General features: G+C 56.2%; 7 protein-coding genes across 9 annotated transcripts in view; 3 read left to right on the forward strand and 4 right to left on the reverse strand.

The window, feature by feature from the left end:
* The first annotated feature begins 316 nt into the window (after positions 1–316).
* Positions 317–2,776, forward strand: RLN3 (relaxin 3). The gene is made up of 2 exons (XM_047095041.1): positions 317–510; positions 2,006–2,776. The coding sequence occupies exons 1-2, from the start codon at positions 317–319 to the stop codon at positions 2,229–2,231; spliced, it is 420 nt and encodes a 139-aa protein (XP_046950997.1). The 3' UTR covers positions 2,232–2,776.
* Positions 2,777–3,012: 236 nt separating this feature from the next.
* Positions 3,013–20,118, forward strand: IL27RA (interleukin 27 receptor subunit alpha). Its single transcript, XM_047095040.1, is given in 15 exon segments — positions 3,013–3,219; positions 3,646–3,763; positions 7,168–7,325; positions 7,418–7,575; positions 9,114–9,273; positions 9,383–9,447; positions 12,973–13,156; positions 13,256–13,444; positions 15,535–15,636; positions 15,712–15,870; positions 18,456–18,581; positions 18,939–19,032; positions 19,221–19,314; positions 19,441–19,602; positions 19,605–20,118. Coding segments are annotated over 15 exon segments (1,887 nt in total). The 5' UTR covers positions 3,013–3,125; the 3' UTR covers positions 19,629–20,118.
* Positions 20,119–20,555: 437 nt separating this feature from the next.
* PALM3 (paralemmin 3) lies at positions 20,556–29,016 on the reverse strand. The gene is made up of 8 exons (XM_047094563.1): positions 28,960–29,016; positions 28,561–28,742; positions 26,021–26,073; positions 25,425–25,524; positions 24,903–25,080; positions 24,202–24,344; positions 23,977–24,020; positions 20,556–22,515 (listed from the first exon to the last, which is right to left on the reverse strand). Exons 1-8 carry the CDS (start codon positions 29,014–29,016, stop codon positions 20,579–20,581), a joined length of 2,694 nt encoding a protein of 897 aa, XP_046950519.1. The 3' UTR covers positions 20,556–20,578.
* Positions 29,017–34,398: 5,382 nt separating this feature from the next.
* On the forward strand, positions 34,399–36,867 carry MISP3 (MISP family member 3). 2 transcript variants are annotated; one of them, XM_047097467.1, is made up of 3 exons: positions 34,399–35,631; positions 36,154–36,227; positions 36,503–36,867. In XM_047097467.1, exons 1-3 carry the CDS (start codon positions 35,064–35,066, stop codon positions 36,518–36,520), a joined length of 660 nt encoding a protein of 219 aa, XP_046953423.1. In that variant the 5' UTR covers positions 34,399–35,063; the 3' UTR covers positions 36,521–36,867. The 2 variants fall into 2 exon arrangements, with proteins under 2 accessions (XP_046953423.1, XP_046953422.1); XM_047097466.1 differs by having other exon boundaries at positions 36,154–36,867.
* Positions 36,868–41,339: 4,472 nt separating this feature from the next.
* CUNH19orf67 (chromosome unknown C19orf67 homolog) lies at positions 41,340–44,098 on the reverse strand. The gene is made up of 6 exons (XM_047097362.1): positions 43,764–44,098; positions 42,963–43,107; positions 42,740–42,840; positions 42,468–42,653; positions 41,988–42,122; positions 41,340–41,514 (listed from the first exon to the last, which is right to left on the reverse strand). Exons 1-6 carry the CDS (start codon positions 44,096–44,098, stop codon positions 41,340–41,342), a joined length of 1,077 nt encoding a protein of 358 aa, XP_046953318.1.
* A 1,282-nt stretch (positions 44,099–45,380) lies between these two features.
* On the reverse strand, positions 45,381–48,442 carry SAMD1 (sterile alpha motif domain containing 1). The gene is made up of 5 exons (XM_047096977.1): positions 47,306–48,442; positions 46,574–46,868; positions 46,386–46,482; positions 46,176–46,287; positions 45,381–46,075 (listed from the first exon to the last, which is right to left on the reverse strand). Exons 1-5 carry the CDS (start codon positions 48,257–48,259, stop codon positions 45,917–45,919), a joined length of 1,617 nt encoding a protein of 538 aa, XP_046952933.1. The 5' UTR covers positions 48,260–48,442; the 3' UTR covers positions 45,381–45,916.
* A 1,102-nt stretch (positions 48,443–49,544) lies between these two features.
* PRKACA (protein kinase cAMP-activated catalytic subunit alpha) overlaps positions 49,545–66,019 on the reverse strand; it is a 16,986-nt gene continuing 511 nt past the window's right edge. The window contains exons 1-10 of one of the 2 annotated variants that reach the window (XM_047096054.1): positions 63,989–64,007; positions 58,402–58,463; positions 57,794–57,922; positions 55,787–55,885; positions 54,755–54,837; positions 53,824–53,950; positions 53,628–53,723; positions 53,418–53,540; positions 51,565–51,729; positions 49,545–51,139 (exon numbers count right to left, since the gene is read on the reverse strand). In XM_047096054.1, the coding sequence (XP_046952010.1) occupies positions 51,014–51,139; positions 51,565–51,729; positions 53,418–53,540; positions 53,628–53,723; positions 53,824–53,950; positions 54,755–54,837; positions 55,787–55,885; positions 57,794–57,856 (882 nt within the window). In that variant the 5' untranslated portion in view covers positions 57,857–57,922; positions 58,402–58,463; positions 63,989–64,007 and the 3' untranslated portion in view covers positions 49,545–51,013. Of the gene's footprint in view, positions 51,140–51,564; positions 51,730–53,417; positions 53,541–53,627; positions 53,724–53,823; positions 53,951–54,754; positions 54,838–55,786; positions 55,886–57,793; positions 57,923–58,401; positions 58,464–63,988; positions 64,008–66,019 lie in introns of those variants that run through there. The other variant, XM_047096053.1, reaches the window with a different exon arrangement.

Below are 66,019 nucleotides of genomic sequence, written 5' to 3' on the forward strand. Positions count from 1 at the left end.
TGGGGTCTGGGTCCCCGGTCTCTACTGAATCGAGACCTTCTCGCCCTTCTAGATGAAGATGAGGGTGAGCTGGAACACGTCACTCCGTCCCTGGTTAAAGGTTATCACTTGCTCCTGGAAACGGGAAAGGTCGGGGTTGGGGGGGGGCATGCCAGCCTCCCCTCTGCTGGAGGAGATAAAGGAGGTCACTTGCCTTCTCCGTGACAGGTGGGGGGAACCCGGGGTGTATAAATGGGGGGCCAGGAGGCAGCAGAGACACAGACTCCCAGGGAGGTCGCGTCGCTGTGCCCCAGCGTCCCAGGTGTTCCTGTCCAGCATGGCCAAGCGCTCGCTGCTGCTGCTGCTGGCCGTGTGGGTGCTGGCTGGGGAGCTGTGGCTGAGCACCGAGGCCCGGGCATCACCCTACGGAGTGAAGCTTTGCGGCCGGGAATTCATCCGGGCCGTCATCTTCACCTGCGGGGGCTCCCGATGGAGGCGGTCAGACATCCTGGCCCATGAAGCTACGGGTGAGGCTGGGGGGGTGCGGCTGGGGGGGGGTTGTAGTGTGGCGGGGAGGGGTGGACAATGGATGGGACATGGGATGGTCCAAGGAGCCAGGGATGGAGATGAGATGAAGGGCCGGGGCAGGAGAGTCCCTGTCCTATGATGTACAGCTGGGGAAACTGGCCCAGGCCTCAGAGCTGTGCCGAGGCAGGGAGGAGCCGGTTAGCAGACCTGCGGAGTCGTGAGAGAACTGGCCGCTGTTTTTGGAGCACCTGCTGTGTATGAGCCTGCCCTTAAGGATGGGGGGTCGGGTGGGAGATGGGACGCCATTGAGAAACTGACACTGAACCGCTTTTCAACCCTCTGCGGAAGGTAGTGTGAGGGGTGTGGTGTATACAAGGCCAGATTTTGCCACCTAGCTGGTGACCCTCCTGGCAAGTTGCTTACCCTCTCTGAGCCTCCTTATCTGCAAATGACAGGCACAGTCCCTGAATCTCCCAGGATGGCTAAGTGGCAACACTGAGTCAAAGCAGATCAGGACGGTGGGCAGGGGGCTCAGTCTGGGCTCAAGCGGGGGGCATGGGGCCTGGTTTCATGAAGGGCAGGAGCCTGGCGAAAAAATTAAACAAAAGTTTTCATGATGGTGATGATATAAAGGTGGACTTGGAAGACACGCTGCCTGGGTTCAAGTAGGAGACCTACAACTTAATGGCTGCGTGTTCTTGTGCAAGTTGGTTTACGAAACCGTGCCTCGGTGTTCTCCTCTGGCAAATGGGCATGGTAATAGGTGCCCCCACCTCATGGGGTTGTCATTGTGAGGAATAAAGGAGTTAGCCCACTAAATCCTTTAAAACAGCGTTTGGCAGAGGGTGCCTGGGCGGCTCAGTCGGTTAAGTGTGTGACTTCAGCTCAGGTCACGATCTCACAGTTTGTGAGTTCGAGCCCCACATCAGGTGCTCTGTTGTCGGTACAGAGCCCACTTTGGATCCTCTGTCTTTCTCGCTGCCCTTCCCCTGCTTTTTCTTTCTCTCTCTCTCCGTGAAAACTAAATAAACATTAAAAAAAAACCAACAACAACACAGTGGCTGGCACATGGTGAGTATATGGTGAGTGCTTCTCGTGTGCCAGACTCTGTTCTAAGCTTTTCCATGGGTATGTATTCTGTCATCTACTCCACGTAAAACCCTAGAAGGTAGGCATTATTATTATCCCCACTTTGCACACAAGGAAACCAAGGGTCGGAGAAGTACATTCATGTGCTCGAGAGTATAACTCAGAGAGGCTCCCAAACACATGTTCTTAACCATCAGGTCCTCAGTGAATAAAGAGTAGGAGAAAAGAAATGACAAGAGAGGACAGTCAAGCTCTGTGAGGTTGAATAATCTGCCTGTCAAAACTGGAAGGTAGGCCTGAATGGGATAAAACTTTTGACCATGAAGCTGCATCACAAGAATAGAAGTAGCTGAGACAGCCTCTGGGTGTGATCGCAGCTGAGCCCCAAGCACTAACTCTTTTCATCCTTCACCTTCCCAGACACAGACTCTGACACAGACAGCGAGCTGGACGGGGCAGTAGCCTCCAGCGAGTGGCTGGCCCTGACCAAGTACCCCCGGGCTTTGTATGCAGACCGACCTGGCTGGCAGGGAACTCCAGGGGCTCCGCGCGCTGTCCGTGATGTCCTGGATGGCCTCTCCAGCAACTGCTGCAAGTGGGGGTGCAGTAAGAGTGAAATCAGCAGCCTCTGCTAGACCAGCGACCGGGTGGCCAGGGGCCCAGGGGCCAGCTGGGCACCTGACTCTGGCCCCTCATGCGTTCATTCATCCGCAACTCAGGGGTCAGGCACTGTGCACTTGGACACGCCGCCCCCCACCCCCACCCAATGACCCTGACCTTTGACCAGCCTCTCCTAAACCCGAGCAAACTTTCCCTACCTGGCCAAATGGGAACCTCTGATCCTGACCCCTGACCTCTCCTTAGGTCCTATCATGCCTTTGCCTGGCCTATACCGTTCCCTGCCGCAGTGGCGCCCCTATTGTACTGAAACCGGCCACGCTGAGACCTTTGCCCAAACTGTGATTCTCTCTTGCCCCAACTGTGGCCACTCTTCCAAATTACGCCCCCGCTCCATTCCAGCCTTTGCTCGGTGCCTTCTCCCTGCCTTCCAGCCCCTCCTCCTCCAACCCCACCGGCTGGGGTTCTAGAGCTGTGGACCCTAAAATAATGGTGGGGACCCCTGGGCTCCCTTCACCCATCCTGGGGTGGGAGGCTCGGTGGGGGGGACCGATCGGAACCTTCTTCGACCCCAATAATAAAAGTTCCAAAGGACTTTGCGGCGTGTGCGTTGTTGCGGGGTGGGGAGGGCACGGGTTTCACACGAGCTCGGCGAGGCGCTCAGCACCCGCCAGACGCCCCAGGCCGTTTTCCCCCTCCCTCTCGACAGCCCCAGCCTGCGCCGCTGGGGACTTTCCGCCACCGGGAAGGGGCGGGGACCCGGAGCGCAAGGTGCGGAGGCGGCTGGGAGGGGAGGGGCGCTTCCCGTGGCCGCCTGGGTGCCGGACCCGGAGAGCGAGGCGAGCGGCGCTGCCGCGCCGGGCAGGGCCGGGCAGGGCCGGCCGGACTCGGGGCGCGGTAGGGGGAGCGCCATGCGAGGGGCCCGGGCCGCTCCCTTCCGGCCGCGGCCGGAGCTGGTGCTGCTGCCTCTGTTGTCGCTGCTGTGCCACCGGAGTCGACCCCAGGGTGAGTTCTGGAGCGAGCTCGTGTCGGGCGCTCTGGCGCCGCGCTCGCCCCGGGGGCGCAAAGCCTCCGGGTGCACCGCAAGTTTGCGGAACGACCGCCGCCTCTCTGCACCTCCTGGGGCGGGGACCGCGCCAAGAGGGCAGCTGGGGAACGGGGGTCGGCAGCGAGGTGGGAGCCCGAGGCCCGGGGGTGGGGTGGAGGCTCTTGGGGTGGCAACAGGATGTGGCTGGCAGAGGGAGTGGAGTAGTTATGCCCAAAGCCTGGGGAGGGGTATCCAGCGCCCCCTTCCTACTGCTCGCCTCCGGCAGGGACCCTGGATCGCCCTCCCCAGTTGGCAGAAGTCCGGGGGAAGTTCAGGTTCCGGGATGTGCAGGCGGCTGGGAGAATTGACCCTCTTCCCTGGGACCCTCCCACCTCCCTCTCCAGGAAGTCCCGGGCCACTGCAGTGCTATGGAGTTGGACCCTTGGGCGACTTGAACTGCTCGTGGGGACCTCTTGGGGATCTGGCAGCCCCCTCCACGCTGCACCTCCAGAGCCAGAAGTAGTGAGTACAACCGGCTGACGTGGGGAAACTGAGGCTTTGGAAGGGTGGCCAGTCAGGTCCCAGCATACTCAGTTGAGAGGACCCCTCCCCCCCCACTCTCAAGCCCTTTCTTTGATTCCAGGTTGTGCATTTCCTTGCTGTGTGACCCTAAAGCAGTCACTTTCCCTCTCTGAGCCTCTCTTTCCTCCCTCACCAAATGGCCAGAATAAAGGGACCTGCCTCCCAGCTTTGGCTTTGAGGGTTCAACGAGTTAGGCACTGGCCAAGAGAAGTTGCTTAATAATTAGAAGCTGGTTTTTATTGCTGTGTGACCTTAGGCAAGTAGCTTAACTTCTCTGAGCGTATAAAAGGGATCTGGTCTGGTGCTGGGGATGCAGCAGTGAAAGAGGCCGACTGACAGCCTGGACCTCGTGGAAGTCACAGTTGAAGGGGGGAGACCTGGGTTGCTTCATGATGAATCACACCTGCAAACTCCAATTCATGTCGAATTTGGCTAAGTGAGGGAGGCGTAAAAGGGGCATGGAAAGGTGGGAACCACTGGTCGGGGAGGGGCTGTTGCCTTTTTTAAATTTTTTTTTTCAACGTTTATTTATTTTTGGGACAGAGAGAGACAGAGCATGAACGGGGGAGGGGCAGAGAGAGAGGGAGACACAGAATCGGAAACAGGCTCCAGGCTCCGAGCCATCAGCCCAGAGCCTGACGCGGGGCTCGAACTCCCGGACCGCGAGATCGTGACCTGGCTGAAGTCGGACGCTTAACCGACTGCGCCACCCAGGCGCCCCCTCTCAGCCATTTTTAAGTGTTCGGTGGCATTCGGTACATTCACATCGTTGGGCAGCGGTCCCCACCGTTCCTTTCCAGAGGGGCCTAGGTTTAAGCCCCCTCGGTTTAAGAGGGGGCAGTCGGAGAAGGTCCCCCCTTTTTTAAGGAGGCGAAATTCACATAACACAAAGTTAACCATTTCAAAGCGAACAATCCAGTGGCGTTCGGTACATTCACAGTGTTGTGCAACCACCTTCTCTACTTCCAGAACACTCTCATCACCCCAAAAGGAAGTTCCATCCCACGAACAGTCCGCTCCCTATCGTGCTCCCCGCCGGTCCCCGTCACCGCCATCCCGCTTTCTGTCTCTGTGGGTTTACCGGTTCTGAACATTTCATATAAAAGGAATTATACACTATGTGGCCTTTTGTGTGTGGCTTCTTTTACTTAGCATGTTGTTTTTTTTTTTTTTTAAGTTTGTTCATTTTTGAGAGAGAGGGAGAGAGACAGAGTGCAAGCAGGGGAGGGGCAGAGAGAGAAGGAGACGCAGAATCCGAAGCAGGCTCCAGGCTCTGAGCTGTCCGCCCAGAACCTGATGTCCGGCTCGAACTCATGACCTGAGCTGAAGTCAGAGGCTTAACCGACTGAGCCACCCAGGCGCCCCTCACTTAGCGGGTTTTGAGGTTCATCCATGTTGTAGCATGAGTCAGAACACCGTTCCTTTTTATGGCTGAATAATATTCCACTGTAAGGATTGACCACATTTTGCGTATCCACTCATCTGTTTGTTTGTTTTTTTAAGCTTATTATTTATTTTGAGAGAGAGAGAGTGAGTGGGACAGGGGCAGAGAGAGACGGAGAGAGACAATCCCAAATAGGCTTTGCACTGTCAGTGCAGAGCCCGGTTCGGGGCTCAACCCCACAAACTGTGAGATCATGACCTGAGCCAAAATCAAGAGTCGCCACCCCGGCGCCCCTCCATTCATCTGTTGATGGCCATTTAGTTTGTTTCCACCTTTTGGGAACTGTGACTAGCACCGTTAGGAACATACACCTACAAGCGTTTGAGTCCCTGTGTTCCATTCTTTTGGGTCCGTGCATAGGGGTGGAGTTGCCGGGTCGCACAGCAATTCTGGGTTTAACTGAGAAACGGCCCAACTGTTTTCTGCAGCAGCTGCAACATTTTCCATTCCCGTAGGAGGGCCTACGGTTTCTCCGCATCTTCACGAGCGCCTGTGTTTTTGTTGTTGTTGCTGTTTTATGAAGGCCTCGTTTTTTGCATCTTTGCAACCTAATCCTTCAGGATATCCCCAGCGCTGCTCTCTGTCACCCACCTCTGACCTTTCAGCGAGCCTTGCCGGCTCCACCTTCTCCAGTATCCAGAATCTGGCACTCTCTCCTTCCCCAGCACCCACCCTGGTCTAGCCCCCCCGTCCTGGCCAGCAGAGCCGGGACCACGCAGTCCCCACCTCCTTCCTGGGCTCCGGTTTGCGCCCTCCCGGCGTGTTCTCCGCCACAGCAGCCAGAGGGCGCCCGTGGACACCTGAGTCAGGGCGCATCTGTCCACCTCCCTCGTTGCACCCCGGCCACGCGGGCTTCCTTGCCGTTCCTCAAACACACCGGTCAGTCGACCTCGAGGCCTTTGCACCGACTGCCGCTTCTTCCTAAAAAACGCTTCCCCTCCCCCGCCCACCACCACCCTGTACTGCACGGCCCCGCCCTCATATCCTCCGGGCCTTTGTTCAAAGGTCTCCACCTCTGAGAGAGGCTCCTGACCACCCTGCTTAAAATAGCACTGTCTTTCCTCACCACATCACCACACTGTATCCTCTCCACCCTGATGATTGTTCTGTGTATCGCGTATAACCGCCATCGATTATATATTTATGTGTTTCTCGTTGGCCTCCCCCCCACTGGAGGAGCAGCTCTAGAGAGCCGGGTCCTGGCCTGCTCTGGTCCCAGTCCTGTCCCCAGCTCCCACAGCAGGGCCTGGCACAATATGGATTTGCTGACTGTACCGTTGCATAAGTGTAAATGTGCCCGCCTGGAAGTAGGTGCTCAATAAATGCAACGAGCAATGCTCACGTGGCTTGTGGCGGGCACCCACTGCTGTTTTGGTTTGTTTTTTTTTTAAGCTTATTTATTTATTTGGAGAGAGAAAGAGACAGCTCGAGCAGGGGAGGGGCAGAGAAAGGGGGGAGAGAGAATCCCAGGCAGGCTCCGCCCTGTCAAGTGCAGAGCCCAGTGCGGGGCTCGGACTCAGGAACCGTGAGATCATGACCTGAGCGGGATCCAAGAGTCGACGCTTAACCGACTGAGCCACCCAGGTGCCCCCCCCCCCCGCCAATGCTGTTCTAAACGTTCCACGTATTACCACGCGGTTTATGTTCTAAACGTATGTGGTAATACATTCCACGTCTTCCCTCATTGATTCCCCTCGCTCTTCCGCCCTTCGGCAGGCGCTTCTGTCACCCTCATTTCGTAGATGAGGAAACTGAGGCACAGAGAAGTGAAGTCATTTGCTCAAGGTCACACAGCCCTGAAGCAGCAAAGCTGGGATTTGAACCCAGGCAGAGCAGTTATCATGACGGCTTTGGCCCCAACCCAATCTATACCCCCCTACCCCCACATCTCTCCACACAGCCATCCCAACAGAACGTGGACTGTGACAGTGCCCACTGGGCAGAGCTGGGTGACCATTCCGCGGGAACAGCTTACCATGTCTGATGAACTGCTTGTCTGGGGTACCGAGGCTGGCCAGCCTCTCTGGCCCCCAGTCTTCGTGAACCTGGAAACCCGAAGTAACAGGGGGATGGGGGGTGGGGGCGTGCTGTGGGGGGGTGGGTGGCCCTGGAGACCCCGGCTAAATACGTTCCGGCCTCTCCTTCCTCAGTGAAGCCGGATGCCCCCCGGCTCTACCCTGACGTCGACTTTTCAGAGGATGACCCCTTGGAGGCCACTGTCCATTGGGCCCCGCCGGTGTGGCCACCCCACAAGGTCCTGGTCTGCCAGTTCTACTATCAAAGATGCCAGGGGACTGCCTGGACTCTGGTGAGTGTCAGGGGCCCCTCTTCCCCCACCCTACTCCAGGCAGGGTCCAAGGCATCATCCCCAAATCAGAGACCCAGCCCAGAACCTGTTCCTCACTTGTTCCTGGAGTCTGTCCCCATCTCACACAAAAGGCCTGTATGTTGCATCTTGTTCAGCTAAAAAAAAATCACACCCCGCCCCACCAAATAATCTCAAATTTCATGCAGTCCCAATCCAAACTCCACTTGGGAATTTTGAGAAACTCAGTAAACTTCCTCCAGCCTTTTTGTGAATGCAAAGAAGTCCTCCGATAGCTTACATTAACCTTAAAATAACAGAAGACATTTAGAAAGCGTCTGCTGTGTGCCAGGCACTATTCTAGGCTCTTTATTGAACCCTTACAAGAACTCTTTGAGGTAGATGCCTTTTTTTTAATGTTTATTTATTTTTGAGAGAGGGTGGGGGAAGGGCCAGAGAGGGAGACACAGAATCCGAAGTAGACTCAGGCTCTGAGCTGTCAGCACAGAGCCCGATGCAGGGCCAGAACTCAAGGACCGCGAGATCATGACCTGAGCTGAAGTCGGACGCTTAACTGACGGAGCCACCCAGGCGCCCCGAGGTAGATGCCTTGTATACCTACTCGCTTTACAGATGAGGAGCAAGGCTTGGTTTAAATAAACACTAAAAAATAATTAATAAAGGCAGCTGACATTTCTGAGCACCTGCTGGGCATCATCAGGTCCCAGGCTAATTGCACAGATTATCTTGATGAGTCCCTCCCAACTTTCCTTTGTAGCAGATGCTTTTACGATACCTGTTTCACAGTCGGGGAAGCCAACCTCAGAGAAGCTAAGCACCTTACCAAGCTCGCACAGCAAGAAAATGGAAGAGAACCCTAGAGCGAGGAGACCCCCAGAAGGAGTTGGGGGACCCGCCCATGCACTTTGTACAAACACAGAAGTTGCCAGGATCATTTCCTCTCATATCTCATTGGCCAGGACACGGTCACATGGGAGGCTGGGAAATGTAGTCCTCAGTCTCGACAGCCATGTTCCCCGCTGATACTCAGGGCTTCTATTTCCAAAGGAAAAAGGGGAGAATGGATATTGGGGATCACCAGTTGTCTCAGGCGCCTCATGCAAAACATTGCAATATTGAAGAAAGTTGTCATTGTGATTATGCATGTGATTCAGAGCAATGCTGAGAGGCAGACTTTGGAATCTGACTGCCTGGGTATGACTCTCATCTCCAGCGCCCACCTGCTTTGTGACCTTGGGCAAGGCACTTCCCTCTCTCCAGGGCCTCAGTTTTCCTCAACTGTAAAAGGGGGAGAATAACAGAGTTTACTCCTACCTACTGCTGTACATGAGCCATAGAGTGGCCAATTTGTCTCCTCTTTTTGCTGGGGATTGTACCAATGTCAAACCCAAAAGGCCTGGGTCCTGGGAGTCCCCTTGGTCACGTGCAAAGCAGAGGGCAGTTGGACCCTGCGGAGATACCAGGTCAGATACTCGCAACTCAGCCCTCGGCTTCACTGCTCTTCCCTGTCTCTCCGCCAGCTGGAGCCAGAAGTGAAGTCCATACCCCTGACCCCCGTTGAGATCCAGGACCTGGAGCTAGCCACTGGCTATCGGGTGTACGGCCGCTGCCGAATGGAGAACGAAGAGGGTCTGTGGGGCCACCGGAGCCCCGTTCTGTCCTTCCAGACGCCGCCCTCTGGTGAGGCTCTCCAGGCTTGCCCGACACCCTCGTCTCCCCTCCTGGAAGTCTGTACCACCGTGCCTCTCTCACTTGTATCCCCTTTCCTCCTCCTTGGCAACTCCAAAAGACGTATGGATATCGGGGAATGTCTGCGGGACAGCGGGCACACAGGAAGCCCTGCTTCTGTGGAAGGTGAGCTGTGGGGCTCCGTCCCATTTCCCTGCGCGTGTCAGGAAGCTCCAAATAACAACCACATGAACAAGACAGAGGTGACGATGCTGATGCTGCCTTCTTGAGGTGACCCCAAGGCTTTGTGGTGGCGGGGGGGGTGGGGAGAGGGATGCTCAGAGAGGTCCTGGCTTAGGGCAAGCCTCCCCCAACGTCAGCTACTTCTAGGAGGTCTGAGCTGAGACATGAAGGTGGGTGCAGGCCGGGGGGGGCGGGGAAACAGCAGGTGCAAAGGTTTGAAAGCAAGAGTAGGCTCAGCTCCATAAAATACAGCACAGTGCGCCAGGGCTCCGGTGCTAGTATGGAAGTGGCATTAGGAGAGGACAGAAACCCATCCCCACTGCTCCCAATCTGTTGAGCACCTACGATGTTCCAGGCGTCGCTAGGCCCTGGCTCACAGTAAATATGGCAGAGGAACAAAACAGCAGGGCCCATAACCCTCTTAGGCCACATGGTCTAATAGTAATTTTTTTTTTTTTTTTTTGAGAGAGACAGCACGATCTGAATAGGGGCAGAGAGAGAGAGAGAGACAGAGACAGAGACAAAGACAGAGGATCTGAAGAGTGTTCCACGCTGACAGCAGCAAGCATGATGCGGGGCCTAAACTCACAAATGTGAGATCATGACCTGAGGCAAAACTAGATGCTTAATTGACTGAGCCACCCAGGTGTCCCTAATATTAATTTTTAATACATTATTTTATTTTATATTAAATTTTAAAATGTTTATTTTTGAGGGAGAGAGAGAGAGAGACAGCATGAGCAGGAGAGGGGAAGAAAGAGAGGGAGACGCAGAATCTGAAGTAGGCTCCAGGCTCTGAGCTGTCAGCACAGAATGCGACGTGGGGCTTTAAGTCACAAACCATGAGATCATGACCTGAGCTGAAGTCAGAAGCTTAACCAACTGAGCCACCCAGGCACCCCTATAGTCATGTTTTTAAAAAATATGATAAAGACTTCTGATTGTAACATTCAGTAGAAAGTGAAGGGGAGGGGCGCCTGGGTGGCGCAGTCGGTTAAGCGTCCGACTTCAGCCAGGTCACGATCTCGCGGTCCGTGAGTTCGAGCCCCGCGTCGGGCTCTGGGCTGATGGCTCAGAGCCTGGAGCCTGTTTCCGATTCTGTGTCTCCCTCTCTCTCTGCCCCTCCCCCGTTCATGCTCTGTCTCTCTCTGTCCCAAAAATAAATAAACGTTGGAAAAAAAAAAAGAAAAGAAAGTGAAGGGGAGGGGCCCCTGCGTGGCTCAGTTGGTTAAACGTCTGGCTTCAGCTCAGGTCATGATCTCGTGGTTCATGAGTTTGAGCCCTCATTGGGCTCTCTGCTGTCAGTGTAGAGCCCACTTTGGATCCTCTGTCTCCCTCTCTCTCCCTCTCTCTCTCAAAAATAAACACAAGAAAGATAAAGAAGAAACAAAGAAAGGAAGGAAGGAAGGAAGAAGAAAAAGGGAGAGAGGGAGGGAGGGAAAGAAAGAGAAAGAAGGAAAAAGAAAGAAAAGAAAAGAAAGAAAGGGAGAGAGAGAGGGGGAGGGAGGGAGGGAAAGAAAAAGAAAGAAAGGGAAGGGAAGGGAGGGGGAGGAAGGAAAGGAAGAAGATAATGAAGGGGAAATAAGGTAGCTACATGACGGCAACAATTCAGTTCACCAATATGATATGAGTACTAAAACTATATGTACCTAATAATATGGCTTTAAAATACATATAGCGAAAATTGACAGAACTACAAGGAGAAATGTATGAATCCACAACCATTGTGGGAGAGTTTAACACACTCCTATCAGTAATTTCATAATAGATGAAAAACAAGTCAAGATCTAGAATATCTGAGCATGTGATTAGCAAACAACCTAATAGACTCACACAGGAAATGTCAGAACATGCCTTTCTTCCATGTACAATTAAGACATTTACCAAAATCAACTGCATACCAGGCCATAGAGCCAGTTTCCAGGGGCTTCAAAGGGGTGAGGTGATGCAGGGCACATTAAAGAATTCTCTAATTAGAACACAGACTGTACTGGGAGTTGATAATAAAAAACTGCCTAGAAATCCCCATATTCTGAATATTTAAAAGTTCAGTGAGCATTCACACCAGGCCCCCCAAAGGTTTTGTCTTTATACATCAAAAGGAGGGGCGCCTGGGTGGCTCAGTCGGTTAAGCGTCCAACTTCAGCTCAGGTCACGATCTCGCGGTCCATGGGTTCGAGCCCCGCGTCAGGCTCTGGGCTGATGGCTCGGAGCCTGGAGCCTGCTTCCAATTCTGTGTCTCCCTCTCTCTCTGCCCCTCCCCCATTCAAGCTCTGTCTCTCTCTGTCTCAAAAATAAACGTTAAAAAACATTTAAAACAAACAAACAAACAAACAAACAAACAAAAGGAGTTTGCTTCTAGGGGCACCTGGGTGGCTCAGTTGGCTAAGCATCCGACTTCAGCCCAGGTCATGATCTCATGGTTTGTGGGTTCAGCCCCGAGTCAGGCTCTGGGCTGACAGCTTGGAGCCTAGAGCTTGCTTTGGATTCTGTGTGTGTGTGTCTCTCTCTCTGCCCCTCCCCTGCTCTCTCTCTCTCTTTCTCTCTCAAAAGTAAATAAGCATCTTTTTAAAGAAGGAGTTTCGTTGTAGGATCAGTTAACATTATTAGGTAGGCTTTTCATCTACGAAAGTTTCCAGTGGGGATGGCATTCTAAAGCCACAATGGTCAAGGGGCAGTTTTTTGTTTCCAGGACAGTGTTACATCCCTGGCTCTTGCCCATCAAATACCAATCACATTTCGGCTCAGGTCATGATCTCACAGTTCGTGGGGTGGAGCCCCATGTGGGGCTCTTCGCTGACAGAGTGGAACCCGCTTGGGATTCTCGCTCTCTCTCTCTCTCTCTCTCTCTGCCCCTCCCCCACTCATATGCACATGCACCCTCTCAAAACAAAGAAACAAACATAAAAAACAATACCAGTCATTGAGGCAACCAAAAATGCTCACAGACTTCCCCAGAGCGACGATCCTGGAGGCTGCGGTCCTCTTTGCTCCACATTCCCTCCCCTCTGTACAACAGCGGGGATTTTTAAATCCCAAAGAGCCACGCAGGACACAGATTACGATGAAAGAGTAAGGCAGGGCCATACAAGTGCAGGGGCAGATCCTGTCCTTAAAATCTTGAAATTTTGTTTGTCATGGGTTGTTTGGCCTTCATTGTGATGGAGTAGAATAGAATTTTTCTTGATTGCTGGGTTTTCCCTATCCTTCCCTTCAACTTTTGCACCCGAGGCTAGCGCCTCACCCCCCACTTCACCCTAGTTGGGGCCCTGGAACTGTATTCTAATTTCACCTGTGCCACAGAGCCCCCTAGAGGCTCCGTTGCTTCATCCGTAACACGTAACACAGAGCCGGCAGAAGTCGTCCACGGACTGCTTTGTCAGGCGGACCTCACGGAGACCCACAGCCACAGCGTGTGCCTGGCAAATGGGAGATAGTAACTAACACCTTTTTCCTGTCGGCCTTCAGGCCCCGGGCCACTGCGTGCGGATGAGCTATAAAGTCTGGTTCCAGATTAAAGGACAGGAACTGATCCGGAAGACGGCTGCCTGCTGCAACTTCTCCATCCCCAGCCAGGCAGGGTGGGTTGGGCTGTCTGCCGTCAATGCCAAGAGCTGGAAGCCTCTCACGAACCTTTCTTTGGCCTGCTTGGGTAAGAGGCTCTGGATCTGCCCCGCCCCCGCCCCGCCCCGCCCCTGAGGGGGAGGCGGGGCCTCCTAGCGTCGACCGCTGAGACTCCTCCCCCGTCCAGGTCCAAGTGCTGCCCCCCATGGCGTGGTGGTCAGGAGCGTGGCCGGGAGCCCAGAACTGCTGGTGACTTGGCAGCGGGGGTCTGGGGAGTTGCAGGAGCACGTGGTGGACTGGGCCCGGGACGGGGATCCCCTGGACGCCCTCAACTGGATCCGGCTTCCCCCTGAGAACCTCAGAGCCCTATTGCCAGGTGAGGCCCGGGGACACCGGGGTTCCCGTCTCGGCGCTTGCATAGCGGACTGATGAGTGGGCCTGCAGGAGAGAATGTTACGTTTAAAGTCTCATTAATTCATGCATGCGGTATTCACCGACCGCTCACTGTGGGCCAGGCCGTGTGCGGGACACTGGTGTGCAGTGAGAGCCGCGGATGTCTGTTGGCATTTACCGTAAGCATTAAATGATTCAAACTGCCTTATAAAGTAGGCCTCTGTTATTATCGTGCCCGAGGTATAGGTGAAGAAAAAGGCCCAGGGAGGTTAAGCAACTTGCCCGGGACCACACGGCAAATAGGTGGTAGAACCAGGAGTTGAACCACATTATCAGGCCCCTGAAGCCAAACCCTGAGCCGTCACACTACCCTCCCTCTCCGCAACATCCCCATCGTCATGGAGCTGACTTTCTTATGGGTGAGCAGCCAATGAAACAAACAACAAAACAAATAACACCGACAGTGTCATTGTGGGGGGGGAATAAAACATGGTAAAGGGGAGGAGGGAGCACTGCTATTTTAGAAAGAAAGGTTAGATGGGGCGCCTGGGTGGCGCAGTCGGTTAGGCGTCCGACTTCAGCCAGGTCACGATCTCGCGGTCCGTGAGTTCGAGCCCCGCGTCAGGCTCTGGGCTGATGGCTCGGAGCCTGGAGCCTGTTTCCGATTCTGTGTCTCCCTCTCTCTCTGCCCCTCCCCCATTCATGCTCTGTCTCTCTCTGTCCCAAAAATAAAAAAATAAAAAAAAAAAATTTAGAAAGAAAGGTTAGAAAAGGCCTTTGTGGAAAAGCCACATTTGAACCGACACCCGAAGGAGGTGAGAGAGGGAGCTGTGAGGATGTCTGAGGGAAAAGCAAGAGGGAACAGACAGCGCAAGGGCCCAGAGGCAGGAATGTGCCTGATATGTTAGAAGAACAGCCAGGAGGCCGGTGTGGCAGGAGTAGAATGCATGAGGGGAGAGAGGGGGAGGAGGTGAGGGCAGGGAGGTGACAGGCAAATTGTGCAAAGCCTGGTGGGTTACAAGGACTTGGGTTTATCCCGAGTGAGGTAGGAGCCATGGAGAGTTCTGAGCAAGAATGGATATGCCCTGACTCGGTTGCTCACAGGTGCCCTTTGGCTGCTCTTGGGGGGAGTGGACTGGGAAGGGGTGAGGGCTGGACCACGTGGGAACTGAGGAAGGGGGGAGAAGCAGGCAGGTTCTGACTGGGGAGTCCTGGGCAGAATTTTGGGGATCCGCTTGGATATGTTTTGTTGGAGATGTTCATCCAAATGGAGCTGTCCATGGGGCTGTTGGATACTCAGGTCTGGGGCTTGCTATGAGTTCTGGGCTTGGATGTGGTGCTGGGGAGCCCATCCTTGGTGTAAAGGACTTGGGAGAGCATGAGAGGGAGGCACTGAGTGAAAAATTTAGGAAGGACAGAGTCCCGAGGACCACAGCATGTATGGAGAAAAGAGGAGGAGCCCCGATTTTGGAAAATTCCCATCTGGGGAAGGCCATGCAGCAGCCGTAGGCTTTGAGAAGGGACCTCAGGAGCCTCACCTACCGTGATGGGTGGCGTCAGAGCCACCCCACCCGTAGCCCCGGTGTTTTGACCGTCTCCCAGCCTCCGGCACCTGTATTTCCTTTGCCCTGAAGCCTTTTTCTGGTCACTGAAGCATTTCGCCTGCCTAAGCAGCCGGCTGGAAGTGCTTGGGAATTAAGTCCCATCGGATGCAGCCCTCCACCCCACCGATTACTGGTAAGGGTTGGTGGATACATACCCCAGCTTCCTCCCTCCGTGGGTGGGTTGGCTCTCAGGCATGTGCTCTCTGCTGCCTCCCAGAGGTCGCCGGCGGGATTGAATTTCCATTGCCTACATTGGGAAATTGTTGTCATTTACTGGAGGGCTGCCTCTCTTTCCCCATTTCACTTCCCAGCCGCCCTGGTGGTGTTCTGTGGGGCTACCACCAGGAAAATTACTTTTACCCCAATATTTCTCTCAGCACGTCCTTCAGGAGACCCAAATGAAGACGCCTACTGGGTAGGGACTGAGTAGGGGAGGGGCCAACTCTGTCTTTGTCCCTCTACCCACCAGGGGAGTTTGAAGGAGGGGTCCCCTACCGAATCACAGTGACAGCAGTCTCTCCTTGCGGCCTGGCCTCTGCCCCCTCAGTCTGGAGGTTCAGAGAGGAACTAGGTAAGTGGTGGGGCTGGCGAATGGTGGAACCCTCTAGAACCGTGACAGACCTTGACCCCCTGGCTTCCTCCCCAGTGCCCTTAGCAGGACCAATACTTTGGCGACTCCGGGACACCCCGCCAGGAACCCCCGCCATAGCATGGGGAGAGGTCCCAAGGCGCCAACTTCGGGGCCATCTCACCCACTACACCTTGTGCACACAGAGTGGGACCGGGCCTTCCGTCTGCATGAATGGTGAGCTTCACTGCCCCTGTCCCCCGCTCCTAGCCCCCACAAGACCCACCCATCAGTCTACCCAACTCTTGTCCCCAGATTGGCCCCTTGATTCCCTCTCAGCCCCTGGGAAAATAACAGGGTGTCCTCAGCTCCCTAGTGGACAATAATTCTGTGGCTATCAATATAACGAACTGCCATTTGGCCATTAAAAATGAAGACTTTGATCTATATTTATTGATCTCTCTGCCCCTCCCCCGTTCATGCTCTGTCTCTCTCTGTCCCAAAAATAAATAAACATTGAAAAAAAAAAAAAAAAAATGAAGACTTTGAGGGGCGCCTGGGTGGCGCAGTCGGTTAGGCGTCCGACTTCAGCCAGGTCACGATCTCGCGGTCCGGGAGTTCGAGCCCCGCGTCGGGCTCTGGGCTGACGGCTCAGAGCCTGGAGCCTGTTTCCGACTCTGTGTCTCCCTCTCTCTCTGCCCCTCCCCCGTGCATGCTCTGTCTCTCTCTGTCCCAAAAATAAATAAACGTTGAAAAAAAAAATTAAAAAAAAAAATGAAGACTTTGATCTATATTTATTGACATTGAGAGATGCCTGTCATGTTTTATTAAGCGAAAGAGATAAAAAGATGACAAAACTCCAAGAGATGGTTCCATTTCTGTAAAAGAAACCCAGCACTGAGCAAAGCAGAGGTGCAGATATGGAAAGAAATTGTGCACCATGCCAACAGGATCACAGGGTTATGTGTGATTTTTATTTCAAGTATGTATCCATCGTTAGATTAAAAAAATTTGTTTTAATTTTAGAGAGAGGGTGCAGACAAGGCAGAGGGGTAAAGGGAGAGGGAGAGAGAGAGAGAGAGAGAGAGAGAGAGAGAGAATCTTAAGCAGGCTCTGTGCTCAGTGCAGAGCCCGACGTGGGTTTCAATCCCATGACCCTGGGATCATGACCTGGACTGAAATCAAGGGTCAGATGCTAAACCGACTGAACCACCCAGGCACCCCTTACGTTTTTATATTTATATGTTATTAAATATATACACATGTATGTATTATGATTATTTTTAAAAGAGGACCATGTACTGGGGCACCTGGGTGGCTCAGTTGGTTAAGCATCTGACTTCAGCTCAGGTCATGATCTCGTGGTTCATGAGTTCAAACCCTGCATTGAACTCTCTGCTGTCAGTGCAGAGCTCGCTTTGGATCCTCTGTCTCCCTCTTCCTCTGCCCCTCCCCTGCTCATGCTCTCTCTCTCTCTCTCAAAAATAAATAAACATTTTAAAAAGGGGCGGGGTGCCTGGGTGGCTCAGTCAGTTAAATGGCTGACTTTTGATTTCCGCTCACGTCATGATCTCATGGTCCTGAGTTCGAGCCCCGCATCGGGTTTTGTTCTCACAGTGTGGAGCCTGCTTCGGACCCTCTGTCTCCCTCTTTTGGCCCCTCCCAGGCTCATTCTCTCCCTCTGTCTCCTTCTCAAAAATAAATCGATGTTAAATCGTAAAAAATAAAACAAAATAAAATAAAATACCATGTTACAGACTATAGTTGGGCCTCTGAATCTCTTATGACTGTGATATTTTGCAACTTTATTTTTTTCACCTGCTGATTTAGCTTAGACATTTTCTATGGCAATATATCTGGATCCGTGCTCATGTCTCCTATTATCCTGTAACAAACCAAAAAGCTACTTCCTCTTTTAGCTTAAAAACAAAAAAGACAATTTAGTAAAAAAAAAAAAAAAAAGGTAGACAAATATAGCTCTGGGAGGTGCACGTCTTCCCCTTATCTGGGGAGAATCTGTATTCACTGGGTCAATGTGCAGGTGAGGAATATGATGCTCATTCATTCTTCTAGTTATTCAAATGTATGTCGTTTTTGAGGGCTTTCTGTGTGCCAGGCACTGATCTAGGTGCTGGGAACATGGCCCTTGTAGAGCTTTCTTTTTTCTTTCTTTCTTTTTTTTTTTTTTAAGTTTACTTATTTATTTTGGGTGCCTGGGCGGCTCAATCGGTTTAAGCACCCGACTTTGGCCCAGGTCGTGAACTCGCGGTTCATGAGTTCGAGCCCCGCATCGGGCTCTGTGCTGATAGCTCGGAGACTGAAGCCTGCTTCAGATTCTGTGTCTCCCTCTCTCTCTGCCACTCCCCCACTCATGCTCTGTCTGTCTCTCTCAAAAATGAATAAACATTACATTTTTTTAATAAATAAAAATAAAGTTTACTTATTTATTTTGAGAGAGAGAGAGAACGAGCACAGAGGAGGGGCAGAGAGAGAGAGAGAGAGAGAAAGAGAGAATGAATCCCAAGCAGGCTCTGCACTGTCAGTGTGGAGCCCAGCACGGGGTTTGATCTCAGGAACCATGAGACTGTGACCTGAGCTGAAACCAAGAGCTGGACACTTAACTGGCTGAGCCACCCAGGCTCCTTGTGGAGCCAACTTTCCTGTGGTCAGGGAGGACCTCACTGAGGAGGTGAAATTTGAGCAAAGAAGGCTGGAGTCATGTGGGTATCTGGGGAGAGTGTTGCAGACATAGAGAAAGCACATGCAAAGGCCCTGAGGTAGGACTTGACTGCCTCCCCAACCTCTCTGGATGTGTCCTTCAGTGAGTGGCAGCGCCCGGAACATCACCCTGCCTGACCTTCCCTGGGGTCCTTGTGAGCTGTGGATGACCGCATCCACCATCGCAGGACAGGGCCCACCCGGTCCCAGCCTCCGGCTTCACCTACCAGGTAGAGGGGCTGGGGTTGGGACTACCACAGGAGGGGGCCTGCTCCATTTCAAGGAGATAGAGTGAGCAACCTTTTGACTTGGGGGTGGTTACTGATGATGCCTCAGGGGCATTCTGATCCTGCAGAATACTCTGGATTATCAGGCAGTGTGTCTGACCCTTTCACACATCCCTGACGACTGTTTTGTTCACAACCCTCCCTCCCACCCCAAGATGTCCCCCACCCTTAGCCCTTACCCACTCCTAAGCCCCGCCCACTTACCTGCCTCCCGCACCCAAGCCCTGCCCCGTCCGTGATCCATACCTGATCCCTCCCCCATCCCTGGTGTCTAAATGTTCCTCTATCCCTCGGCCTCAGATAACACCCTGAAGTGGAAAGTTCTGCCAGGTGTCTTTCTCCTGTGGGGCTTGCTCCTGATGGGCTGTGGTATGAGCCTAGCCACCTCTGGAAGGTGAGGCTGTCGGCCAGGTGGGTCTCTGCACAGGTGGGGAGGGCAGCCGGACCGAGCTAAGCTTTGCGGCGGGGTGGGGGGAGCCGATGGTGAGGGGACACTCAGGGCTCTGTGACGCTCCCGGACTCTGCAACCTGGGCCTGGGTATCAGGTCACCTAGATTCCCTGCCCTCTTACCTGCTTGCCAGGTGCCTCCACCTTCGGCACAAGGTACTGCCCCGCTGGGTCTGGGAGAAGGTTCCTGATCCTGCCAATAGCAATTCTGGCCAGCCTCACATGGAGGTGAGCAAAAAGGCGGGCTTACCTGGGCCCTCTGGGAGGGTGGCGGGTGCTGGGAGAGTGGGGAGCGGGTGGGAACAGAGCGGGGAGAATGAGGGGGGGCAGTATCTCAGTCTCATTTCTTCCCAGGAAATGCCTCAGGCTCAGCCCCTCGGGGACTTCCCCATCCTGAAAGTGGAGGAGATGGAACCACTCCCAGTTGCGGAGCCCCCCCAGGCCTCCACCCGGCTTGACTCTGGGTATGAGAAGCACTTCCTGCCCACCCCTGAGGAGCTAGGCCTTCTGGGCCCGCCCCCAGGCCCCAAGTTCTGGCCTGAACCCACCACAAGCCAGGAGACGGCCGCTCATTTGACGGATGAAGACACTGAGGATCAGGGAGGCTGAGTCACTTGCCTGAGGACACCCAGCCAAGGACCCCTATAGCGAAGGGCCTGGCCCTACGGGGGCACATACGGATGGATGAGGGAGCAAAGGAGAACGTATGACGTCGAGAGTGGCAGCCGCCTCCCCAGGTCCGTCCCGTCCCGCTGCTGTAACAGAACCGGAGCCCGGCGTCCCCAGCCTCCCTTGCAGCTCGGTGCAGCCACGGACCAAGTTCTCGTCCACGGAACGTGAGCGGCAGTGCCGCGTGCCGACGCCCAGACTGTTCTCTTCCCTTTCCCGTGAGCTGGAACATCAACAGTGCCCGTGATCCCGCTTTAACCACACCGAAGGGGAAGGTGAGGCAAGTAGGGGAAAGAAACCTGAGTCCCCAAGTGACCGCATGAATCAGAGCCACCCGGAGAAATAAACTTTTATGTTTTTATAGCTACGGTAGCTTGGGAACTTGCCACAGGAGCTGCGTATATCCTCACACTGGCTCAGTCTTTGATCCTAGCAGAGCGAGGCCTTGGACTTCCCACCAGGGGACGGCGAGGTGGTTCCGTGCGCACACACACACAGACACAGACACACACACACACACACACACACACACACACACACACACACACACACACACACACACACACACACACACACCCAACTGTCCGAATGCTTTAACGTTTTTATTTTCAAGTATAAAGGCTTTGTCGTAGAAGGGAGCCGGGGTCACAGGCAGTGGGCGAGGGGTCCGGAAGCCCAGGTGGAGGTGGACGAGCGGGCCAGCTGGCTCCCAGGTGCCACAGCCGGTCCCGTGGTGCCCTGTCTGTGCCCGGGACCCGCTGCTGGATGCCAAGAGGCCGAGGTAGCTGTGAGAGGAGCCGGGCGTGGGGTGGAGGGTGTGGGCTCACATGACCACACAACACTGGCACGTCTTTTGCTTAGGGCCACTTGCCTCTTCACCCTCGGGAGGGGCAGGTGGCTCGGGCTGCCGGGCAGGTGCATAGGTGGGCACGGGGCGGGCACTAGGGTTGGCCCTGGGCCCTTCCACCTGAAGCAGTGGCTGGCACTCGGCAGGCTGCTCTGGAGCTGGGGTCTCTGCCAGGAGGGGGGTGGTGGCGTCTCCTGAGGGGCCCTGGCCCTCAGCAGGGGTTTGGGGCCTTACAGATTCTTCCTCCAGGGAGCCTTCCTGCTTCTCCTGGGGCTGTGGTCCTTCCTCTTCCGGCCTTGACTCTTCCTTGGCCCCCAAGGAAGCCCCTGCCTCACTCACCTCCTCTGCCTGACATTCCTTTCCTCCTCCGGACTCTCTCTGCTCTTCTGGACTCAGATCTTCTTCAACCACGTCGCTCTTCTCTGCCTTCAGTGACGCCTCCCCTCCTCTCTCTGCTTCCGACGGCGCCTCACCTCCTCCTTTCTCTGCCCCCAGTGGCGCCTCACCTCCTCCTTTCTCTGCCCCCAGTGGCGCCTCACCTCCTCCTTTCTCAGCTCCCAGTAGTGCCTCACCTCCTGTTCTCTCTGCCTCCGATGGCGCCTCACCTCCTCCTTTCTCTGCCTCCAGTGATTTCTCGCCTTCCTTTCCCTCTGTCACCAATGGTTCTTCAGTCGCCTCTAGTTTTTCTTCATCTTCTTTCTGCTCTACTCGCAATGGCCCCTCACCTCTTTCCCTCTCTGCCCTCAAAGGTCCCTCAACTGCCTTTCTTGCGGCTGACGGTGGTTCCTCAACTGCTTTCCTCTCTGGCCTCAGCTCTTCCTCCCCTCCTCCCCTCTCTGGCTCCAAAGAGCCCTCGCTTCCCCCCCTCTCCCCCACCAGAGATACGTCTGCCCCTGCCTCTTCCTCAGTCCCCTTCTTTCCTTCGCCCACTGATTCCACCGGTTCCTCTGCTTGGCTCCTTCCCGCCCCCCAGGCATCCTCCCCTGCCCCCCTCTCCACCCCCAGCGGACTCTCAGGCCCTCCCCCGCTTCCCCGTGACCTTGGCCCTTCCAACCCCTCCACGACCAGCTCCTCCCCCAGCTCCTCCCACTCTTCGCTGAGGGTCACCCTCTCCACCCAAATGAAGGACCCCTCCTCTCCTCCAGAGCCCCCTGGCCCATCACCGTCAGAGCTGCCCCTGGGGACGCCGCCTTCTCCAGGAGCTGCTCCCCCTAGCCTCACCTGGGGCCTCGGGGAGCTGGTCTGTGCGGCCTTCTGGCCCCTGCCCCCCTCCCCTGTGGCCTCGGAGTCGCTGCTCTCCGGCCCTCCCACCCCCTCCCAGACCACTTCCACGATGCCCCTGTCCTCCTTCACCCAGGACGGGGGCTCTGGGCAGGCAGCTTCCTGCCTGTCCCCAATGGCCTCCAGCACCATTTCCTCCACCTTAGCCTCCAGCTCCGGGCCCGTGGCCTCCGTGGCACAGTCCTCTGTGGCCCTCAGCCCCTCCCATACCACCTCCACCACGCCCCCTCCTTTGGCCTCACCCACGCCCCCCTCAGATGCTGCCAGCCCCTGACTCGGCCCCTGTTCTGAAGCGGGGCTGGGTCCAGGGCAGGGGCCGTTGGCTTCTGAGGAGGCCCCTGCTGCCCCAGGGAACAGCCTCAGGGTGGGTGGAACCCTGACAGCCTCATCTCTGGGCTCAGAGGGGGACTCTGGGGAGGTGTCCACTGGTCCAGCTGGGAGGGAGGCTCTCCTGCTCAGATCAGTGTGGCCTTGGGGAGTAAGGGGAGGAAAGGAGAGGAGACAGGGGGCAACAGTGTGAGATCCTGGCCCCCCAGATTCAGGCCCCTCTTCGTGGGACCCCCAGACCTGGGGCCCAAACACCCACCTGTGGGACCTGCCTCCACGGTAGGCTGGGAGAGAGGTCGATGACCCTGCAGGGGTAACAGAGACAAGGTGAGGCCAGCCAGCGTCTCCACCTCCAACCTCCCTGCGTGCTGGTTCGCTCCCCAACCCAGACACCCTCGATGGCTCCTCCATCAAGTTCAGGACCACACCCTCCTCAGCCTTCCTCACCTGTCTTACCGCTCTCTGCTCAAGTGCCCCCCACACAGTAGGTGCTTAATCAATACTGTGTTCATGGGCCAACAGCTCTGTATTAGGAACCTATTCCGTCAGCTACTGAGATTGCTGTGGACAAGGGACATTTACTTAAGCCTTTTGCTATTGGAACTTACGTTCTAGGGGGTGGGGTATAAACATAAACACAAATCTGTAATGTCAGGAGTGAGAAAGACTATGGCAGGAAAAAACAAAAAGTAGGATGAGGGGCTACAGAGAGCCTGGGAGGTGGTGGGGTGCCTCCTTTATGTAGAAGATGCAGGAGGGCCTCTAGGAGGAAGTGACATTGAGCAGAGACCTGAAGCGTGAGAGGAGCTGGCCTCGAGGCTCAAGAGGTAGATACAGCCATTCCAGGCAGAGGGGAGAGCAAGTGCAAAAGGCCTGGGGCTGCAATGAGCTGACAAGGTCAAGGACTAGAAAAGAGGGTCAGCGTTGCTGTAGTAGAGTGAGGGAAAGGGCAAGAGTATGAAAATGGGCTTAGAGAAGCAGGGGGTGGGGGCAGCCTGCTCGGTCAAACCCCAGGGATCTCCTCCTCACAGTTCTTTCCAGCCTCCAGGCTTTCGTGTGGGCTGTTTCCTCTGCCTAGAATTCTCTTTCCCCTCTTGCCTGGTCCCCAGCAGACTCCATACAGATACCACGGCCTCCAGGAAGCCTTCCTGGGTCACTCGGGTGATTCCTCCGTGCCCAGGGCTCCTCCCATGCCCAGGGCTCCCCTGTCACAGACTCTTGGATAGTGGGCTCCTCTCTAAACTCCTGGCCTATACTAAAAACCCAACAAACTCTTCCCAGATCCATTAACAGGTCTCTTGGCCCTCTGCCCTGCCGGAGGCACCTGGGAATCTTAATAAAGGTGCTACCAAAACAGAAACCTGTGTGGATGCCTCAGATCACAAGAGCATCTCATGGTGACCCATTCCTCCCTTTGAAAAAAACAAATTCCACGAGCACTGCACCCCCCCCCCCCCCGTTTTCCCACCACATTCCTCATTCTGGCATTAGCAGCGTCACAACAAAACTTCCCCAGGCCTGTTCCTAGGATCATGTCCACCCACCCAACCCCCCCCCCGTGCCTCTTCCACGTGTGTGCGGTCGTTCCTCTCATTTTAGACATAGGGAAACTGAGGCCTGAACAACGAAAGCGACTTGCCCGAGACCACAGAGCAGAGAAACAGCAGAGGACTTAGAGGTTAAACCGCACTTGGAGAAGTCCCGCTTTGGTCCGTGCTGGCCGCACCTCGCCCCCTCCCATTTGCTCCCCCGCCCCCCGTTCTCACCTGTCTGCGCCAGGTGGGCCTGCCCGGGGACTTGTGCTGGGCACCTGTGGATGCACTTTGCAACAGCTGCAGCTGGGATTGGAGTCTGAGGGAGAGAGGAGGCTGCTGGGAGCCGGGCCCCCAGGCTCAACGCCAAGGCCCCCTCAATGTGCCACTTCCCCGGTGTGGACCTGGGGCCCTGGCCTAGCCAGGCCGGCAAAGCCAGCAGGCAGGGGCCCAACTCACGTGAACAAGCTGTCTTCCAAGTTGCGGATTCGGGCCTGAGCCTGGCCCTCAGGTGACTGGGGGTCTTTAGAGGTGGAGTCCTCCTGCTGCTCCGGCCCCTCAGCTGCCCCGTCCATGAGCCAACGCTCCCGGAGAGACTTCCTCTGGGCACGGGAGGGGAGCTCTGGCTGTGCATACTGGCTACCCCACCCCATGGAGGGCTCCCTCCTAATCCCCGAGCTGGGAAGATTTCTTATTGTCCAAAACCACCCGAACGGCACAGACATCTCTCCTTCAGGTGAGGATATGATCCCCCCCCCAACACTGCCAGGTGGGACAGACACCCCAATCCCAGCCTAGAGCTCTCCCAGGCTAGAACAAAACACCCCTCATCTCCCCACCCCTTCCAGAATGGGACAGGCACTCCCAGAGATGAAATCAACGTCTCTATGGGCCCCTCCCTACCCCAAAGCTGGGCAAACACCTTCGCTGTCCCCATACTCTTCCCAAAGGTGGTACAAATGTCCCCATCATTATCACCACCACCACCCCCACCACCCGCTCTCCCAAGCAGAGGAAAAACGCCCGCCTAAGCTGGAACCAATACCCCCTGCTGCCCCCACCCAAACTGGACAGAGCCTCCCATGATCCCCCAGACCGACTCTCATTGATACCCCCACTTCGTTGCCCAGGCTTCACAGGTGCCCCCGCCCGCCCCCAACCTTGAGCCGCTCCACGCGGAGTTTCTCCTCTTCCAGCTCCCGGCGCGCGGCGCGGATCTCCTCCTGCAGCCGCCGCTTCTCCTGCGCACAGAGGACCCGGAGCTGCCCGCGGGCCGGGCGGGGCCGCCACCTCCCCTTCCGCCTGCCCTCCTCCTCGGGGCTCCCGGGACTCCCGGGGCTGCGAACGGGGCGGGGCGGCGGAGCGCACGTCGGGGGCCCCGGCGGGGAGGGGGCTGCGGAGGCGCTGACTCAGCAGCGGGTGGGGGCGGGGCGGCGGGGGCGGGGCCGGCCGCGCCCGCGATGCTGCGGAGGCCTCGCCGGCGCCGAATGGGGCGAGGGGGGGGGGGACGGGGGGGGGGGGTCTGTGGAAAGGGGTGGGGCCTTGGGATGGAGATCCCAAAGGGAGACCGAGCTGGGGGGGGGGTCTGAGATCCGGGGTCACGAGAGAGGCGATTCAGAGATAATGGGGGTCTAGATATCAGAGGAAGGGGGTGATGAGATGGGGGGGGGGCGCGGAGAGACTGGGGCGTAGAGATGAAGTCCAGAGAGATGAAGGGGCAGAAGTCGAGAGCAGAGAGAGGGGACTTGGTGAGATAGGGGTTCAGAGGGATGGGGTACAGATCTGAGGGTCAGAAGGATGGGGGTTTAGAGAGGCCAGGGTGTTGAGATGGGATCCAGAAAGATGGGGGTGCAGGAGTGGGGGAGCAGAGAGATAGGGGTTAGTGAGATGGGGGTTCATAGAGATGGGGTTCAGACATGAGGTGTTTGAGGGACCGAGGTTCAAGAATGGAGCATCGGATGTGGATTCTGGGAGTGTGGGGTGCACAGCCTCACCATTCTGGGGGTGGTGGCGACCAGATAGAGGAACTGGGGAGCAGAGGGGCCTGAGGATTTATGTGGGGCGCTCCAAGGCAGTGCTGGAGCTGAGGGTGCTGCCCCCCCCCCCTCACTTCACAGGTTTAGGACTGCTTCCCTGGATGAGAGAGAGGCAAGAAGGAAACCTGGGGAATGGCTAGGAGTGCCCAGGATGCGGGGAAGGGGGGGAGGTGTGGTGGAGGGGGGCGCCAGAAGCGGGGGTGGGGGTGGGGGTGGGGGGTGGGGAAGGAGGGGTAACTCACTTACAGCAATGACCTCTAGCCGCTGCCGGTAGAGGGAGCTCTCGGCCATGGGCCTGTGAGAAGAGGGCAGAGACTGGGGACTGGGTCTTCCCAGGTCCCCACCCCTCGACAGGCCACCTCCTGAATGCCCCTTTCTGGGTCAAGATCCCTGAGCTGCTTGGAAACCAACTAAAGCCCAGCATTTTCCTCTCCCCTCTGCAACTGAAAGGAGTTGGAGTAGAGGGCAGGGGGTCCTATGAGGGGGGAGAGAGCAGAGACGCTGACAAGCTGAGCTAAAGCCCTTCCTAGGCTTGACATCACCTCTGTGAGCCTCAGTTTCCTCATCTGTAAAATGGGTCAGAATAGCTTGATCCTCACCTTATAGAGAGGTGCCCTTGCAAGGAAGTCTCCATGCAGGGGGAAAAAAAATGGACATAGCGTTCCTAAAACAGTAGCATCATTTATTATCATTCATAACTTTAATAATTCCCATGATTAATAATGTTTATGGTTATTTATAAGGAGCATTTCCAGGCTGGCCCTCAGATACTCTCAAATCCTGCCAGGCTCCTAACATGCTGTGTGTTTCTTTCCAATTCTATACCCTCTCTGGACCTCAGCTCCTACCCAGGATACCTTAAGCACCAGGGGCTGAGGGAGTCTGGGGAGAGAAGCGTCCATCCCACCATGGACGCATGCTATCCCCATGGTAACTATGGAGCTACCTGCCAAATCCCCTCCCTGGGAGCAAATGTTACCAGGACATGTAGCCTAGCGCTGGACTCTGAGCTGGGAGGAGACAGAAGGGTCTTGCTGTTTAAGGTTTAACCTGAGATGCCGCCATTGTTGATTTCCTTGCAGCACCCCAGGATCCCCGATTTCCAGCTCCAGAGCTGCCCCTTCTGTGCTTCCCTGGAAGCAAGAGGCTGACTGTGGTACTTCAGGACACTTAGGGGACAGATGTTGTTACGTTGACTTGTCATCACAGATGTGCATCGAGTACCCCCTACTTGCAGGCGTTTCATAGGCCAGTATCTAGAAGGATGCATCTATTTGTCTGTTGTCCCTGACACTTAGCCCAGGGAGGGCACAGGGCAAGCCCTCAAACATTTATTAATTTGAGCACTAACTCTATTGGGTGAGCATTAGCCTCATTGCCCAAACTCTGCCGGGGCCTCCCAGATCTTCCCTGGCCACACCATAAAGACATAATAGTGCGGATACTTAGCCCTTACTATCTATAGTGCTCTAAGTGCTCGACAGGGCTTCCGCCAGGCCCTCCCAGCCACCCCCGCCTCTCCCTCCCTGCCCTGATCTTGAGACACTGTCGTCCACTCTTTGCTGAGTTGATATTCTGACAATAAAATCAGCCAACCATTAGCCAGCGCATACCATGTTCCAGGTGCTGTTACATGCTATGCCTGTAGGAACTCATTTAATCCTTCCAAAGATCCTGGGAGGCAAGTAGTACGACTGTCCCTATTTTATGGATGGGGAAACTGAGGCTCCAAGAAGTGGTGAAAAGACTTGTCTAAGGTCGCTGAGTCAGGATCAGAACTCAGGGCTCTCAGGCCTCAAATACTGGGAACACTGCGGGGGAAGAGGGGGAGTCCAGGCATCCTTGTCTTGGCAGCCAGGAGGCCAGAGATCAGCCTGGGGCTTCCCGATTTCACTCGGGGCCGGGGGCTGAAGTCATGCTTTGCAGGGTATCCCAAAGGGAGCCCAGACCCCCTACTAATAGGTTTGCCCTTGGGGGAGGGCTGACATCCTCCCTCTGCTGTCCCATTCCCAAGATGTAATCTCCTTGTCTCTTCCTTCCTTGCTGGGGGGGGGGGGGGGTGATCAGGTTCCCGTTGCTAGGCAACCAGGTTTGTAGTTGGTGAATAATGCATCAGGGGACCCAAAAGAGTGAGGAACCAAATTGGGGTCCCTGGGGGGAAACTCTTTTCCAGAACTCTTTACAAACCTCTGGAGCCCCTCCACCCTCTTACTTTAAAAGGCCCTCAAAGCTTGAATGTTAAAACCCTCGGCACACCCCATTTGATATTGTTTATCTCCAATTCTACAAGAACAGGGTTCGTGGCTATGGCCTGTTGTCACCAGGAGCAATGGGTGGCCCTTTCATTAAGCCGGTGATGGTTCCAATTTTGCCATCACCTTTCCCAGTTGGGCAGCTGTTAACTTTCTCTGTTGTATCTCAAGCATTTCTTCCTACCCTGGAAGCTGAGGGGTGTTTCAAGAGGCAAAACATGGGAGTGAGGAACCCTGGCGTTTCCTGGCCCCCCAGTCCTAGCCCCACCCCCCAGCCTGGACTTTGAGCTTGAAGACTGCCAGTGGAAAAATCCCGGAAAAAAGAAAGTGGAGGTCCACATCTCCAACCCGACTCTGGGGAGAGGGATCCGAAGGGCCTGCGGGGTTGCCTGCTGACCTCTCTCTGCTCCCCCTGGTCCCCTTAGCAGAGGCCAGCTGGGGCTCTCACCCCATGGAAAGGCCAGTGACCCTCCCAGGCCCTGCGCACCTGCCCCCCCTCCCCCCCCCCCCCCCCGACCCAGGACACTTACGTGGGTGTGGCCGGAGACCACATCTGGCTCTGCAGGGCCATCTCTGCCCGGAAGCCCACCTTCGTTTGGGTCTCCAAGATCAGGACCCCCCACCCGTTTGCTTGAAGGTGCCCTGGAGACTGTGACTTGGCTGGCGCGAAGCGGGGGGGGGCTGCAGGCGGGCACCGGGAGAGCTGGTCCAGCTGGTTTGGGTCAGGAGGCAGGAGGCAAACGGGGCGAGGGGGGCTGGGGGCTGGCGGGCAGTTCTGGGGAGGTACTATCAGCTGTCCTGATAAATTATTTACCAGCCACTGGCCTCCTTGCCGCACTTGGCTGCCTCGCAGCAAACACACTCTCACGCGCGTGGTGCAGTGTGTGGGTGAGAACGGGGAGTCGCTGACCCCCTCCAGGGCATGGCACCTGCACTTGGCACCCCAGACGCCTCAAGTCCAGCTGCCCACCAAGGGTCACCAACATGTGAGCCTCATGGTGTAGCACACGTGTGGGATACTCTTATGCACGACTGCCCCTCCCTTCCTGGACCCTGGTGGGGAGGGAGGGACTGATCCAGCTAAGGGATTCTGGAGCCCAGAGGCTGAGCACCATGGGAATCAGGAGGCCTGGCCCAGGGGTTTCTAGGCCTCGGTGTGCCCTTTTGTGAAATTAGATCAGGTGGCCTCCAGGACCCTGACACCCCTCAGATGCTATAACAGTTAGGGATGGGGTGGTGATGAGGAAGGTCCAGAGAACTTCCTACCCAAATCCTCCCCATCCTGTTCTTTTTTTTTAAAACTATTTATTTTATTTTGTTTTAAGTTTATTTATTTTGAGGGAGACAGAGACAACGTGAGCAGGGGAGAGGCAGAGAGAGAGAATTCCAAGCAGGCTCTGCACCATCAGCGCAGAGCCCAACGTGGGGCTCGAACTCATGAAACAGTGAGATCATGATCTAAGCTGAAACGGAGAGCCTGGATGCTTAACTGACTGAACCACCCAGGTGCCCATTATTATTATTATTTAAAAATGTTTATTTTTGGGGTGTCTGGGTGGCTCAGTGGGTTAAGCGTCCGACTTCTGCTCAGGTCATGATCTTGCGGTTGGTGGTGAGTTCGAGTCCCGCGTCAGGCTCTGTGCTGACAGCTCAGAGCCTGGAGCCTGCTTCAGATTCTGTGTCTCCCTCTCTCTGCCCCTCCCCAACTCACATTCTCTCTCTCTCTCTCTCTCTCTTTCTCTCTTTGAATGTTTATTTTTTTTATTTTATTTTTTTTTTAATTTTTTTTTCCAACGTTTATTTATTTTTAAGACAGAGAGAGACAGAGCATGAACGGGGGAGGGGCAGAGAGAGAGGGAGACACAGAATCGGAAACAGGCTCCAGGCTCCGAGCCATCAGCCCAGAGCCTGACGCGGGGCTCGAACTCCCGGACCGCGAGATCGTGACCTGGCTGAAGTCGGACGCTTAACCGACTGCGCCACCCAGGCGCCCCATCTTTGAATGTTTATTTTTGAGTGAGAGAGAAAGATAGAGTGAGAGGGAGAGACAGAATCCTAAGCAGGCTCCATGCTGTCAGCACAGAGCCTAATGTGGGGCTGGAACTCACAAGCCTAATTCTGAGATCAAGGCCTGAGCCAAAGTCAAAGTCTGCTGCTTAACCAACTGTTAAGCGCCCTCCCCATCCTGTTCTTAAAGGGCCAGCACACCCTTTATCAAATGACAGGGTGCCTCATTTACCCTTTGCCACTTGGGGAATTCATCTCCTACTTTGCAGGCTAGTCTCTCACAGCCCCCAGTCCTCCCCTCATCAGAGCCCTGGTCATGCTGTGCAATTTGACAGAAGCCTCGGTGAGAAGGCTCCTTGCCCTCAGCTCCCTGCTCTAGAGGGCACACTCCAGCTAGGACCCCCCCCCCCCCCCCGCCACCCCTGCCCCCAAGTGGCAAAGGTCAGGTACCTTCCTTACTCCTCCCTCCCTCTTGCAGATTCTCCTCAGGGTACTGGTGACCCCAGAATTCCCTATCCAAAGGGTCCTTAGCTCACCCATAAGGCCTCTGTGCCTCGTGAATGCAGACCCCACAACCAGGTTGTGTCTCACCCCACTGCCTCCAGCCCGAGAAGCGGTCAAAGGCAGCTATTGGCAGAGGGGTAAGGATAAAGCTGGGACTCGTGGTTCAGAGCCCCTCCTCCGTGCGGGCACAAGCCTCCTTGCTCTGCAGGAGAGCATTGAAAGGGAGAAGTACAGGAGGCCAGACTGAGACCTGGGGTTTCCCTGTGCCCCACATTCTAGTACGAAACTCCTAGGGATCCAAAATGTTTTTGTTTGAACCTGGCCTTCTAAGTCATTCTGAAAATACATTTGCTATGATAAGAGAACACATTTAAAAAAATTTTTTTAAGTGTATTTATTTTGAGAGAGAGAGAGAGGGAGTGCACGTGGGGTAGGGACAGAGAGAGAGGGAGAGAGACTTCCAAGCAGGCTCTGCGCTGACACGGTGCGGATCCTGACGCGGGGCTCCAACTCATGAATCGTGAGATCATGACATGAGCTGAAATCAAGAGTTGGACACCTAACGGACTGAGCCACCCAGGTGCCCCAAGATTGTTCTATTTATAATTGGGTCTGTCTCCCAAACTCAACTGTACCTTCCCAGTCTGATGTGTTTCTTTATTTCCAGCATGGGGGTAGGCGCCTAGTGAGTATCATTAAAGAATTCTTAAGCAACCGTTGTGTATCAGGTATTGTTCTAGGCATGAGGTAGTTGGGTCTAGAGGTGAGCAAACAGAAAATGCTATAATGCAGCTCACTTTTGGTGGTGACGAGGAGAGAGCGATAAAATACAGATAAAGGCAATTGGTAATAACTGCCATATAGGGTGAGTCACAGAAAATAGCAGGATTAGGGTTACGGAGAAGGGCTGTGTGTGATGCAGGGTGGGTGATCGGGGACTATTTGTCTAAGGAAGTGATATTTGAGTCAAGACCTGCATAGCTGAAGCCAGCCAGGGGGTGAGTCCTTCCAAGCAGAGAAAGAAAGGCAAGTCAGTGCAAAGGTCCTGAGGTAGGAGTGCAGTTGGGGGTTTGAGGGAAGCACAAAGGCTGGAATGGAGGAGTGAGGGAGAGTGTCAGAAGATGAGATCTGAGAAGTGGGCAGGGCCTTCTGGGTCAGAGTGGAGAGTCTGGGTTTTTCTGGTTGGTGGGTGGGGAGCCACCACTCAGTGAAGAGGGCAGTGTAGTGGCTGGGACTAGGGTGGAGAGAAGTGGACGAATTCAGAATATGTTTTGGAGGCAGAGTCAACAGATTCAACAGCAATCCAGCATGAGGATGGATTGGAACAGGGCTGAGAGAGAGAAGTTGAGGTAGATTCCTAGGTTTGGGGCATGAAAAACAGAATGGATGAGTTGTCACACCTGGTGAAGAGCAGGGCTGGAGTAGGGGCGGGAGCCGAGAGCTCAGTTTTGAAGATGTTCAGTTGGAGGGGCGCCGGGGTGGCTCAGCCGGTTGAGCTGTCCAACTTCGGCTCAGGGCATGATCTCACAGCTCGTGGGTTCGGGCCCCATGTCGGGAGCTGGACGCGGGAGCCTGCCTGGGATTCTGTGTCTCCCTCTCTCTCTGCCCCTCCCCCGCTCACGCTCCCTCTCTCTCTGTCTTTCAAAAACACATAAACGTCGAAAAACCCAATTTTAAACCCAGAGGAGAAGTCAGAGGTAGAGATTTGAGAGACACCAGCACAGAGATGTTTAAAGTATGAGGTGTGGGGGCGCCCAGGTGGCTCCGGGGGTTAAGCCTGGGACTCTTGATTTCGGTTCAGGTTATGATCTCACCGTCCGTGAGTTCAAGCCTGTGTTGGGCTCCTCGTTGAAAGCGCAGAGGCCGCTTGGTATTCTCTCTCTCTCAAAATAAATAAATACACTTAAAAAAATAAAATAAAGTATGAGGTTGGAGTTGGTCAGGGGCTGAGTGCTGGCAGGAAAGAGATAGCATACTCAAACTGAGTAACTCATCAGAGCTCAGTCAAGAGTTAGGTTTTAAAAAAATGTTTGTTTATTTTTGAGAGAGAGGAAGAGAGGGGAGAGCAAGCAGGGGAGGGGTGAGCCAGGGAGACAGGAAATCAAGCCTGCTCCTTGCTGACAGCAGAGAGCCAGATGCAGGGCTTGAGCTCACCAACGGCGAGACCATGACCTGAGCTGAGATCGGAGGCTTAACTGACTGAGCCACCCAGGCACCCCAAAAAAGAGTTGGTTTACAAAGATTTGGGGAAACAATCTCTGTTAGCAACAGCCCGGGGCTGTATCCACGCGCTGGCGTTGGCGAGAGAGCTGTGTGGAGTAACTACCAGCAGCGAGGGACGCAAGCAGCGTGGCTTACGGGCAGGGGCATGGAATAAACGTGCTGACCTCACTCCCCCTCTCCCGTCAGCCAACCCCAGTGGAAGCCAGGGGGGAAAGGAAGCCTGTCCATGCAGGTGAAACAGAAGTCTGAGAAGAAATGCCTGAGAGGGGAACCAGGAGAAGATGGCATCCCCAGAGACCCAGGAGCTAATGGAAGAGGAAGTCAGACCCGGAACTAGGGTCTGGCAAGTGAAGTCCATCCGTGTCCTTGGATGGAAAAGGCTCGGTGGGGTGGTGGGACCCAGAGCCTTGTCAGTGCTGTCAAACATGAACAGGAGGCGATGAAGACGAGAGAATGCTGTAGACAACTCTTTCCAGAAGTAAAGCTTTAATCTTCATGACCCCCCCCCCCAAGCAAGTGGACACCGCTCTGCCCATTTTACAGACAAGGGAACTGAGCCTTGGCGAAGGCTGGTACCTCGCGGAGGTTTTGCGTGGGATGGAACCCAGCTGGGCCCAATTCCAATTAGGCCAAAGGGGTCAGAGGGAGGAGCTTGAGACTAGGATCCAGGGGAAGGAGGGGAGTCACCAGAGTAGGCGGAGAGCTGGGGGAAGGAGTGATTGGGTAGTTGGATTATTGGAGGCTCCCAGGCTGTTCAGCAACCACCACCCCCCCCAACCTTTCTCTAGGTAACTATATCTTTCTTCCTGGTCACGCTAGAACGGTAGAGTAGGGCCAGAGGACAGATTTGGGGAGAGCCTGGGGGAGGAGAGTGGAAAATGTCTTTGGGGGTGGGTCGGCGCGGGGGCGTCGACCCTGCTGCCTCTGAACGCCAAGATCTGGCGCCAGCTGCGGAGAGCTGCTCCACACCGCAAGCCTGGATACCTCTCCGGGCCTTCCCAGCCGTCTGGGCCCAAGGTGACCGCCTTTCAACCGCAGCTGCTCCTCTAAGCCACGGGCGCGCTGGGTCTGTCCCTCCCTCTCTCCTCAGTCTGGAAGTGCACTTGGCCGCGGACGCCTTGCGGACTTTTCCAGGAGGGGTGCGGGGAAGCAGCCTCGGGCTTGACGCGAGCGGCGGATACACCTCTCGGAAGAAGCCTGTGGAGCCCAGGCACTGGGCGGGGGAGCTTGCGACGCGCCATGAGAGGGCTCCTGGCGCCCCCTTCAGTCTGAGCTGTGCGCTGCAGGGGTGGAACGTGGATGGACAGCCCGGGGGCCAGGGGCGTTGCTGCCCGCTGGTCTGGGCGGGGCTAGCAAGGCTTCGGAAAGATGGCTTTGGAGCACACCGGCACCAGAAAGCCGGCCCAGGACAGAGTTGGGGTCAAGCCTCCCGGGAATGCCGGGGACGTGAGGGCGAAAAGGTGCCAGGGTGGCGCCCCGTTAGTGGAACGGCACCCAGACTTGTCCCCCAGCCGGCGGGCCAAGTCTAGGGAAGCCCTCCTACGAGAAGTCTGGTGCCCTGAGCTGACCTGAGGCGCGTCAGTGAACCAAATGCAGTGCCCTGCCGGGGCGCCCCCGCCCCGAGGGCGGGGCCAGGGCGGGGCCCAAGTCTTTCCTGCAGGTGCAGGGGGCGGTGCCCGGCCCTGTCCCCGGGGGCTGTTCTCGGAGGCCAGGGGCGGGTCAGAGAAGCGGCTGAGGTAGGCGACGCCTTAGAACCCGCGGGCGGTGACTATGCCACAGGTGCTGCGCAGGGCACCGTGTCTCAGCTCTGAGCATCAAAACTCCGGCTCTGGAAACTAAGGCTTCCGAACTGCTCCCAACCCTGGACACCGAGGCCCCCGGGCCGGAGAGCGGAGCCCTGGGGTCGTCCGAAGCTCGGGGCCCCGAGCCCCCCGGGTCAGACATCGAAGTCCCGGGGCCTGCCGCAGAGCAGGACGCCGACGTACCCAGGCCAAGAGGCAAGGTCTCCGTGCTCTTCGCGGAGCAGGGCGCGGAGACCCCTGAGCGAGAGAGTGAAGTCCTTGGGCCATCAGCGGGGCTGGACACAGAACGCCCCGGGCCATCCGCAGCTGGGGGTTTTGAGAGTCTCGAGACAGGCGACGACAACCCCGAGCCGTCTGAAGCACGAAGCGCGGGGGTCCCGAAGCACTGTCCTCTTCAGTGTCCCGAGACCTCCTCCTCGGGGTCAGACTCGGAAGCCCCCCTGCTGCTTTTTCTACTGCGCCCCGAGACCCCCCAACCGGTCCCCGGGAAGCCGCTCATGGAGACGCCCATCGAGCGAGAAATCCGCCGCAGCTGCGAACGCGAGGAGAGCCTGCGCCGGAGCCGGGGCCTGAGCCCAGGCCGCGCCGGCCGAGAACTCGTCGAGCTGCGCGTGCGACCGGTGCTCAGCCTGCCGGGCCCGGGCCCCGCGCTCCCGCGCGCCTTGGAGCGCGCGCGGGCGGGCGCGCAAATGCAGCGAGACATCGAGCGGGAGGCCCACCGTCAGGCGGCGCTGGCGCGTCCCGCGGCCCCAGAGCAGTGCGCCCGGCCGCCGCCGCAGCCGCTGGGCGAGCTCAAGCGATTCTTTGAGACCGCCGCGGGACGCGGCTCCTCGCCGGCGGAGGAAGGCGGCGCGGGCCCGCAGGGGCTGCCGGATCCCGGAGGCCGGCCTCGCTTGGCCGTGCAAGGCCGGTGCCCGGTGCTGGCCCGTGCCCCGCCGCGGGTCGCGCCGTCGCTGCTGGAGCAGGAGGTGCGCGAGGTGCATGAGCGCGAACGGGAGCTGCAGCGCCAGAGGCTCAGCGTCTACGGCACCGCTGAGTTCAAGGAGCCCGCGCCGAGCCTCACGGGTAAGCCACGCGCGCCCCCACTCTGGGGACTCTCAGGGCTCCAGCCGCCCTCACCAACTGCCCAACTCCAGTAGCCTCTCTTCTGGCACTTAGGGTACCTCCTTGGGGCTCCCAGACTCCTGGGGCCCTCTCTCAACTCTCCGTTCACTGCCCCACCCCTTTAGGGCTGCTCTCTCTCTCTGTGCTCCACGCCCTACTCTGAATGGTCGACTCCTGGATACATGTCACCTAGGCTTTGGGTGGGAGGAAGGCAGGAGGATTCTAGATGTCTTTATCGGATTCCAGGGAACCTGCCTGGGTTCTGACACTCCTGGATGCTCCCTGTGAATTTGCGGGTTTCCACCTCCCCATTCTGGGTTCGCCTCCCTCCTTCAGGTTGCTCCCTCCTCCCGAATGGAGGCCTCCATGGGAAGGAGGGTAAACGCCTGTGTGTTTAAGGGGCGCGGCCGGTCTCCTTGGTGCTGGCCGCCTCCAGCTGGTGACAGGAGGGGCAACCCCCGCTGAGTGCCCCTTCCCCCGCAGCGAGCAGGGGCGACGGAAAGCTGGCGGTGATCTGGCCTCCCCGCAGAAAGGCATCGGAGAACGGCTTGGAGCAGGTGGGAGCCCTTTCCCCCCCCCCCTTCCCTCAAGCGCAAGTCGCTCTTCCCTCACCTCTCCTCCCCGGGGCGTCAGGATGCTGGTCCACGGGAAGTGTACCCCCGCGCCCCCTGGGAAGTTACTCTGGGCTAGGACACAAAGTTCTGGACACGGCCAGGGGGTGACGAGGATGCCATAGTCCTGGGAACCAAGCTGCCCCACCCTGTGCATGAGTGTCACTCCCACAGTGCCCGGGTCTCTGAGGTCGGCCTTCTGTCTGGCCTCCTCTCCCCAGGAGGAGCGGAAGCCTTGAGGTTCCAGTAGGTTGGGACACCCTGCCAGAGGTAACACGCACATCAGAGGAAACTGGTAGGGGCGCCAGGGAGTGCCCTCCGAATCCGCCGAAGGCCTGGAGAGGGTCAGCAGTCTGCTGTGGGGAAGATGAAATCGACCAGCTCCTCTTTGCGAAATTGACCATTCTCTTCTATAAAACTATTAGTCCACGTTGGGAAACACCACCACTGTCAATCCTGCCGGTGAAACTGTCCAGCCCTTCTCCGCCTAACTGCGAACTGAACTGGCCTCTGCCTCCGGCCTTTACCGTTCAAGTAAATGCCTCGGCTACCCTCACTCCCCAATAAAGCCCCTTCTTTCTGGGCAGTGCAGGCTGTTTTCCTCTGGGTCCTCTTACTTTGGGCTGGGGCGGGAGCGCGTTTGGCGGAAGAAGGCCTGAGGAAACCACAGGAGGTGCCAGCCGGAGTATGGAATGTGCCCTTATCGCCCAGTTCGGGGCTGCTAGTCTCCCCCGGCCCGGCCCGGGTCCTGGTGCCCCCTGGCGGCGCGGGCGCGAACTTGCGGTGTTCGGACAAACTGGCTCATGCCCTCCCTTTTTCCAGACTTCTTCAACATTTATTGTGCCAGTGCCAATGGTATTCCCGGGAGCTGGGCGCTGGCTAGACAGAGGTGATAAGAGGTTGTTCCTGATTTGGGGACGTAAGCAATACCTACAAAAAAAAGGGGGGGGGTGGTGGCGGTGAGGGTACAAACTTCTTCGCAGGGCATACAAAGCCATTTATGATCTGTCCAGCTGTTGCAAACCTCCCATGCGTGTAGACCCCAGACAAATATTAAGGAGAGAAATGGGGTATGCTGGGAAATGCCTTGTTTCAACGCGCAGGTAAGTGTTCCTCCATATCCGTAGTGAGTGAGCTTCTGATTTCCAAAAGCAAGGGGGAAACCTAGCCTTTAAAAGAGAAATCTCGGGGTGCCTAAGTGGCTCAGTCAGTTGAGCACCCGTGGCTTGATTTCGGCTCAGGTCATGATCCCAGGATCATGGGACCAAGGTCTCCCTGCTTCCCCTGCCCCTGCTGAGCTCTTCAGTGAGTGTGGAGCCTGCTTAAGATTCTCTCTCCCTCCCTCCCTCTCTCCCCCTCCCCCTCTGCCCATCTTCCTGGCTCGCATGCCCTCTCTCTCTTAAAAAAAAAAAAAAGAGGGGTGCCTGGTGGCTCAGTCGGTTAAGCATCTGACCCTTGTTTTTGGTTCAGGTTATGATCTCACAGTTTGTGACACTGAGCCCCACATCAGGCTCTGTGCTGGCAGTGCAGAGCCTGCTTGGGATTCTCTCTCTCTCCCTCTCTTTCTGCTCCTCCTCCACTCATGCTGTCTCTTTCTCAAAATAAATACATAAACTTAAAAAAATTTTAAAAATTTTTTAATGTTTATTTTGAGAGAGAGAGAGAGAGCTAGAGCACAAGTGGGGGAGGGACAGAGAGAGAGAGGGAGACGCAGAATCTGAAGCCGGCTTCAGGCTCTGAGCTGTCCGCACACAGTTGATGCGGGCATCGAACTTGTGAACCATGAGATCATGACCTGAGCCAAAGTTAGTCGCTCAACCGACTGAGCCACCCAAATAAATAAACTTAAAAAAATGTTTTATTTATTTTTGAGAGAGACAGTGTAAGCACGGGAGGGTCAGAGAGAGAGGGGGGAACAGAGGATCTGAAGTGGGCTCTGTGCTGACAGCAGACAGCCTGATGTGGGGCTCAGTCTCACAGACTGTGAGATCACTACCTAAGCCGAAGTCGGATGCTTAACCGACTGAGCCACCAAATGCCCCTAAATAAGTAAACTTTAAAAAAAAGAGAAAGAAAGAAATCTACTGAACTTTAAATGTGACTACTCAGAAACATTTTCAAATGGGGTGTGGGGCACAGGCATGTTAATAAGCAAAGCCTGTTTATAGTAGAGCTTGTAGCTGTCAATTGCCAAGCCCTCCATAATTTCCCTCCCAAGCCAGGGGGCTCAGGCCCCTCCCCCCGATGGAGTTCAAGAGTTTGTGGACACCCTAAGTTGAAAAAGTGTATCGTTGCAGTTATATTCTGTGGTTTTAGGGTATCAGCTTCTTAGGGGTGCACTGAGACCCAGAAAAGACCCAGGAATGATTTAGAATCGTTGTTTAAACTCTTGGATTTGTCCAACACTGTATGCCCTGGGTCTAGCAACAGACTTGATCCTACATAGGACAAGTAGCTAATGAAGAACTAAAGAATGCTCACACAGCATTGCACCCCGAGAGCAGCTCAGCCCAAGAAGGAACCACACCCCATCCCATCATCACCACACTGAGCACATGCTTGATGGTGACTCTCAAAGGTCTGGAGAGAAAAAGAGCCAGTGCTGCCAGGGTGGGAAATGGAAACACCCAGAGCACATTAAAAAAAAAAAAAAATTATTTTTTGGTGGGGGCGGCCAACGAGAGAAGAAAAGAGAGAATTTCAAGCAGGCTCTGCACTGTCAGTAAAGAGCTGGACATAGGGCTGGAACTCACGAACTGCAAGATCATGACCTGAGCTGAAATCAAGAGTCACAGGCTCAACTGACTGAGCCACCCGGGGGGCCCAGCATCTGTATTTGTTAAAGCTCTACGGGTGCTTTCCACATGGAGCCAAGTTTGAGGATCATCATGTAGATGTAGGCCAGCAGTCCTCAAAGTGTAGTGCCTGGACCGGCAGCATCAGGATGGCTTGGGATTTTGTCAACAAACACACATTCTTGAGTCCCACCCCAGACTTAAAAATCAAACCTTCCACATGATTCCACACTCAAGTTGGAGAATCATGCGTATAGATAGTTCCTGAGCGACAGGATCCAGGAAATCAGGCCTGTTTCTTTCCTCTCCCAGCACCTCGCACCAGAAACCTTTAATGTTTATTTATTTTTGAGAGAGACAGAGAGAGAGCACGAACTTAAGCAGGGGAGGGCAGAGAGGGAGACAGAATCTGAAGAAGGCTCCAGGCTGCGAGCTGTCAGCATGGAGCCCGACGTGGGGCTCGAACTCACGGACTGAGAGATCCTGACCTGCGCGCAAGTTGGATGCTTAACCGACTAAGCCACCCAGGTGCCCCCAGAAGCCTTTAGTCTTAAGTGGCCTGTGGATTTGTCTTAAGGGAGACAGTCTCAAGCTATGTGTGGCTGGTCTGAACTGAAATATGCTGTATGAAATACCAGATTGCAAAAACTCAGTACCCCCAAAAGGGAAATATCTCATTCATAGTTTCTCGCATAGATTATAGGTTGAAATAATATTTTGGATATGTTGGGTTCAATAAAAATATCACTAAAATTAACCTGACCTTATTTTTTTTTTTACCTCATTTTTAATTTTTATTATTTTGAGACACAGAGAGGGAGACAGAATCTCAAGCAGAGCCCCATGAGGGGCTCAAACTCAAGAATGGTGAGATCATAACCTGAGTGGAAGAGTTGGCTGCTTAACGGACTAAGCCACTCAGGCGTCCCTTTACCTCATTTTTCATATGTGGTTACTAGAAAGTTTGAAATTACATGTGATTTGCGTTTTTGGCTCAATTTAAACTTCTATTTAATTAAGCTAGAGTCTTACAGTGTATGTCACTCACAGGCATACTAACTTAAATCAGTATTAGGCAGCTTCAGAATCCCCTTGAACTCATTCAGACCAAAAAATCTTTGATGAAATCAGAAATTGTCACCAGAAGCTGTCTCCCCCCGCCACCCCCCAAAGATAAAAGGTTTTGGCGTCCAGTCTTGATTCATTTTACCTCTCACGTCCGTTTTTGTCATCTTAAACTGGTGCTTACAATACTATGTGCCTTTGTGCCTGGGCGTTTTAGGTAAGCGAGTGCTTTGCTCAAAAGCATAAATGCTAGGTCTCTCCTCCGACGACTCCAAAAACGTTACCAGGAATGAAAAGGCAGCCCCTACGGGGGTAACTGGCAGATGAGTGACACCCGGGTCAGGAATGACACCCTTCCCTTCGCAAGGGACCAGCTGTAATCAGAAAGACCCTGTTCAGGATGGAGCTCCGCCACTCGCGCGCTGTAGCTTTCGAAGAGGTGAGTTCACTTCTCTCAACCCGTGACTCCTTTCCAGTCCAAGGTTGGAGTGGAGCTTAGAGATCCCAAGCTGGAGTTCCTTACGGCTTTCCCATCCCGCGCGCGCCCCGGACACCCCGCGAAGTAAGATGACCTGCCCACTCCATGACCCAAAAGCTGGAAGAGGAAGATTTGACTCCGGCCTTTAGGAAAGTAATCACGGGCCCTTTGCTGATGCACGTCGGGAAATATAGTCTCTTCGGTAAAGGGAAGTCACTTCCGGGTCAAAATATGAGAGTGGGCGTGGCCCCGGGGTCCCTTCCCCCATTGGGCGTTGAATTTCCCGGCTACCCAAAACTTGAGGTTTTCTGGGTTCCGGTTGTTGACAGGCACTGCTACTTCCCTTTTAGCTTCATATGCGCCTCTGCGCATGCCTTGAGAGCTGGTCCGCCAGTCAGGGGACTTTCGTTTTGTTTCAAAGACTACATTTCCCAGAAGGCCGCGCAGGTGGGCGGGGCCTCCTCGCCCCAAGGGGTGGGGCGCGGCGCACCGAGCGGACGCCGAGCCTGTGACCTCTTTCTTTCTTTTATTTAACGCAAAACTGGTGTGTCCCCGCGCAGGGCTCCGCGGCCAGGTCGGACCCGGTGCGAACGGGCCAGCTTGGCCTGGCCCCTTGGAAGGCGAGGCCGAGGTGCACTAGGAGAACGAGTGAGCCCCTCCCCTGCTCCCTCTCCTGGAGTTTGGAACTGTCAGGCTCCGGCTCCCATTCTCTCTCCAGGTTCAAGACCCCTGCGCGGCCCACGCCGCGGGCCCCGCCGCGCTCGGGGGACGGGCCGGGCCTGACTGGCCCGTGAGGATCTGCACCAGCAGGTCGGTGGCCAGCATGTGCGAGGGCTCCTCGAAGCCGATGGTCAGCAGTTGCTGGTAGTCCCCAGGAGGCTGCGGGCACAAGATCCTGGGGGCAGGGACAGACAGGCCGGGACGTGAGCGCCCCCAGCTTCTGGGGAACCCCTCCCCTCCGAGTGAGAAGCCGGTGGCTGAAAGAGGCTTTGTTTCAGCTGGGGGGTGAGAAAAACCCTGGGGGGGGGGAGTGCTTTTCTTGTTGCTGAGAAGCCTAGAGCTAATGGCTCTGGGAGGTTGAACAACTCTAGCCCTGACCTGGCCTATCACCCAGTTAAACTTAGCTGTGTGCCCTTGGGCAGGTAACTTAACTTCTCTGAGCACCTGTTTTTTCTTTGTAAAATGGGGCCTGTAGTATAGACCTCAATGGGTTGTGACACAAGTCTGCATAAAGCACTTTTCAGGGCACAATAAAATGCTCTCCTTATTACCAAGGGAAACAATGTGGGGGGAAGTGGATGGTCTTTGGTGAGGTTCTGCCCCTCCCTCCAGGGCCCAAGCCCACCTTGCCATTGTCCTAGTTCTTACCACGAATAAAGGTCATCCTCAGCTGGTCCTAGCGGCACCCATCGGCCAATGGACCACAGCTTCTGGATCTGGGGGCATGAATTGGCTGGACTCTTGCCTGTGTCTTCCCATGTATCTCGATAGCACAGGAAGTAGCTGGGAGGGGAGGAGGGTATTAATTAAGAATGAGCAGTTTCCTTCTTCAGTTGAGGGCTTTGATTGGGGGGGGGGGCGTGAGGTGGAAACTCATCACAATTTGCCCTCAAGTTCTCAGGTAGGGATGTGGCTCCAGACGGAGGCCTTTTCTCCTTGCCAGCCTACTTTTAGGATGAGGACTTTTTAAATGGGAGGGTGAATTTTTTTTAAAAAGTGGGGATGGCCTTTCAAAGATCTTTGGTTTCCCGCCGGGCTTTCCATGCTTTGGTGGTGGTGGTGGTTCAGAGGCCCACACTGGCATTCTGCACGGAGAGGGGAGAACTTTCATTCTCTCAGGGGACTCACTAATCCACGCGGGAATCTTGCCCCCGGCCGCTGGGCTCTGGGGCGGTTTCCAGATTCCAGCGCATCTTCTTATAGAGGTATCGGGGGAAGCGGCTGGCGGTGTAAGCGGCTGGGGCACAGTATCTGAAGATGGACACCTCGTGGGACGGGCTGATGGAGAACCTTCCGCAGAAGAAACAGGAGATACTGGCAGGAGACAGGACGGTGGGAAATGAGGCTGGGCTCTGGACGCCACCCTCTCCCCACCCCACTCCAGTCTCCTACCCTTTTACCTTAGGGGGTCGGTCTCCTCCAGGTCCACAAACCCAAAGGAGGCATACATGAGGACCAGCTGTTCTAGGCGCAGGGTCAGCTGTTGGGAGATCTCCAACAGCTGCATGGAAGAGGGGGCATAATGAGATTAGCTGGCCTGCCCGCATTGCCCTCCCCCCACCATTTCCCAACCCCAAGGAATGAAGAAAGGGGCACAGGGTCTAGAAAAACTGCTCCACACACCCCCTTTCGGACCAGCTCCTGCAGGACTCCATAGATGGGAGGCACACTCCTCGCGGCTGCCTCCAGGTAAAGAAAGTAGGGCTCACACATCTGTAAGAAGGTGGGCATGGCCTTTGCCAGCTGTTCCTTCTGCACTCGGTCCCTGCTAAAGAGAGAAAGGGGCCTTTGCCTGGGGTCCCTCATTCCCCACTCACTGGCAACCAGTCTTCCTGGCCTGGAACCCCTATAACAAAATCCCCCTGCGCCAGGACTTTCTCAGAGTATCTCCCGGGACCATTTGCATCAAAGCCATTTGGAACACTTGTTAAGGTGCTGACACCTGAATTCTACAACTGACTTTTCACTCAAAATGTCCTGTAGGGTGGAGCCCAGAAATCTAGGGTTTCAACAGCCTCCCAGAAGATTCCAATGGATACTGAATTGTGAGAATTACAGTCTCTTCTCCCCTGGGCTGGGAATCACATTATCCTTTGGGGTCCCACGCTGGTAGCCAGAGGGCCAAGTCTGGCACAGATTGGTTTTGTTTAGCCTGCCCAGGGTTCAAAATATAAGCCAACAGTTAAAAACTAGGAGAACCGTCCTCGTGAATTGGCAACCCCTGGGGGCCGCGTAATAGCAGGCCCTCCCTAACCCCAAATTTCTACACAGTCCTTATCACTCTTCGAAATTGGGTCCTCAACTAGCTTCATTTACTGTCTCTGGCTCCTAATGCTTTTGAGTTTGCGAACCTAGCGTGCGTTGCCTATCCTGTTGCTCTCCTCAATCTCATTCCGAGGGACCTAGGACCCCACCCAGCACCACCTGTAAAGTAAGTAGCTCTGGAAATCATCTGCCTTCTTGAGCAGGTAGCGGAGCTGTTCGGTGATGGGGCTGAACATGGTGTCCAAGGGTAGGCGAGGAGGGGCGGGCCCTGGGCCCGGGGCCAGAGGCTCGGGGGAAGGAGTAGCGGTAGAGGCCTCGGGGAGCTGTCCCTGGACGTCCTCCGGTTCCGCCTCGGGTGGGTCCCCAGGTCCGCCAGGGGACGCCAACCAGGAGGGATCTCCGCAGGGCTGTGCCCCAGGTTCCAAGTCGTCCGCGGGCGGTGTTTCCCCACGGCCGGGGGGGAGCGGCTCCACGAACCACTGCTCGGTAGCCATCGTGGGGCCGCAGGAGGGGAACGCAGCTCTTTAAGCCGCCGCCGCCGCTCTCGTTGGCCGCGGGTTTGACCCCGCCCCGGGAACCTCGGACTTGCCGGGACTGGGAGCGCGGCCCCCTCCAACTCGCCCCTGCCTCGACCTCTCGGTCGGGGCGGCGCCGCGCGGAGGGAGTTCGCCTCGTTTGAATTTCAACACGCAGGAGGGGCGCGCCGCTCCGGTCCGCGGTGCGCGCCCGCGGGGCCCCGCGCAAACGCGCGCTCCCGGAACCTGGCTTGGGGGACGCGTCCGAGGGGGGCGACCTGGGCCGGTCCTGGCGCGGCCACGTCCCGGGGTGTGGCTGGGGGGGCCAGCGCCTTTCTCGCTCCTAAGCCGTTTCCTGGGGAGGAGGGGTCTTTACCGAGCGTCCAAACTCGGGGCGCAGGTACATAAAGGGAGGAAGCCCCGGCCTCGAGAAGTCTCTCTCTGGCTCCAGAATCTGTATATTAAAAAACAAAAAAAAAAACCAACCCCAAAACACAACTCTAATGGAGTTGAGAAACTGCATTAGAACTTAGTGGGGATTGGGATATCAGTGGCTGCTTTCTACGGATAACAATCCTAAAAATCTTCACTTGGAAAAACGTGCGTGTTCCATGGTCTCATCCCTTCTGTTCCTCTTACTGGTGAGGACCGGTGAAGCCTGGAGACCCTACCATGGGCCCAAGACAGACCCCTGCCCCCAATAGTTATAGACTGGATTCTTGGTGGCTTGCAAAGGCTGACTACATACGGCTATAAAGCTAAATACACTAATTACATTTAAAAAGACTCTGGGTAAAGAACTCAGACAGGTGTCTGACCCCACCCTGTGTGACCCTGAGCAAGCATCTTTGCTGTGCTGAGCCAGTTGCCTCTTCTGGAAAGTGGGTTTTTATGAGCTCTCTGCCTCACTGGGCTGGGGAGAGAACAACCGAGAAAATGCTCATAAAGCCTAGTTAACTGCTGGTCACTCAACAAGTATTTGAGCACCTACTGTGTGCCAGAGCACTGTTCTGAGCATGGGGAGAGGATGGCACCTGATCTCCTGGAGCACTTCATGTTCTAGCTGGCTGTGAGGCAGCCCCATGTCCTACCTGGCTTCCTCCTCCAACAACTCTGTGTTAACCTAGACTCTCCCCGGAGAGCCTCCCCCCCCAGCCCCCCCCCCCCCCCCGTTTGCTCTTCACCCCCCTCCCCCACTCCATTCATGAAGTGAACGCCTGGCATTTTTTTTTTAAAACTTTATTTAAAAAACCTTCGGTGCAATATTAAAAAGCAATACGGCCAGCTGGAGCGACAACCAACAGAAAGAAAGAGGGTTAGGGAAGACCCAGGGACCCCACCCCGGCTATTCCCAGAGGCTGGAGGCCAGGGGCAGACCGGGATGGGGCGTGGGTGGTGGGGGAGAGAGGAAAGGCCACCCACCAAAATGAACAGGCAGAACAAAACATTTATATAGGAAACATCTGGCTGAACTGAAGAGGACCTAGGGGAGATGGGAAGCCCCCATTTTTTTTTTTTTCCAAAAATGTCCTAGACTTGGGGGGGGGGAGGTTGGCTTCCTGGGGTGAAATGAGCAGGCCCTGTTCTCACCCCACACTCCTCTATCATGGAGTACAGGATGTGCTGGGGGCCAAATGTATGTATGCTGGGGAAACACAGGGAAGAGAGTAGGGAGGAACACCCCCTCACTGGAATCTGTTAGGAGGGCTGAGAGCGTCCCCATCCAGCTCCTGGACTCTGGGGGTTTCGGGTGAGATGGGGGCTGGAATGGGTTGGGGCAGGGGAGAGGCTGGGTGCTCAGCCTAGAAAGCCATCGGGGTCGTCATCCTCAAAGTGGCCTTGCTGCAGCACCTTGATGTGGTGCTCGTAGATTTTCAGGGCTGGGCCCAGGCGGATGGACAGGCCAGTCAGCACATCTGTGCGCTGCATGAGCAGCAAAGACTTGCCATCGATTTCCTGGGTGGGACAGACAGACAGAGTCAGAGCAGATCCCCCTTCCCCCCCACCACTGAGGCCCTGGGATAGAGAGGGGGTACATTGAGGGTTGGGAACTCACCTGCTCTTGGAAAGCTGTTGCCTGCTCGGGGAAGCCGGCCTCAGTGAAGTACTCGACCACGTCCATCACTGTCCACTCCACAGGGTCAGCCGGCTTCTCTTTGCGCCCAGAACTGTGGCAGAACAAGGGGAACCAGTGAGTAGCGATACTCCTCTGGTTCTATTACACGTCGGTAGGCAACACGCCCATGGCTCAAATACCCCAACTTACGGACAGCCAAAGGGGGTCCCATCAGCCCCAGGGAGGGCTGGTTTTCCTGGGGGCAAAGGCACAGGGGACGGGGAGTCTGGCCCAGTGGCAGCAGAGGCTGGGAAAGAAAAAGCATATGCCTGTGGCTTTGTCTTGGGGCTCAGTTCCTCCCCATCAGGCAACCTTCCCCAACTCAGAGAGATCCTTACCTGATCCCCCTTCCTTATTCATGGCTGCCATGGAGAACACTTGGCGGGTACCACTGCCTGGTGCTGGCCCCCGGCCCTCATCCTGGCCCTGGAGGGGTCCACAGGGTGTCCACTCCTTGACCCTCTCCTTGGCACTCTGAGGGCCTCGCTCGCCATTAAGCTGGTGGTGCTGGGCACCTGCTGGACGGTCACCCTCCGGCACTTCGGATCCCTCTGACACATCGTCTTCATCATCTTCATCTTCATCATCATCTTCCTCTTCTTCCTTCTCAAGCACCCGCTCTTCTCCACCTCTCTGGTGCCAGGGAGAGAAGCAGGAAAAGGTTAGTGGCTGTTCTGGCCTTTCGCCCAGTCCCTGTGATCCAGGATCGAGGGGTGTGCTTACCACCCACCTTTAATATCAACACGGACTAACTTTTACGCATTCAGTCCGTGCCACGCTCTGTGTTAATAAAGCCCTTAGTAGCCAAATCTCACTAAACTCGCTCAACAACCTCAAGGGGTCGCTACTGCTATTAAGTCGCGTTGTACAAGCAGAGGAAACTGAGGCTCGGGAAGATTAAGTCACTTGCCAAGGTCACCACGGGCCGAACCCGCAGGGAAGACGCGAAAAGCCAAGGCCGCCCGCCACCCGGTTCCTCCCGGGACTCGCGCCCCACCACCAACTTCGCCCGCACCTGCCTACAGCGCGGCACCCACCCCCCCACCCCGCCCTTTCCCCGGCGCGCTCACCTTGCTCCGCGACGCGCGGGCGCTGGCGGCCGGCGGCGCCCGTCCGGGCCTGTCCCCGCGGGGCAGTGCGAGCGCTCCGAGGCGGGTGCGCTCCAGGCGGCCCCGCGCTGCCGCCTCTTCCTCCAGCAACCCCTGCACGCGGCCGCGGGTCAGGCGACCGCCGGCGCCGCCGCTGCCCCCGAGGTAGCGCACGACTTCCCGCAGGCTCACGGGCCGCGCCGGGCCGCCGGCCCGCGCCGCGCCCCCCTCCGGCGGCTGCTGTGGCTGCGGCGGCGGCGGCTGCTGCTGCTGTGGCGGCGCCGGCGGCTGTGGCGGCGGCGGCAGCGGCGGCTCCCGGGCGGCGACGGCGGGCGGGGGGGCGCGGCGCGGGCCGGCCGGGGGCGCCACTGCCGGAGGAGCGGCGGGCGCGGGCGGCGGCGCGGCCAGGGGCGCGGCCCGCTGCGCGCGGGGGCCCGGCTGCGCGGGGCCGGGCGAGGGGGGCGCTGTGGCGGCGGCAGCGGCGGCCGCGCGGGGCGCCCGGGCCGGGGCGGCGGCGGCGACGGGCGCGGGCGGTGGCGGCGGGGCGGGCGTGGGCGGCGGCGCGGCGGCGGCGGCGGCTGGGCCCCCGCGGGGGGCGCGCGGCGGGGCCGGCGGGGTGGCTCCGCGCCGGGGCGGCTGGACGCGCGCCGCGTTGCGGTACGAGATGCTCCCCTTGTAGCTGACCCGGAGCACGGCGCGCTGCTGGATCAGTTTCTCGAGCTCGGCGCGCGTGCGCTCCGGCTCCGGGCCGTGCCGCCGCCGCACCATCCGGCAGATGCGCTCCAGGTCCGGCCGCGCCTTGCGCGAGCGCAGCGAGTCGATGGTGTCCAGGATCCACTCTTGGTAGTGCGGGGAAGCGGCGGACGACGAGGCAGCGGCCGCCGTGGTGGCGGCCGCCGCCGTCTCCGGCGGGGGTAGGGCCGGGGGCCCCGCCATGCCTCCCGCCCGGCCCGGCTGCACCGTGCGCGCTGCCTCCCTCCCAGCGCGGCGCCCCCCTCTCCGGCTCCCCTCCCTCCGCCGCTGCCCGCCTCCTCCGCCTCCCCCCCCGGGGGGCGCAGCGCCTCGGCGGAGCGGCGGCGGCGCTGCTGTTTCTTTGCAAAAAAAAAAAAAAAAAAAAAAAAAAGCGAGAGAGAGGGAGCGAGAGAGAGAAAAAACAGTGAGAGAGAAAGAAAAGAGAGAAAAAAATATGCACACACTCACTCACTCGCACGCACGCACACACAGACCCGCTTCTGCTGGGCGCGCGCGGGGCCGGGGATGCGAGGAGGGAGGAGGGGAGCGCGGCGCGGCCGGCCCCTCCCCGCCGCCGCCGCCGCCGCACGCGCGCCCTGCGCCCGGGACACTCCGGCCCCCCTTCCTTCCCTCCCTCCCTCCTCCCCGCCGCCCGCCTTCCTCCCTCCCACCCCCACGCGCCCGCTTTTAAGGTGGAGCTCGGGCCCCCCGCCCGCCCCCTTTACCCTGCGCTCTCGCTCACTCTGGCTCGCTCCGGCCCCCCCTTACAACTCCCGCGCGCTTTTTAAGGAGGCGCCGTGGAGTTGGCGCCGGGGCGGGGGCGGGGGAAAGCGGCGGGCGGGGGAGGGGGAGGGGAGCGCCGGGGGGAGGGGAGAGGGGGCGGGCGGGGCGGGCGGGCGGCGCTCGGCCGCCCTCCAGCCATTGGGCGCGGGACCCAGACGTCCCCGGCGCCCAGCCCCCCTCTCCACGCCTCCCCGGCGCGCTCCGCTCTCGGGACCGCACTTACCGGGAACTCGCCGCCCGCGGGCCGGGCCGCTGCGCTTGCCGGGCGCCGCGGGGACCCTCGGACTGTCGCCGCCCCCGCGCCCCAACGGCGCGCTTGTCCCCGCGCTCCGCGCCGAGGATGCGGGGAGGGGGGCGCGCACCGTCTCCCCCACCCCTTACCCCCCCCCCTTGCCGGGGCCGCCTCCGCCGCCGCTCGGCCTCCCGGCGCGCCGGCCCCAGCGTCTCCCTAGAGCGCCCTCTCGGCCGGGGGCTGGACGCCGAGGGGGCGCGCCACAGATTCGGGAACCCCGAATCCAGGGTCAAAGGGCAATTTGGCGCCCCCCTCTCCTGCAGGGCGGGGTAGTGGCGGAATTCCGGCTAAACCCGGTTTTACAAAGACTCCAGGCCAGGTCCTGATCAGCCTGGACGTTGGGGTCCGAAATGGTCTTTCCAAACCCCTGGGGGTGTGTGGGTGGGTGACCGAAGTCGGGAACACCAGCGACACTTTTTTTTTAAACAAAACTTTATTGGTAATAGTTTTCAAATATGTTTACAACAGCACACTGTTCAAGAGGAAGTCGCGTCCTTCGCAGCACACAGGTTGAATCGCCCCCGCGCCCACCCGGGGCCCCACCCTAGGCCTGAGAGCTCCTCCTGGTTGGGGAGAAGTTATGAGAGACAGATATGGGGATGAATGGGGTGGTTCCCCAGGGGCTCCCCACTTTTCTGTTGAGAGAGAAAAAAGCACAAATGGGGGGGGGAGGAGTGATGGACAGCTGACAGCTAAGCAGAGGAGGAGCGCCCAGGTTGGGGGGAGGGGGGGGCGGAGGCTGCTAGGTGAATAAAACCGGCAGCCCCTCCCCAGCAACCCTGGCCTTGAACCCGGGGCCACAAGAGGGAGGAGGGCTTTGCCTTCTTTTGCTGGGGTTGCCTTCCCAACTGAGCTGAGAGGAGGCTGGGCATTAAAATCTAGCTGAGAATAAAATTCAGGAGTTTGGGGCGAGTGCTGGTGGGAGGAAAGACCCTGGGGTTGGGGCTCCCCTTCTATCTTTTTGGGGGGCAACTCCTCTTTGGCAGGGAGAGGGGCAGCTGCTTTGTCTCGGTCCCGAAGCCCAAGGGTGAAGAAAGGTCTGTTGGGGCAGAAGGGGATAGGGGCTTCCTAAAGGGGCTGAGACCCTTCCAGGCTTGGCAGGGGACACCCCCCCCATCAAGGTGGGGGGAGTGGGCAGAGGAGCAGAGGAGATTAGCAGCTTGGGGCGGAGGTTTGAACCCCAGCTCCTTCCTTTACAAATTCAGTCTGCTTCTCAGCCTAGTTAAAATGGATTTGGGAAGTGGGGGGCATGGAAGGGGTAAGGGTAGAGGAAGGAGGGAGGGAGGCACTGGTGGAACTTAAATAAGAGTATACAAATTTTTTTTTTTTTTAATTCTAGCAAGCAGCCCACTGAACAGGTCACTAAAATCTCTCCTCTCCAGTCACCATTGCTCTGAAGAGAAGGCTGGCCTTTCCTTCATTAGTTGGTGATGCCTGTGGTTTGGGGGAATGGGGATGGAGTTAAGTTTGGGCCTCTCTTTGCACACCCTGTCCCTGAATACACCAGCAAGACGTGGTCTGACTGGAACTCAGAAACTCATTTAAAACAGGCAGAAGTAGGCTGGTTAGGGGTGGCGGGGGGGGGGGGGGCTTTAGGGGAGGAGGAAGGCAAAAGCAGTTGGGTCTGGGGGTGGGAGCAGGAGGGTGAGGGAATGAGGGGGAGCAGCTGGTGTTTCCATCCCTCCATGTATCTGGGCTTCCTGCTCCCCCCTACCCTGGAGGGTGGGGTGGGGGTGAAATTAGATGCAAGGAACTCTGGGGCCCTCTGGCTGTTCAATCCAACCCTCCCACCCACCCCCCACCAAAAAAAAAAAAAAAAAAAAAAAAAAAAAGAAAGAAGAAAGAAAGAAAGAAAGAAAACCCATGGGGGCATAGGCACACCCCTAAAACTCAGTAAACTCCTTGCCACACTTCTCATTGATGGAGACTCGGATCTCTTCCTCCTCATAGTCGTCGAAATTACTCGTGTCCCCAGGGCCTTTAAACTTTGGTATGAAGGGAGCTTCCACCTGGAGAGGGGTTAAGAACCACCCAGACCTCAGTAGTCAACATAATCATCCTTATAACAATAAATGTGAATGGCCTAACATTTATGAGATGACTTACTCTGACCCAGGCCTGAGCTTAGCATCAGGCTGTGAATTCACCTTAATAACCTAAGAATTTCATTATAGCCAACTCACCAGAGGGGCATCTCCTGCCCAAGGTCACAGAGTGGCCAAATGACCCCACAATCCCATTTCTAGACCCCCACTGCTCTAAGGTGCCTCAGCTAGGTTGACTCAGAGCCTGCGGCCTATTTTCAAATGCCACTTCCCTTTCCATCTCTCCACTGGCAGCCCTCTCTGGCTTATAGCCTCCTCCCAAAACCCTCAGTGCACTGGGCGGGGGGGGGGGGGGGGGAGCACGTGGCACAGGGAAGGAGGCGGCCCACCTTCCTCTGGTAGATGGCGATCCAGTCAGTTGTGGCAAACCATTTGTGGTTCTTGATATCGTTGACTCCGTTCTTGAGGTTCCCAAAGCGTTTGGTGAGGTCCACCTGCAGTAGGTTCCGCAGCAGATCCTTCAGGTCGGAGCTGAAGTGGGATGGGAACCGCACCTGGAGAGAGGGGGTTAACACAGGGTGGGCAAGTTGTCTGGAGTTTGGGGAGCCTGGGTTGCCTTTGCTGCCTCATAGACCTACCAGGTAGAGGGCTGCCAATTTGAGTACACTTCAGAATCTCATTAAAACAGCTGGTTGGGCCCACTGGAGTTTGATTCCGGAAGTCTGAGTGGGGCCTGAGAACCCATGTACCTAGCCAGTTCGTCAGCCATGCTGATACTGCTGGAGAGGGGGCCGCTTTGAGAACTGCTGCTCTAAGGTAAATGCTATGATGCTTCCCATTTTAGAGAAGAGGAAACAGGCTCAGAGGGGTTAAATAGCCTGCCTAAGGTCACACAGAGGAGTGGGACGGGGGTGTTCAATCTTGGGTCTGTTGGGAGTCCAGAACATGCATTCTTAGCTACTGCTTCCTCAGGCAGCTCTACTGGTGTCTGGGGATTTCTGAAATATTCATGGTTAGGAGAGGAACAATTGTTTTTCTGATTCCCCCTCTCTCCACTGACTGACTCTTCTCTTTAAGGTCCAGTTTAACTTTCCCAGAAACTTCCCCAAACCCTGGGAGCCCAAACTTTGCAAGTAGTCACTGGATTTACAGCTACAAGAAGTGACTTTCAGCAGTGCTCTACATTTTACATGCTGTGTGACCTTGGCCATGGCCCTTAACCTCTCTGGGCCTGCGCCTGCCTTTCTGGCATGGGGCAGATATCCCAGAGTTGCATGAGGGAGATAATACTGCCGAGGGTGCGTGGGAACTGAAAAATGCTACAAAGAAGGGAGTTATGCTCATCTTCTCTTCCCCCTCAGAACTGTCCATGGTTTTTTTTTCTTTTTCTACTTTGGGCCATTTTCCCTGCAATTTCTGTTCTGCCTGGGGGCAGACACCTCGTCTTCCCCTTTTTAGTGACCCCACCTTGCAGCTGAGAAGTGTCTGGTCCCCCCATTCTCATATGAGTAAGAGGAGGTTCAGAGGGGTGAAGGCACTTGCCCCAGGCTGAGCTGTTCCCACTAATTCCTGGGCTAGGTGGAAGGATGGCTGGGTCCCCGCAGCAAGGTAGTGAGCAGAGGGCAGAGGTGGGGTTCCCAACCTATCTCGAGACCTGGGGGCCTAGGATGATGCCGTGGTGTGGTCCCAGGCCAGACATTTCCCCTCTCCAAGCCTGAGCTCCATCACTCTTTCAAAGTGCTGGGGTAGAGCTGAGGGGGTGCATCGTGGGGCAGTGAGCATGTATCACCACACCCTGTAACAGTTCTGTCCCCTCTACCTGCACCCTGAGAGTTAGGAAGTCTGCATTTGGGAGGGGAGGCATGGGCCACATACCCTAAGTGATCCCTGCAAGGTCTGGAGGGGCACCTGTGAACTGCACGTGGTCTCTTTTCTACTGTGAAAAGTCAGGCTCAGTGGGGCGACTGGAGGCGAGCTGAGCCTCCTGTTGGGCTGGAGAGGTGTTCAGGTGAGGCTTGGGATTTTGGAAGCCCTTGAAGTTTCAGCAGTGTGGGTCCAGGATTAGACGGGGAGGTTGTGTGAGGTGCTCGCCTGTTAAGGTGGCTGGTGCACCCAGCTTCATTGCTTGGCCTAACTCAATGAACTTCCAGATTGTTCTGACAATAAGCAGGGCTCCGTGGTGAGCAGAACTGGTGGGGGAAGGGTCTGTCTGGGGGCTTAGCCACTGTTATCTAGGCCTCACCTTCCCAGAGACAATCTTCTCATAGATCTGGATGGGCTGGTCAGCGAAGAAAGGCGGGTAGCCAGCGGCCATCTCGTAGATGAGAACCCCTAGGGCCCACCAGTCCACGGCCTTGTTGTAGCCCTAGAGTGAGAAGGGATACAGTGTGAGGGGAGGAGGGCAGGGAGGGGGTGGGCCTCAGGGCAGTGGGGTGGGCGGGGCGGTGCCTACTTTGCTCAGGATGATCTCCGGGGCCAGGTACTCAGGGGTCCCACATAAGGTCCAGGTGCGGCCTTTTACACGCTTGGCAAAACCGAAGTCTGTCACCTGCGGGCACGAGAACGGGCTGTTGGCCAGGAAGGAGGGAGGGTGGGTGCAGCCCTCGGCCGCCTGGGCCTGCCCCTTGCCCGCCCGGCCTGGTGGGCACCTGAATGTAGCCCTGCTGGTCAATGAGGAGGTTCTCCGGCTTCAGGTCCCGGTAGATGAGGTCAAGTGAGTGCAGGTACTCGAAGGTCAGGACGATCTGGGCCGCATAAAAGCGCGCGTGAGGTTCACTGATGGGGACAATCGGGGAGGGGACGGTGAGTGCGGGTGGCCACATCTGGCACGACCTGCCTACCTCCAAATGGTCTAGCAGCTGGGCCTACAGGGCCACCTCCGGCCCAGCTATTGAAAAATCTGTAAGCAGGGCAGACTCTTTCGTGTGTGACCCCACACGGGAAAGAGCCTGGATGTCCGTCGACAGAGCAACAGAATCAGACTGTGGTAGGTTCGTACAATGGAATTGTACCCAACACCACCGTCAGGATGGACGATGAATATACTCAACAACACGGCTAGATGTGAAAATGATCATGGGAAGCAGGAGAAGAAAGGAACCAAGAAAATATGAACTGGGTGATTCCATTTATAACACGGCCAAACTCAGACCGAACACACTCATGGTGTTTGAAACCAGAAAGGATTTGCCAAGCAAAGGATTCGAGGGAATTTTCTAGGGTGGTGGAAATGCTCTATGTGGTATTTCGGGTGGCGGTTTCACGGCGTATGTAACTGTCAACACTCATGGAGCAGAACACTGAACACCTGTGCCTTCTGTTGTATGCAAAGTGCGTTTCTATATACATAAGGAAAACAATAGCGTACATTTTAAAACTGCCAACTTAAATGGTGACACCTAGAGTCACCATGTTTATTTTGTTTTGTGGTGGTTGAGAAATCACAGATTCCTTGGCTCAGCGGGAACAAGTACCCAGACAGACCCCGAGAGCCCACTTCACGTCCCCAGGACAGCTTGGTCACGCAACGACACCCATGGACACACCCGGGCCCATGATGGCAGGGGCTGGCCAGCTCACCTGAACCTTCCAATCCGCCGCAGGTGTGAGAACATCTCCCCGCCAGGCACGTACTCCATGACCATGTATAAGTTCGAGTTGTCCTATGGGAAGCAGCAGCCGATCAGGGCCCCGCTCCCAAAGCCTAAGGCCCCATTTGAAGGCCTGGTGCCCTTACGTGGCAGGTGTTCCCAAATAAAGCGACAACGACAATCCTGGCTCCCACGAGAAGTCTGCTCTGAGCGCCAGGCACTGTACTTCCTGAGCCACCCGTCTCGCTTCCTTCTGCTCATGAAGATGAAGGGGCAGTTCTTATCTTGCTTATAGGGGGTGAAAGTGAGCACTGGCGGGTGGGGTGTAAGGGACCGGCCAGCAGGCCTGGGCTGGAGAGAGTCTGAGCTCACTGGTGGCTCATGTCTGAGACTGTCTTGACCAAAGCCTGAGATGACAATTTTGCTTTCAATCACGCATGGGGCCCTTGTGACTGCCTGGGTCTTAGGCCTTGAATGGCTTTTCCCAGATCTTGCAGTCACAGCTTAGGACAGCATCCAAAATAGCTCAGGCAGGGTGCTCACATTGTGCTCGGAACAGTCACGGCAACCCCTTCAGATGGAGGCCGTTATGATCCCCATTTTACAGATGGGGAAACTGAGGCTCAGGGCAGTGAAGTCCCTCACCAGTGCCAAATAGCCTGGGAAGTGCAGAGAGCTGGGATTTGAATCCAGGCTGCGTGGCACAGCCTGTGCCTATAGCCGTGTGCCAGGTGCTTGCTGTAAAAGGCAGAGGCGGTTTGCAGGGATGGCATCCAGGTTGGGCGACTTGCCCAAGGTTCTCAAGCTAGAAGCTAGTGTGCCCAGGAGTTGAACACGGGTCTCCCAGAGTCTCAGGCTGACTCCTGCCCCCTAGCATCCCTCTGGGGCTCTCCTTCCTTCCTGTCAGTGGGCCTGCCTCCTTGGGCAGCCACTGCTTGTCCTTGGCCCCCGTCCCAGCTCTGGGAGCCCAGAGGCTGTACCAGCCAGCAGTGGCCCTGGCCACTGGGTGTGGGGACCCCACCTTGAAGGAGAACTCGAGTTTGACGAGGAACGGAAAGTTGACCGCTTGCAGGATGCGCTTTTCGTTCAGGGTGTGCTCAATCTGTTTCAGCTTCACCACCTGCAGGGGTGGGAAGGGAGGGCGAAGAGAATGGTGTGTGAGAGGGTCCTCCTCTTCCCCGATGCCTGGAAGTAGAGGTGCCCGGGCTGGGCTAGTCCCTTTGAGTGCTTATGGTCTGTGGAGCCTTGGGCTGAATGCTGGGGACACCCAGAAGGCAGAGGCTGCCTGTCCCTGCATGGCATGCGGGTCAGGGCAAGAACATGTGAGTCACCAGGCCTCACGGTCCAGAGGTGTCAGAGCCGTGCTGGGGGAAGCTCGGGGCCTCTGGATGCCCAGATAAGGTGTCTAGTAAAGTCAGGGGGAGGGGGAAGTCAGAGAAGGCTTCCTGGAGGAAGGGGCAGCTAAGCTGAAACTGAAAAGACAAGCAAGAGTAATGCCTACGAGATGGGTTGTTTAGAAATACCCTCCCTGCATCCAGGGCACCCTCCACACAGCCACTCAAACCCCAGGCTAATTCCTCCTCAACCCTCAGCTGTCCCCAGCAGGTGCCTCACACATAGAAACAAGAGCCCTGAGGGGTATGCACTGTGAACATGCCATTTTGGAAGACCCAGATGCAGAGAAGGGAAGTGATTTGCCCAAGGTCACTTGCAGCTAGTCAGTATCAGGCCCGCATGTCGTGTGCAGGCAGGCTGGCCCCTCAGTCAGCTCTCATCTGCTGTGTAGGGCTTTTTCTGCTTTGCTCATAGCTATATCCTGTGGGTCTATACCTGTGCTGCCCAGTATAATCCACGCTAGCCAGGTATGGCTGCTGAGCACTTAGAACCAGGCTAGTTGACTGGGGAACTGAGTTTTAAGGTTCTAGGGGCACCTGGGTGGCTCAGTCGGGTAAGCGTCTGACGTCGGCTCAGGTCATGATCTCGAGGTTTGTGAGTTCGAGCCCCACATTGGGCTCTGGGCTGACAGCCTGGAGCCTGCTTTGGATTCTGTGTCTCCCTCCCTCTCTCCCACTTTCCTGCTCGCACTGTTTCTCTCTCTCACTCAAAAATAAACATTAAAAATTTTTTTTAAAATTTAAAAATTTTAAGGTTCTAAAATGAAAATATAAAAACACTCAATGCAGTTACTCATTGGAACACCTGGGCTGTGTGTGAATGTGCTTTTCCAACTTCTCTGCTTTTTCTGGTTTTTCTAGGGAAAAGTTAACATCGGAACAGAGGTGTAAGGGTAAAACACATGCTGGATTTTGAAGACTTGACACAGAAAAAAAGAATATAAAATGTCTCATTAATGATATTTTTACACTGGTTACAGACATTGAAATCATAATATCATAGATATACTGGCTTAATTAAAGCACGTCGTTGAAATTAATTCTACCTGTTTCTTTTTACTATTTATTTATTTATTTATTTATTCAGGGAGTGCGTGTGCAAGTGGGGGAGGGGCAGAGAGGGAGACAGAGGATCCCAGAGAGCCCAATGCGGGGCTCCAACTCATGAACCGTGAGATCGTGACCTGAGCTGAAGTCAGATGCTTAACCGACTGAGTCACCCGGGTGCTCCTCTTCGTACTTTTTAAGGGGGGTTTCTGGCAAATTTAAAACTATACATGGCTTATAGTACACTTCTGTTGGACGGTGCTGCTCTAGAGCAGCTCCTGGCATCACGTAGGGTCTCAAAAATATTTCTAGAGATGAGGTCTGTGTGAATAAAACACTCTTCCCAGGGAGACTTTTGGCTGCCTTGATCCAGGCTGGGTGTCTGAACCCGTGTCCCCTGCCTGGATTCTCATCAGCGGCTGGTGTGGGGGGAAGCTTCATGAAGGCAGTAAGGGCCCGTCTGGCACGTCACGAAGGCTCAGGAAACAGTCGGTGAACAGATAGTTAGGAAGACCAGCCAGTCAGTGAACAGCCTGAACGAAGGCCTGGTGGGTGGGATGGCGGCCTCCTGGCGGGGCTGGGCTTACCTTCTGTTTGTCGAGGATCTTCATGGCAAAGTGGTTCCCGGTCTCCTTGTGCTTTACCAGCATCACCCGCCCAAAGGAGCCCGTGCCGAGGGTCTTGATTCGTTCAAACTGATCCAAATGGGCTGTATTCTGTGGGCAGAGAAGTTGGGAGGGTCAGGGACCCCCCCCCACCCAAGTGGCCTGCAAGGTCAAGGTCTGGGGCATCCTCTCTGCCACCAGCAGAGGGGGCCCTGGGGGGTGGGTGGCATGTGATGGGGGTGAGGACAGGGGGCGGAAAAACAAGATGGCGAAGACACATTCCTTAAGGCTGGTGGCAGGGGCCAGATCCGGCCCTGGCCTGGGGCCCAGGAACTGCTGGCAGCTGCGTTGGGGGGGGGGGGGGGGCAGGGGCCACCAGGTGGACGGGGGTGGTGGGGTGGGAGAGCCTGGCAGTGGGTGATTGGGTGCCTCCACCCAGGAGCCCCCACAGGCATCTAGGGAGCAAATGGGGGCAGGTCTGGAGCCCTCCACACGGCCCTAAAAATCCTTGCCATGTTTTGGGGACACAGCTGGAGGATGGGGGGGGGCATCGGCTTACTCCTTCCAGGGCTCTGCTTCAGGGGGCTTACCTGAGCAGGATTTTCCCATTTTTTAAGAAAATCTTCTTTGGCTTTGGCTAAGAACTCTTTCACTGAAAGGAAAAGAGAGAGAGTTAGATAGAGACTCTTAACTCGTCAGGGTGGGCCTAGGCTATTCCTGGGGAGATGCCCATTTGTGCAAAGTGGGGTGCAGCTGTCTCAACCCAGAGACTGACCCTTTCCCAGTAGCTTCAAGTGCCCTGCTTGAGCTGGAGAATAGCTCTGGGGGGCCCTGATTTGGGCTGGGGTCTGGGACCCCTTTACTCAGGGAAGTGGGATCCAACCTCAACTTTGTCCCAAATGGGGTACAAGGTGACTTGGGGGTTACTCTTAGGGGTACCGAGAGTTGTGCCCAGGCCAGCCCACCCCCACTCGCCCCAGTTCTGACCGACATTCCATGGCCAGGGCCGACGGCAGCCAAGATATTTATAGCCTGGGGATTTGGCTGCTCCTCTAGCCCCTTCTCTGGGGAGGCCGGGCCTTGGGTGGAGGCCTCCGGGGCTCGGGTAGCAGGCGCCTTGGGGGGCTCAGCTGTTGCCTTGGCCCCCAGCTGGCCCCAGTCCTGCCTTTGCCAGTCCAGGGGCCTTTCCTTGCTGCGGAGCTGGTTCAAGGGGAGCCTTACCCAATACCCACACCCATGGGCCCTTCAGCACCCCAAGGCGAATATCCCCATCCGGCTAATGTTGAAGGCCTCCTGGATCTGCTGCTTTGTCTCCACTATCTCATTTGGCTTACCTACCAACTTTCCTTTTATCCATGCTTCCCATTTAACACCCTAGGAAACCGAGGCTTGAAAATAGGCATTCTCGTCAAGGCTGAGAAGGAGCCCAGCAAAGCACTTAAGGGCCAGGACTCTGGGACAAGATCAAGTTCAAATCCCAGCCTGGTCTCTGATGAGCTGTGCAACCTTAGACAACTGACCTTACCTCTCTGGGCCTCAGTTTTTCTCATCTGTAAAATAGGGACAATAATAGTAATGACACGGCCGGGGGTTTTAAGGACTGAATGAGCTAATCTTGGCAAAGGGGGTTGAATAGTGGCTGGTATGGGGTTTAGTGCCATATAAATGGCAACTATCATTTTGCTTTTAAGTATTTTCAAAAATTGAAGTATGGGGCATCTGGGTGGCTCAGTTGGTTAAATATCTGACTTCGGCTCAGGTCATGACCTCACGGTTCATGAGTTGGAGCCCAGCATCGGGCTCTGTGCTGACAGTTTAGAGCCTGGAGCCTGTTTCGGATTCTGTGTCTCCCCCTCTCTCTCTGCCCCTCCCCCACTCACGCTCTGTCTCTCTCTCTCTCTCTCAAAAAAATAAACATTAAAAAAAAATCGAGGTATAAAACACAGAGAGTGCATTGACTGTTCAGACTTTAAGTGTACAGTCTGATGAATTCTTTTTTTATTAACAAAATTTTTTTTTTAATGTTTATTTATTTTTGAGAGAGAGAGACAGAGTGCGAGCAGGGGCAGAGAGAGAGGGAGGCACAGAATCCGAAGCAGGCTCCGGGCTCCGAGCTGTCAGCACAGAGCCTAACGTGGGGCTCCAACCCATGAACTGTGAGATCATGACCTGAGCCGAAGTTGGACGCTCAACCGACTAAGCCACCCAGGCGCCCCTAGTCTGATGGATTCTTACAGTACAGGCCTGTCCTTGTAACCACCAGCTGGGGCCAGGCTCGCTGCTGTTCAGGGACCCTTCCTGTGTGCCAGTGCTGGGCTGAATGCTTTCTATGCTTGATTCCTGCCCTAATGGGTCAGACCTGCTGCCACTCTCACTGCACTCGTTAAGACTGACCGGGCCTGAGGTTGCCTGCCGGACCTCACTGCCCACAAGTTTAACCCTGGTGGCAGTTCACCAGGGTGGCCCACAGACAGAGTGGTCTCCCGCCCCCTGCTGTTCTTGTGACGACTGCCACCCAAGGGGTCCTGCACATGTGCATTCTGGCCTTGCCTGTCATCTGCCCGGACTACGCACACACCATGCCAGGAATCCCACACAGCCTCATGGGTGGCCACCACTCCCACTGTCCCCAAGAACCCCTCAGAGTTTAGAGAGAAGGGCCTTCCACGGGGCTACAAGAGCGGCAGATAGAGAGACTGTTGGCTAGGAAAGCCCTAAAGTGAGTGACTGGGCAGACAGGGGGCAGTCAAGGAATGGCCAGGAGTTCTAGGCCGGTACTTGGCTGGGCCACCAACATCCTGAGACCTGGGGGCTGCACCAAATCCAGTGCTTTCACTAGCAGGATCTTTTTTGACACACAGCACCCTCCTTGGCAACCTCCAAACACATGCCCTGAATTCTCGATGAAGGTTGGGGGAGAGGGTACCCTCTTGGGATTTTACCTCTGCCGACCCAAGAGAGCAAAGAAAGGGGTGTGGCAAGAATCCAGGAGGATGCCCGGTCCTGCTTCCCTCTTTGCTCTTGGCCATCCCTGAGAACTGCCACATTCTGCTTTTTCCTGTCTCAGTGGGCCTGCGCTTCTGGCTGTCCGCTGGTACCCCACTGAGGGGCTCCGTGGGTGCCTTGGTCCTAGTACAGCTCTTCTCTGGACTCTCAAAGGATAAAAGGGCCAAGACTGTGTCCCTTCTGGTGCCATTGGCTTGCCAGATTTGGGCACAGTGGTGGGGGAGGGGGGACAGTGCCAGAAGGACTGGACAGATAAAGAGGGATCACGATGGGAGGGAACCCCAGCCTGGAGTCCCCATACTCACCTCTGCTTCCTACCTCTTCCAGCAGAGGGTGCAATGGGAAGGGTGGAGAGGGATAGAGTGAGCTGGGACCCATCTGCCCCTGGCCAGGGGGGCTCAGGGTGCTGGCCGCGCCTTAGGTGCCCAGAAGGCGTGGTGCAGGTAGCCCAGGAAACGGACAGTCAGGTGGGCCCAGAGGAGCAGCTGTAGCCACAGCTGGAAGGTCGTCTCCGAGTCACTGCCCTGGCCACTGCCTGACCCCGTATCCATCCCAGGCTGCCCTAGGCTCTCCCTGGAATCTTCCCTCTGCAGGGAAACCAGGAATAGGCAGAGCCTCTGAGCTGGCTTCCTCTGGAGGGCCTCGGGGGACCGGGGAGGAGGAGCTGGTTGCCAGGGAAGCATTTAAAGGTACCTGCTCCTGGCCGGCCAAGGTTTGCAAAGGCCCTCCTTGGCAGAAGGCAGTGGGAAGATTCTCCTGAGGGTGTCCCTTCTGGCTGCCCTGGCTGCCCCAGGGGTGGAGTGCTAAAGCTAACTTCCTGTTCCAGAGACTTCACTGCTCCCAAGATGCCAGGTCCTGACTTCCTCAGTGGGTGCTGAACTACCCAGAGGATGGCACCGGATGTGCCCAGGGCAGTGCCCACTGGGCAGAGGGGAAGGAGTTAAGGTTCAGGCCCAGGCAGCAGCAAGGGGCTCCCTGGGGGCCAAAGAGGCCCCAGAGCCCCGTTAATTAGCTGAAAGAGCCGCTGGAGAGAAAGGCGGGGGGGGGGGGCGCGGGGAGCAGGGGGGGGGAATGGCCAAGGGCTACCCTAGCTCCTTCCCCAAGTCCTTTTTGAACCTGGAGCCTCCAGATCCTGGTACCCCAAGAGAAAAGTGGGTACATCTGGATTCGTCCTGCTTCTATGTAGGGGCAGAGAGGGGACCGATATCGCAGGATGTCCTTGGCCTCTGTCAAACCTTGCCCTGAGCTTGGCTCTGCTTTCAGCCACGAAAGTCCAACCGGAAACGAAAGGCTAAACCTAGGGGTGGGGGAGGGGGAGGCAGCCTTGACCATCTTCCTCCTTCTTTCCAGATCCCCCAAAAAGTGGAGGGTCAGTGGCAGCTTCCCTGAAAGTGCCCAGCACCCCTGGCCCCTGCTGACAACAGGAAGTGGCAGAGAAGGGAAACCCAGCCAGCTCCTGGCTTATGAAACCACCCCACTGCTATGTCTCCTATGGGGGATGGGGGGTGGCTGCCAGCCTCCACTCTGGTCTGGATTCGATTTGGGCTAACAGAACCCCAGACACCCTTCAAAAAGCCAGGGCCACAGCATGAGGAGGAAGCCCAGCCTCAGACACCCCTCAGCAGATAGCAATCTCAGCACACTTTGCCCTCTGAAACCTGTTTGTCCTGGGAATTCTGGGACAAGGATGCCCAGCCTGGGTTGGGGCCCCTACTTTGGGCTGGCTGATTCCTCTAATCTAGCTTGGATCCCCTGCTCTGGGCTAGACCCCGACAATGGACTGGACCAACTCCTATTCTGAACTAGATCCCTATTGTGGACTGGATCACCCCCAGTCGGATGGACCCCCATTCTGTACTCAACCATCATCCATTAAGACCTGGACTCCACCGCTGAATTGAACCAACACCCATTCTGAGCTTAGCCCAACACTGGGCTGGACCACTCTACTGCCTCAGTTTGAGCTGGACTCCTACTCTGGGTGGACCATCTCCCCTTGTCTGAACTACCCACACCTCTGGTCTTCCCCAGGCCCCCAAGGCCAGGGTTGTTAGTAAGGGAGGGGTTTCCAGGGCCAGCCAGGGGTCCACAGACTCTTCCTTGCCACCTGTTCCCTAAACCCCACTGCAGCCCTTCCCTGGCTTGAGGGGCAGACAGTGCCTGGGAAGTTGCTATGGCAACAGGGCTCATCCTCACCATCGTTGGGGTTGGAAGCCATCATTCAGTCTTCCTCTCAGGGCACCAAGACTACGGTGGCTGGGAAGGCTCATGAGACCTGCTGTACCAGCTTGGTTACCCATCCCCAATGCCCTATCTATAAGGGGGAGGCAGGGAGTTTGGGGGGTGGTGGCAGGAAGAGAAAGCTAACTTAGGGACCAATGGGTGCAGGGGAGGGACAGATAGGACCCTCCAGCTTCTGTAGGCCTTCCTGGCTGAGGAAAAAGCTGCCTTGACAGGACCCTCTTGGGCACCCGTACAACTGCCGGTGCACAGGTGTTTGCCTCTCAGACAGACTTCTGAAGGATGTTACAGGGCCCCAATTCTTCCCAGCCAGGGACCTCTTGGGGATACTTCTCAGAGAGCCTGGATTTGCTTGTCCCTGGGACCTGGAGGGGTATCTGGGGGCTCCCTCTCACCAGCCCTGCCCCTTCTCCTGTGGGCCAGCTCCCAGGGGTGCCTACGGCCAGTGCCAGCCAAGGCCTGAGCTCCACTTGGCCGCCGGTCCCTGGGCCTCTTGGGACCACTGCCTTCTCTCAGTTCTCCAGCTTGCTCAGACCGCTGGGCTTGGTCTTCTTCTACGCTCTCTTAGCATCTTACTCAGGCCCCTGCCAATGGCTTTGGCATCTTTGTGTACAGATTTCCCCCGCCCCATCCCAGGGCTTGTTCTAGATCTGCCCTCCTGGGAGGAAGCTGACACTGTCCTGCCCTGCCGTGGAGACAGCAGCACGGGGGCTGCAGGATGCCTAAGTGGTGCCTACTGTGGCTTGGGCATTTTCCTTCCCCAGGTCAGGCTGGCAGCTGACAGATGAAATTCAGGTGCCCCCTGCAGGCTGGCCTGGCTACTGCCCCCGCCCCCGCCGGCACCCCACCATAGTTACACGAGGGCAAATTTTGTCTAATTCCATCCTTTGGAATCAGAGCCTCGGAGCAAAAAGGGGCTTCCTCTCTCACCTTATTTCCTTCTCTGAGAGCCCCTGCAAGTCTCTGGAAGGAAGTACAGCTTGCGGCATTTCCCAAAGTGTGACCAGGGTCCCATTGGTAGGGCATAAAATCGTTTTAGAGATGGTTCGTTTTTCCAGTTACGTTATGTTTTAATGTGTATCACAGAGACTAGAACTGGCACAGCGGTCTCATGATTTCATTTATATGATTGCCTAGGACAGATCAAAGTTTGCATCTGAATGAAAGTGGCTCAAAACTTCATTATTTTCAATTAAGAAAATATAAGTGAAGAGAGTAAAAATCAGGGAGGCACCTTGAGAATATCTGGGTTGGGAAATTCTGGGGTCCAGGAAGCTGGCTGCTAAGTGGGTCTGGATGTGAATCCTGCCTCTTTGACATCATCCGTGTCAAACTCGGCGTGTTTGGAAAATTCAGATAAAACTACTATAAAAATCACTCAAGCGGACGGACCTATGGAGACCATTTAGCCTGGCACATCCTAGATGCCCAACAAATAGGAGCTCTATTTCATTGTGACAGTCCACTCCTGGGTGTCTAGCCCGCGCTCTGGGAGAATTAGCGGTTCCTTCCAGAGCCTCTGATCTTTTTCTCGGGGCGGGGGAGATACTTTTCCCTGGGTGGCTTCCTGCCCCACACTGCATGTGTTTGATACGCCTTGAAAGTTTTCCAGGACTATGTCATCTCCCCAACTTTCAACTGAGCTACTGCAATATATCGCTTGCCTGCCTCTACCTTCTACCTCCCAGCCAGCCTCACCTGCTGGGGGCCCAGCCCCTCCCCCTCTGCCTAGTCCCCTCCGAGCTCATGCCCAGACCTTTTTTGGTCACTACCCACCTGCTCTTCTGTCATCAAGCGCTCAGCTACAGGCACTTGCCTCCCTGTCCCCCGCCCATTGGTGACATGTCAGGCCTTCTCATGGCTGCTTGGTGATTCTGAGTTCTGCCATTTGAATCCGCGTGGAAATAAAGTTCCCTGGGTTTCATGCCTGGATCCTTCTGGGAGGGGGTATTCAAAGGACTCAGATGCAGGGGTCTGAGACCGGAAATTGGGAAGGGTGTATTTGGACATGGCCTCTCTTTTCAACTCTGACTATTTCTGGGTAACTGGAAGGGGACCCTAGCTAAGCGCCAGCTATCGGTCTGGAGTGATGACATTTTAAGAGTTGGAGGAACTGAGGAAGGGGCTTGAGGCCATTTCTGAAGGCATTTCCAGAATGCAGACAAAATACATACAGAATCTCTCTGGGACAAAAAGGCCAACATAATTTGGGGGCTGAGGGGGGAAACAGACTTCTCTCTGGCTGAGCCCTGGGAATGATCAGAATCTATTTGTCCCTTGGCAAAGCAAGTCATTAGATATCACTCACTACTCTCCCCACTGTCAAGCCTCAAGTCCCCTTTCTCACCATCCCAGCTCAAGCTGAATGAGCCCTGCTAAACCCAGGCACTTCATACCCCACTTTTCATCCTGAGCCAGGAGCGGGTGAAGAAGTCCTGGGAACTGGGTGAATGACAGCGCCTCACTTGTGAAACAACCATTTATTTAGGGGCACTCCAAGAAGTCTAGAGCTCACGGCACACCAGGAGATAGGAAGGGGCTTTGCTGCTGCCCCCCTACCCCCAACCCAGGAAAGAAGATGCAATGACTCCCAGCAAGATGGGCCCAACTTGGCTTTGGAAGCACTGAAGTAGTTCTCTAGGTTCACAAACAGTCTGCTACCCCAGCAAGGGACAGACGTTTGCTTGGAGGAGGGAACACAAGCAGAGAGGCAGAGTGACAGGATGAGAGAGGGGCAGAGGGACCCAGAAAGATCCTGTCCCCCATGCCAAGTGACACACAAGGGAAAAACAATGCTGGAGGTGGCTCTGGGAAATGCTTAAGGGGGGCAGAGTGGGTTTGGAGGGGGGCTGTGATAAGGTGAAAAGGGGAAGGGCAGGAGAAAGATGGCGGGGGCTGGAGGGGGGAGGGGTGTGGTCAATAAGTGGCCAAGGTCCCTGCGGGGTGGAGGCAGACCCCACA

The sequence above is a fragment of the Lynx rufus genome, unplaced genomic scaffold (genome assembly GCF_022079265.1).
Source record: "Lynx rufus isolate CCGP_SWC_20201006 ecotype Redwood Valley unplaced genomic scaffold, mLynRuf1.p SCAF_4, whole genome shotgun sequence".
In the NCBI taxonomy this organism is placed as follows: Eukaryota; Metazoa; Chordata; class Mammalia; order Carnivora; family Felidae; genus Lynx; species Lynx rufus.

Coding starts and splice junctions, on each gene's coding strand:
- RLN3 (XM_047095041.1), top strand. CDS start 317: ATGGCCAAGCGCTCGCTGCTGCTGCTGCTGGCCGTGTGGGTGCTGGCT. Junction 511..2,005: donor GCCCATGAAGCTACGGGTGA/GGCTGGGGGGGT, acceptor CTTTTCATCCTT/CACCTTCCCAGACACAGACT.
- PALM3 (XM_047094563.1), bottom strand. CDS start 29,016: ATGTTGGTGACCCTTGGTGGGCAGCTGGACTTGAGGCGTCTGGGGTGC. Junction 24,021..24,201: donor TTGGAAGACAGCTTGTTCAC/GTGAGTTGGGCC, acceptor GTGCATCCACAG/GTGCCCAGCACAAGTCCCCG. Junction 22,516..23,976: donor GGCCCACCTGGCGCAGACAG/GTGAGAACGGGG, acceptor TTACCCCTGCAG/GGTCATCGACCTCTCTCCCA.
- MISP3 (XM_047097466.1), top strand. CDS start 35,064: ATGGAGACGCCCATCGAGCGAGAAATCCGCCGCAGCTGCGAACGCGAG. Junction 35,632..36,153: donor GCCCGCGCCGAGCCTCACGG/GTAAGCCACGCG, acceptor CTTCCCCCGCAG/CGAGCAGGGGCGACGGAAAG.
- CUNH19orf67 (XM_047097362.1), bottom strand. CDS start 44,098: ATGGCTACCGAGCAGTGGTTCGTGGAGCCGCTCCCCCCCGGCCGTGGG. Junction 43,108..43,763: donor CAGAGCTACTTACTTTACAG/GTGGTGCTGGGT, acceptor TTCTCTCTTTAG/CAGGGACCGAGTGCAGAAGG. Junction 42,841..42,962: donor AGGAGCTGGTCCGAAAGGGG/GTGTGTGGAGCA, acceptor TCTTCCATGCAG/CTGTTGGAGATCTCCCAACA.
- SAMD1 (XM_047096977.1), bottom strand. CDS start 48,259: ATGGCGGGGCCCCCGGCCCTACCCCCGCCGGAGACGGCGGCGGCCGCC. Junction 46,869..47,305: donor CCCGCGCGTCGCGGAGCAAG/GTGAGCGCGCCG, acceptor CCCTGGCACCAG/AGAGGTGGAGAAGAGCGGGT. Junction 46,076..46,175: donor CAACAGCTTTCCAAGAGCAG/GTGAGTTCCCAA, acceptor TGTCCCACCCAG/GAAATCGATGGCAAGTCTTT.